Consider the following 72,089-nt stretch of genomic DNA (forward strand, 5'->3'; position numbering starts at 1 on the left):
TTGTACAATATTAGCTACTTTGAGCTCGTGTAAAGTTCATATTAATCATCACTCTAAACTTGATATCCCTTTGATAAACTTTGGGCTCCCTTGATAGAATTCTCACTTTTTGCATAACCTCATCTTTGTATTCTAACCCTAGTTGGCTATATAAGTTTATCTACTTTTGCCTTGTATAGGGCTAGTTTTTATGATTTCTAAATCCCTACTACAACCTTAATCTAACTTGCTACATGATTGATAGTATAGGAGTAGTATAGCCAAAAGAGTGGGAGCCTACATGATTGATCTACAACAATCTAAGTATCTTCATCTAGATAGTACAACCACATGCTAAGAGCATTTGTTTAGCATTTGAAACAACTTAGATGCATCTAAATAGTGTGCCATAAGATTTTATGTATATATATATATATATATATATATAATGCTCATACATGAGATGCCAACAATCTAGTTAGCATGTCATTTACTTGAGGGTGCTTAACATAGTCTAACTCTTCTTACTATAGCAAAAGGTAATTTCCAATTCTTGATTACACTTTTTAGGATATGTGCTCATTTCTCTAATATACATGTGATAAGTAGTGCCTTTTTGTAAGTGTTTTAAGCATGTAAAACATTACATCCTATATTGTTATTTCTAATTGTTGATTCTATCACTTTCCATTTTACTGTAAGGGATTAGACCCATAGGTAGCTACAATACATATTTTTTGAAATAAAGAAAAAAATTATAGGTTCATCTATGCTTAGATCTCTTCATTGCATCAAAAAGTTCGCATCTAAATTTGCATCTATTTTACACAAAGACCAAGCATGAGTTTTAACACATGTTTGAATGTGCCACAAGTGCACTTTTTATGGTAGTTCAAGCATTCTCCCTATGCAATTCTTAAGTGCTACTACACACAAAAATAGACACTATTTGTGTGATGACTTTTTCAAGAAAAAGAGAAAACTCCTAGTTGTAGAATTGTGGCTTTAATTTTGCAAGTAGCATCTCCTTTGTTTTTCTTTTACCCCTTTTTGCATGCTTATTTGGAATTTTTTATATGAATCAAACCTAGATGTTATAAAAAAACTATACAAGATAACATAGATTGACACAATAAAATGTTCAATGATAATATTTAAAAAAAATGAGAATGACCAAGTCTAGCTTGTATTACTATAAATGACTAAATCTCTAGCTTGAATCACTCCCCTCTTGGCTCCTTCCTCTCTATCCACCTCATTGCAATGTTGTCCCTATTTATATGAAAAATATGAACTTAGAAATAACTAAAATTTTCCAAAATGTATAGTAAAAGAAATGACTTGACCAATTCTACTTAGCATGATTTTGTGCTACATTTGCTCCATGATGACACCCTCCTCATTTAGATACAATACATCTATGTGTCAAAACTACTATGACAGTACTTATAAGTCATCTCACAACTACTAGGTTTTTGGTCCACAATATTAAATTACACAATAAAACCACCATGAGTATTAGACAATTCAATCAAAAATTTAAGAACATAAAAATTTAAGAAGAAATGTAGATGCTTACAACTTCTATTTCCCGCATAATAACACTTGCCTGATGCAAATTGTGATGATCCAAATCCCTCCATTTGGATTCATCATTCCTCCCTCTATTGTGGATTGAAGATCCCATGCTCCATTTGGATTCATCATGCCTCCCTCTATTGTGGATTGAAGATCCCACACTCCACCATACTTTATGCTTTGGCCCACTTTGCACCATGTGCAATAATTGGCATTAGTATAAAAGTCAAGCCTAGCTCTACTCTCCTCTTGTTTTCTATTGTTCTCGTTTTAACTTGCGATCTCTTGTTGGCGATCATTTTTCAAAATCTTTGTCATTGTAGCCTATGCATATGCATGTATGTATACATATGTATATGCATAGACTATGTATGTACACATAGCCTATGTACATATGTGTATGTATACTATGCATATGTAGGTACATATGTGTATGTGTATGTATAGCCTATGCAATACCTATGCATAACCCATGTGAATGCATAGCATATGCATATGCCACACATACACATAGGCTACACATATGCGTATGTATACACATACCTATATGTATAAGTCATGGCATAAGCTACACATACAATATGCATATGCGTAAGCCATGGCATGGGCTATGCATACATACAAGCCTCTTCAATGTTAGAAGATAGGCATAGGAACCCACTATAAGCAAGGGAGTATAAGGGTAGATGAGTGTGAATAGCCCTAGGGGCAGGCGAAACCCTAACCCTAGCTTGGCAGAGGCTATATAAATAGCCTATGGGTCACTATCAAGTGTGGGAGAGTGTACCCAAGTTGTACTCTAAGCAACTTAGTAAGCAAGATTTTGTTCTTGTACTTTGAGCTCTCTTCTCCCTCTTGTGCACACATTCCAATGCTGCAACTCTGGTTTGCAACATGGTATCAGAGCCTCCTTTGATCCCCTCAGCTTCCTAAACCCTCAGCTACCACTAAGTGCACATGAGATATCATCTCCTTCATCTTATCCTTCTTTCCTCCATAGCTGCCTGCAACCTACCTCCATTGGAGGACTTGGGGAGGACAAAGGAGGCCATATCAACTCGTGCTTTCTTCTGGAGATCTCTTCCCCACATCAGGGCACAACTCCTCGTCAGGTCTACCCCCAACATTGTCCTTGACTGAGCCCGGCATTGCATGGTTTCCAAAACAGGCGCAGTTTTCTGATAGCATGAAATCCATACTGCTGTGCACGCAGCAAGCGACACGATCCCAACAACCATCTTGGGGATTTGATAGCCCCCCTAGTGGGCTATCCTCATCTACAAGGGTTCCTGGAAATTTTCCCTACAGAGAGAGATCTTTGGCAAACCCTAACTGTGTATCCTGTGGAATCCATAGCTAGCAAGCTCTAAGCTTGACATTTTGTCATTTTTTTCACTCTGAGCTTCATTAACAGTGATTCTAATCACTGAGGCATATTCTCTGAAGCTTATTCCAGATTCAAAATCTCTTGAGCTTGCTCAATGGACATCACTAAGTTCATTGGGAAGCCAACTTCCAACCAGGTTTCATTCAAGCATTTCACTAAGCTTGGCATTAGTGTTTCTAAACACTAATCATGAATCATCTAATCATTTGCTTGCTGGGTATTCACTAAAATCTAGTGAGTTTTTTATTCCTCTTCGTATATTGTTGTAAGGTTATGTGTACAATTATAAACACATAGACCATCATATACTAGAAGTGTATTGCATACGGTGAGTGACTTTGTTTCAAGTACACTGGTCAATGAAATCAAAAGGATGAGTGTCATTGTACTCTCCTCAGAATCATCAGCAACAAGCATTGAGATCATAGACCAACCTTGTTCAACACAAGCTTCATCCACTAAGCCATACCACAAGGAGGAGCCTGAATTCCAAGTCTAAGTTTACTTCTTTAAAACCTAAAAAGACTATTAAACCTCGGAAGAAGTTTGCACATAAGAAAGGACCACCACAGTCATACTTTGAAATATTACATTTATATGATTTTCAGCCTTTCTCTTCATTGCAACTTTGATTTCAAATTGTCTGATTTGCTTCCACATTCAGTGGAAAATTTGTAAGGGACTAGACATTGCCCTTGTCCTAACAAGTGGTAAGACCTTCCCAATGACCACAACATATGCTAATGTCCGTCCTCAAATTCAAAAGTTTGATGGCAAAGATTTCCACCCATGGCGGGTACTTATAAAATACAAAATGATGGAGAGAGGTTATTGGCCTCTCATTCAAGGCAATAGAGCTGTAAACTTTGCAAATCTGGTTGATATAGAGGATGACCAACGTGCTCAAGCAATCATAATGTTACACTTCGATGAATCCCTGATCCATCATGTTGATCAACTAAACATTGCTAAAGAAAATGGGATGAGCTTGAAAAGCTCTATGGAGCCACTGGTAAAAATACTAAAATCTTCCTTAAAATTGAATTCTTTAGCTTGGAATATCGATCAGGAGAAGATTTGGGAAAATTCATCTCTCATATGAAGGGACTTATGGCACAGCTTGCCTTTGTACCAAGCTCCAATACATGAAGAAGATGCTATTGCTATTCTCCTAAAAGCTGTAAAATAGGTGTTTCCTACTCTTGTAACCACTCTCACCAACATTCGAGATCCTACATTGGCAAGTACCATTCAATCCTGTTTGGATGAAGAAAAGAGGAACCACAAAGAAAGCAGCAACGGTCAGGCATCTTCAACTTCCCGTGATCAAGTATTGGTACATACATCTCTCACTAGATGTTATTTCTGTAAGAAAAAAGGACATCTTGTAAACAACTGCTGGATGAAGTATCCCGAGAAGATGAAATGTAACAAATGCAAGAAGACAGGGCATATCACTAGTAAATGCCCCAACACTCCTGATATACCCAAAGAATTGGTGGCCAACTATGCCTCCAATCCATCTGAAGATTGATTGTTTTGACTCTTTAAATCAACTACCTAAAACACTCTTGTAAGCCTGATTTATAAAGGCATCCCGAGAAGGGGGGAAAACATCTTACATGCCTTGTAATCCAATGCCACCCTGGCATTGAGGGGGGGTGTTAGAAGACAGGTATAGGAACCCACTATAAGCAAGGGAGTATAAGGGCAGATGAGTGTGAATAGCCCTAGGGGAAGGGAAAACCCTAACCCTAGCTTGGAAGAGGCTATATAAACAGCCTATGGGTCACTATCAAGTGTGGAAGAGTGTACCCAAGTTGTACTCTAAGCAACTTAGTAAGCAAGATTTTGTTCTTGTACTTTGAGCTCTCTTCTCCCTCTTGTGCACACATTCCAATGCTACAACTCTAGTTTGCAACATTCAACCTAAACCAAACTCTATAACATAAGAAGGATATGATAATGTTATGTCTCATAGTTTATCTAATAACTAACCAAATATCGTATACATATGTATATGCATAGACTATGCATGTACACATAGCCTATGTACATATGTGTATGTATACTATGCATATGTAGGTACATATATGTATGTGTATGCATAGCCCATGTAAATGCATAGCCTATGCATAGGCCACACATTGTAAGGTGTCCGCTAGTCCCAATCCACGGCACACCTTTTAGTAGTCCGTCAGTAGGTTTTTCCATAAATGATGCCACCCGGTGCTCCCTTGGAACATCACGGGGTTGTCACTTAGGCCCTACCGAGTCTACTTCGCAATGGGAGAGTTCTGGCCGAACCCACTAGGATCGACTTGAAGACTTGGGTTCCTAAAATCGTATGGGTCTCCTAGCAGCCAGCTAGCGTCAGTAATTTCGAGTTCCACTTTTTAGAGGATTACTCGATCTGAAGCGGACTTGCCATTGCACTTGGTTCAAAGAGAATGGGAGACGGAGGGGAGTGCAGTACGTCAACCCTCCTACCCATAAGGCAAAATCCCATTCCGGCCTCCTAAAACAATGCAAGTCGGTTCTACCTAATGACTACTTGGTCAATTTATCGTCTTCCTATTTCTATATCCGATGTAGAAAAGCTCCCAGCTAACCGGGACCACCCTACCATTGGATGGACCTGTCGGGGGTTACGCCCACCCGCTTTCCTTTGATGATGGGTCATCTTTAGTTTTTTAATTACCTACAACACATTTATTGGAACATATACAACTAGCTTCCTTAATTAGTCCATTTAGTCATACGTTCCTTCACATAATTTATCTCACTAACACGCATACAATTCGAACAGCAAAGCAAACTTCTTTATTATATTGGAAGTCTATTACAATTTCCATCATTCCGTCCTAGCGGAAGATACACAGAATTCCATAAGGACATTCTGTCCACCAAGATTCCACCCTCATAACTAGTATTTAGGGTTCCAGGATCCCATCCTAGGTCACGAAGGGGCTCGTCAGATTCTTGGAACAATGCAGGATTTACGGCCAGGGCCCCCTCTGGCACCTACAATTCCTACTGCCCGAGACTATCTCTACTGACAGACCTTTCGCCTACGGAGCCGGTCCAAGCCTCTCGTAGCGATAATCATGACCCCCTTGGAGTAGGGTCTCGCCGCTAGCTTGGGGGTAGCCTAGCGCGATCCTTCCTTTTATTCTGTTGGCAATAATTTCAATCAAAAATCTAGATTCTAGCAAACACAAACAGTCCTTTCAAATATGTATCAAATAGTGCAATGACAATCATCCCAACATGTAAATCACAGTTTCCATAGCCAAGTTAGACCTTATCCTAAGGTAACCTTTCATTCTAATGAGGATTCTTCTCCCCATAAAGAAGTGTTGAGTACACCTCTTATAACATGTTAAGCAAGGCATGAGTTTTCCATTTGGATTCACTTATCCAACATAAGCAAAATCCCTTAAGGAAATATATTGTGTCAATAACTCAACGAGATGATCTATAGGATTCCTAAATAGATAATTCAGTTTCTATAACCTTCACTAATCAATTTTTAACCTCGTCGCATTTTATCATAACTATATTGAATTCGCATAAAGACATATGTACAATAACCTTTGGCAATTAATTCTATCATGATTCTATGCCTTAGTATCCCAACTATTCTAGCTACAAATCATAGTGATTAATCGTTTTATGCTTGAACTAATATGTCTTTCTAGATGAGTTATCAGTTTAATGTGTAAGTGAAGAATATGGAAGCTAATATCTTATGTAATTATCTTATATTGAAAAATGATAATCTAGTAATGAATAACCTGGTTTGGCACCATGGCGACATTAGGAACTTCATCTTTACTCGCGCTCGCATTAGCCACACCCAATATTCCATTTGTAGTGGCAACTCCCGCAACCTCGGGCACTCCCATATCATTGGCAATACCCGTTGCTTGACCGGTTGCGTTGATTTCCATGGTTTTTTTCACTTCGTCGCTTTGGAGCCATCGTCCATGAGGAGTTTGAGAGATAGGGAAGGTGGGATAGATTTTAGATGAGAGAGGGTAAGAGAATATGGCTTAGTTAAAGATCAAGACAAGGGATTTGAGCTAACTCTCTTCCTCTTTCTCTTTCTCTCTCTCTCTCTCTCTCTCTCTCTCTCTCTCTCTCTCTCTCTCTCTCTCTCTCTCTCTAGCTTCTCGTAGCCTCTTGAAGGAGTATTCTTCCTTCTCTCTTCTTCTCTCTCGCAGCCTCTCGGGGTCTCCTTATGTCCCTTATACCTCTCCCATGCCTCATATTTATAGTGAATTGGAGAGAAGGGCTTGTGGTTGAGAAGTGGAGCTCTTTGTGGAGGGGGATCTTGGAAAGATCAGTGATCTGATGCTCAGATCATAAATCGGATGGTTTCATTGGCTCCGAAAGGGGGGTAAAACTCCAAGACACTTGATTAGAAAGCTCTCAGTTTACTCCTTCTTCTTTTCTCTGTTCGAAGTGCTGTCTACTGCATATAAACTACGATCGCGGCGCGTGATATTTCGCCAGTCACTTTTTTTTATTTTTCTTTTTATAAAATCTTCAAACTAACTAACACATCACTTGTTTTTTTCTTTTAAATGACATCTAGTTCTAGAAATCTCCATATCTCTCTTTTTAAAAAAAAAATAAGATAATCTCTAAAATATCTAAATTAGTCTAGTCTTGTCCAAAAATCTAATATTTTTAGACCATCCAAACTATACACATTATCATAGTGATTAATATAACTCATAAGTTTCGTTCACGTTGTAATTTACGTGAAGGGTGGCCACGGTCCTTGCTAATTCGAAAAACATATCAAATTTATGACTCTTGATTTTTCTAAATAAAATATTTTAAATTAAATAAAAATTATTAATAATTAATGTTAGTTAGTTTTTACCTTAGTTAGTCTTTAGTTAGTAATCTTACTAACTTATTAATTAACTAACTAACTTTTGAACTAACCAACTAACTTTTATTGTGTGGAAATATTACACACATACACATACAGATAGGCTACACATATGCATATGTATACAAATACCTATATGTATAAGCTGTAATATTTTCCTCCCCTGTTGTATGACCCCCCCCAATTAACAATTTTTTTTAATTTAAAAAAAATAAACGCCCCCCTTTACTCACACTGCCAACTGGCACACAGAGAGGGGGCTGCTATGTGATGATGAGCGAGCATGGGGGAGCTCCAGTTGGAAGAGGACGAGTTGCTGCTACCAGCTAAGGTCAGAGGGGGGGTAGGAGTCGCGTATGGGTAGAGCGCATTGAGGCCTTCCAAAACGCTTACGTGGAGCAAGAAGGCATCGATCGCATAACGGCCATACACGTGGTCACCCTGATGGGGATAGGGGAGGGGGGGCTCCATACCATACTATATCCCCCCCGCCCCAATACCATACTATATCCCCCCCCCCCCCCCCCCCCCCCCCCCCCCCAAAATACCACTATAAAAGCCCCTTAGGCATAAGAAGGAGGGGGATTACTACCACCACCCTCCCTTGCTATCAGTCCGTAGAGAGAGAGAGAGAGTAAGAGAAAAGAGAGAGAGAGAGAGAGAGAGAGAGAGAGAGAGAGAGAGAGAGGAGAGAGAAAGGGAAATTTCCCTTGGAGGCTTTCAAATTTCCCCTTTCTTTTTTCCCCTCTTTGAGAGGGTTCTCACGGTTGATTTCCTTCCACAAGGAGTCAACTCTCTTGTAGCCCGAGTGGGTAGTCGCAAGGAAAAAGTCGAACTATACGATGCCTCCCAAGCGAAGTAAGGTCCAATTGAGCACGAATCCCGCTTCATCCAATGGAGCTACATGTCAATGAGCCACGACACTTGGTAACCAGGTGCATTCCATAAATCTTAAATGTGGTAGGAATCTTTGAAAAAATGTAGATCAACTACATTAGGAGGAGTTTTTTATGCGAAAATCTATGATAGCTAACCACCAACTAGGCTTTATTATAAAAATCATGTTTGGCATTGTGTTTTATTGCACTCTAGCATGTCTTAGAATGAACAACTTGCACAAAAATTTACACATTGGCGCACTCCGAAATCAAGGACTTCATTGATTGTGTTCGTAGTGCATTGGATATATGCACTAGCATTGGCATGCTTGAGAGGTAAAAGAAACTAGAAAAAAAAAAGGGTTATCAAGATGATAAAGCATGGTCATCATTAAGCGAAAAGCATAATTTTTGCATCGCAAAAATTTGTGAAATTGGAAAGGTAGGAGTAAAGGCTTGAATCAAATCCATGAGGATCATGAGTTGCTATGATAACGGTTAAGTATGGTGGGGTTGTTGCAATATTGAGCCAAATATTAGGCTTCCGTAAACCTTCAAAGAGAAGTAGCTCGCATTTGCATGAGGTCTAATAACTTCATGTCCCCCACACAAAAGAAAAATAAAAGTCTCTATTTCTGTTTTGCGTAAGTGCATTGAAATGAATTCCCAAGAGTAGAAGTTCTGCATTGCATCATCTTCTTAGGAAAGACTCGCATCTAGATTGCATGGCATCACGGTCAGTTTCAGTTGCACTGCTAGGGATTCATCTTAAAGATAGTTATAAGACATGCATATGAGGTGCTAAACTTAATCGCTCAAGGCACTTCAATAAGATGAATCCTATATACATAAAGATAGGGCTTAACTCGACTTATTTAGGGTTTAAAAGTAAATGAGTCAAACTATTGTTACATTCATGGGTTGACCTTGAGACAAGTGAACCACTCATGGGTCTCTATCCTACATCTGGCTGCGACAAAGCCAAAACAACCTCAAAGAATATTGGAAATTGACGCCAAGGCAAGAAGGACAAATGCTAATTGTCAATGATAGGGACTCCACCTTAGCAATTGTTCCGAGCACTCGCCTTCACCATTGTTTGTGCTTGTAAATTTAGAAATACTGCTTGTAAAAGGATTGTATGATCGCAAACTCATAAAAGAAATGGGAATAATGAATTAGGTTAACTCTTGGAGGGTGCGCCAAACCACCCCAGCTGGCCGCCAACCCTAGCCAAGGGGGTTCTAATAGCCATGATGAGAACGTGGACCGAAACTACCACGAGAGGTCTCTCTGCCGGTTGGTTTGAATGTAGGAGGACGCTTTATGCCAGGGGGCTCTAGTTGTAAATTCCCTGCCTTTGGGTCCTACTCAAACAATCTGCATGCCTCAAGATAGATTCTCAAGGCCCCTGTTACTAGTGCAAGGGTGGAATCTTGGAGGAAATAAGGTGCATCCTCACGGAATGTAGAAATTGTCCCTATTCAACAAGACTTGTATCTTTAATACAACCATATTTCTTAGAATAATATATCATAGCTCGCATGCAATTAATGTGAGTGATGGATGGGATTGATAAAGCATTAAACAACAAGTGTAGCCTTCTCAAGTTACATATAGTCTTGCAAAAAAGATAAATTTCACTTGAAAGGCGGAAAGCCACCTTTAGATCTTGTGATAAATACAAGTTAGGTTAGTATCCTTATAGGAGGATGATTAGAAGCCTAAATTTTAAAAGGAGCATACCATGCCCTTGATCCATGAATCCACTATGCATCGCATGCACCGTGCATCTAATCCAAGCATATTGCTTACCATGTTGAGGTAAAAGGACAATTATGCCAAGTGAAGGGGATCTCATCACTATCCATCAACAAGACTAATTCTCTAGTTGATGAAAAAGTACAAATGACTTCGTAAGAGGAACATTTTTCTTGGATCACACTAGTATCACCATGCAGCCTATCTTCTCCTTCCATCATAACGTTCCAATCTCTAAGTAACAAAGATGCTAGGTATGCTAGTTGCTCCTCTAAGTTTTTCCAAAATAAATCTATTTTTAAAAATACATTAGGTGCATAAATGGAGTAGAAAACTACTCTCTCACCATCTACTAGAATCTCTAAGTGTTTAAGAAGGCAATTACTTTAATGAATCTTTATATTATTCATGAATCTATATTGTCACAATAGCAACAAAATAGGAAAATGATATTGTATTTTGACTATCAAACATTTAGACAATAGCTTGTAAGAGAGTTTAGAATTGCCATTGATTAGGTCTCACAGAGCTCTTTGACTTTTGGTATCAATTTGATAAGACATTTATTGATATGCTAATTGATCTCTGTGCTTACTCTAGTACTACTTGGAAGATCATAAAGTTTCTAAAGATAAAATTCCAACATGGCTAAATATAAATATGATTGAAACCCATCAATTCTAGGTGGCTTTATTTTTCATAAACTTCAAAACATATAGCACCTCAAGGGCTGATTCAACAATAGCAATACCTCAATAGGGACATGGTCACCTTTGACATGAATAAATTTTGAACCACATTCTTCAAAGCCATCTAGCTCAACAGCTACCAAAGATGAGAAAAGTCTTTGAAAACATGGAAGCCATCCCCCTATCAATCAAAGACACTACATCCATCATCATCCAAGATAGAAGTAATTGTCTCATTCTATTTTCTAGATTTCCAAGCACTTAAGTAGAAGTGATTTGGAGCAATGGCCATTAAATCCCCACATATCTTTAACTAAAATTTGATCTTTTAGTGCAATGTTATTCTTTCCTCTCAAGTAAATGTTCATCATTTTGTAGGAGGAAAAACAAAACTACATGAGTAGGATGCATATCAAGACCCTATACAATAGCAATTCAAAATCTTGGAGCAAGAGAAACCTTCCTTCTCCAATGCTTAGCTTTAAATCAACCATATTCTTTAGAGTAATCTATCATAGCTTGTATGCAACTCTACTCGTAGTGGATGGGATTAGTAATAACTTCATCAACAAGCATAGGCTCCTCTAGATTTGTGCCATCCTACAAGAAACATAAATTTAACTTGAAAGGGGGAGGTCTAGCTTTAGATATTGTGATACATACAAATTAGGCCACCACCACATTAGGAAGATGATCAAGGTAATGTGAAGGCTATCACAAACTTTGACTACCCATGACCACATTGGCAAACGTGACTAGACCTGCAATAGATAAAGTCACAATGACTACTAGCTGCTTGCTTCATGATGATGAGCCCATGCGCCAAACTCGTGACCACAGTCAAGACTCTTCTAGAAGCTCTTCTCTCCCCTATTACCCATGTCCCACCACATCTGCAAACAATGACCATCTATCATTAGAAGATGGGATCCTTGCCAATATCTACAAACTTCCCCCTGTTAGATGACCAAGTTTAGACCTCCTCCCCCAACTTCTTGGAAATTGCTGCAAGAAAAGGCTAAACTTCAAAAATACCATAAAATTTCCATTAAGCATGAGTCTGCTACATATATTTGATCCAAGCATATAGCTTTCCATGTTGAGTCAAAATGACACCTATACTAGATGAAGGGGATTTCATCACTAGCCATCAACAAAGCCAAATCTTTGAGTTGCTAGCTAACTACATATAACTTTGAGGCACACTTCTCCTCTTGGATCATACAAGTGCCACCATGAGCCCTATCTCCTTCTTTAGCTATAATGTTTCCACCTCCCAATAAGGTAGATGTTAGGTATGTGACTTGCTCTGCCAATGTGTTCTAGAATAAAGCTATTTGTGCATATGCATTAGGTGCATAAATCGAATAGGCATCTACTCACTTGCCATCTTCTAAAATTTCCAAGTTTCCAAGCAAGGAAATTAAGTTAATGAATTTTTCTACTATTAATGAACCCATAATATCTGAAGTGGATCAAAGAAGGAAGAACATATTTCATTTTGAATACCAAAGCCTTCAAGAATACTTTAGAGGAGAGATGTATGAAAAGTGGAGTACTCAAAGCTCCCCATACAATGATCCAATGGCCATGATAGTTTGTAAATAGTTCCAATATAAATCTTTAGTACTCCAAAATGGTCTTTAAATATAAAGAGGATGAACAATTGGGTTAATTTAAGTATTTTCCCCAAATATTGCTTCATCTTACAATCTTGATGAAAATGGCCTTCGTCTCTTTAACCTTAGGCTTTTTTGAAAAGGTACTTGATAAGGATGAATCCCTAGAGATCTTAATAAAGTTTCTTTGAAAGAAATTGAAGGTTGAAGCAAAGTTTAATGGTTTCCTTATTATGTTGGGGTTTCCAAGAGAAAAAGAATGGCTCAAAGAATAGCAATAGGAGCTTAATCATGACCCATAGAGTGCCATTAGTGAAGATTGACATTGGAGTTTGAACTTGATATGATGTCTTGACTAAAAGTGTTGATTAAATGTATAAAAAATTAGTGAAATTTGTACCATAGACTACAAATATTTGTATATCAATTCAATTCCAATCCAAACTTCTAATAATATGATGCTAAAAAGCAACATCAGATAAATTTTCCTTGTCTTGGACAAAATATTGAAGTAAACTTCATAATAATGGTGATGAACTTCTTCTAGATGATGTTTAGAATGCCTATCTACAAGCCTTTAATGTATGAGGATGAATAAATATTGAGGGAAAGTTAAAGAAGAAGGTTGTAATGAAAAGTAATTATAACTTTAATCTTCTCCAATATAGTGAGCCCCTTTTCTCCAAATGGATTGCTAAAATATCTTCAAAATTGTGTAAGCTCTACTAAAATGAGCCTTTTTCCACCATTTTTGTTCATTCCACTATCAATGTCTTGAAACTTGGTCTCTGCTAACCTATAGCAAGTCTTCTTGTCATACAAAAGTTCTCCAATGGCCTATACATAATGAAGTAAACTACCTTGGATTTTTTAGATAGAAAATAGAATTGGATATGGAAGAATTGAAGAAAAAAGGGATTAGAGACATGAGCTATAATACCACTTGTAAGAAGCTTAAATGGAGAAGAGAGAAAGTAGACTATAGGAGAGAGAAAGAAAGAAAGAAGATAGAGAAAGAAAGAAAGAAGAGAGAGACATGTAGGAAATGATGCCACAAAAGCAAAGAGAAAGCTTAGAATATGAAGTGATTGTTCTTGTATTATGATATGTCAAAGAAGAGACTTCTTTTACAACTTTATATACTCAAGCCAATGTGGCTCAAGGAATGTATCAATTATTATAAAAAATAATAGTCTAATTTCCCTTCATTACAAATTGAGTACAAAAATTAAATGAGAACAACTCACTCATCTTTTACATGTTCTCTATTAACTATCCTCAATGTGGACTTCTTTTTTAGATGCCTTGATCCTTTAAGTAACCTTAATGTGATAAGCTAGAAGCCAATCAAACATCTACGAGATTTCAAATCTAAAGAAAAAATGCTAAATTTCCAAGTCTATACCTATCCAAATTATAAAGCATTTACATTATGTGAATATGACATGACTCTCTTCTAAGTCTAGACAAAAATTGGTTTCTCAATGCTAATTAATGGGTTCATGAAATGAGAGGTCCTTTAAGTTTTCTCGATTGATTCTTAACATTCTAAAATCAATATACCACAAGGGGAGTGATAGAGTGATCTTTTGCAAACTATCTACACATATGGGGGCAATTAGCAAACATTTTAGCTACAAAGTAAACTTGAAATCATTATAAAATTTTGAATATACTTATTATATTGCATGAAGAAACACTTCTTGTGCCATTACTTAAAACAATTGCATAAAAACATAAGAAATTATGAAAGTAAGGTGCTTGATTAGGATTTTATTTTAGCAGTGCATGCCACGACAAGCAATATGTCACTTCAAACATGATAACGACTCATTTATGATCATTAATTCACTGGCTAACTATATCTAAAGATCACAATTCACAAAAAAGTTTCAAATTGCATTGAACTTTTCCACAGTCTCTAATCCAATTGACCTAGTTTAGCTTATTTTGCACCTACTAAGGATTGAAAATGCACTCATAAGATTTTCCTTGCATCTCAATGTAGGCCCACATATGCATGTTGATATAGGTTTATAAATTCAACATATGTTGGGTGTTAATTAGTATTGCTAGACATAGTGAAATACTTTATACATCTTCTAGAGAAACTCGATGATATACCAAATATACCAAAGATAAAAGAGCAAGTGAACTATTGTGAATGAAGATTTGAAGCAAGATGAAAGAAATCACATATAAATTTGTACACTCCCTTCCATGTTGCAAGGTATCATTATATATACCTTCTTTTCAAGAGACTAGCCAGATAGGTTGAACTAAGATTGTAGGGGATAAACTTTAAGTGCAAGGAACCTAAACATGATACTAAGAGGATACAATAACAATTGACTTAGAGTATAGTATCCTTAAGGATGGAGTCACCCTATTGTTTCAATAGAAGCCACAATTGATTTGACCAATGTTCCAAATGTAATAATGGAAAACTAGTAAACGGCTCCTAAAAGGTGGGGACATAAGAGACTTGGAGGTGCATTATAGCTCATCTTGATGATGAAAAATAGAAAAATGGATACTATTCCAATAAAGAAAAAAGTGCAATTTTTCATTTTACGATGCTAATGGCATACTTTGAAAAGCTTTTAGATTTTCACATGTGGATGAGATTTTTGCATTGACCAAAGTTTCATTAATGAAACACTTTGGTATTTAGAATTGGGTGAGATTTTTGCATTAGCAAGGCATAAGCATTAGCCAAACTTTACATGGAAAGAGAGGACATGAGCATTGCACCACTCCATTTATAATATGCAATATGTGTAGAGGGGGATTCAATTCCATATCTAAAGCGGGCATAGCAATGTACTTGTGTGGATCTATGTGTGTCTAGTTGCACATATGCTTTGCTTAATCCCCCTTCTTGTTTGGCATACTATAATTAATCCATAATGGACTAATGATAATCATGTACAAGTCAACATTTATGGTCACATACCAATAAATATGTGCTTTTCTCGATTAATCATATTTCAAATGACATTTATGCTTCTTGTCACATGACATCTCTCTTTTCTATTAAATAAAACCTAACTTGCATTATTGCAACCATTTAGGTGGCCTAATAGACCTTCACTCACATAATTTGGTCTAAAAAATGAGTACAATTTATTATTTATGGATCCTGTATATATGTGCTTTCTAATATTTGTCATGTTAAAGAAAAATCTCTCTTTGGGTGGGTAAAAGAATGGTTAGGTGGCACCAATTTTTTGTTATTTTGGTGGTTTTGGGAAAGTGCTATGTATAGTAAAAAATGAAGGGAATCTTGAAAAAAAGAGGGAAATTTCAATTTATAGTATCAATATTTCCAAAAGAAGTAGTTGTTTGAGTTATGGTTGGCAATGCGTCACTCATCTCTATCTCTTTTCTCCATTTTTGAAGTGCATGCCACTCTCTATGCATGCCTTACTTTTCTTCGCATGCCGCTCTATTTGTCTTTATTTCCCTCTCTATTAGTTCAATAGGTGGAGCTCTCTCTCTCTCTCTCTCTCTCTCTCTCTCTCTCTCTCTCTCTCTCTCTCTTCCAACCCCCAAGCAATACTCTCTATTTAGCCTTCTATGAATTCAACACACACACACACACACACACACACACACACACACACACACACACACACACACACACACACACACACACACACACACACACACACACACACACACACACACACACACACACACACACACACACACACACACACACACACACACACACACACACACACACACACACACACACACACACAGACACACACACACACACACACACACACACACACACACACACATGCACGCACACACACACAACCAACCGACCCTAGCATGAGGATTCCATTTAAAAAACCTGTATAATCCTCTACCCCTACAAAGCAAGATTTTGAGTGAGTTGGTTTAAGCTTAAAGAGAAAGCTCCCCCAAGAGTTACCTCCCATTGAAGGTAGTGGTTGGTTGTGGATCTTCAATATGGGGTTTTAATGTAATACAAGGTTGTTCCTCAACATGCTTAAAGTAGGATATATGGATGAATGCTAGTCAACCACTTTGCTAGAAAGTATATCAAGGTCCCATAACAATGGAGAGATATTCACAAAATTTGCTAGATGCTTTGTATATGAGTAAATGTATTTAATGATGGAGAACCCAAAAGAGCATAGGATTGGTTGTGCTCAATTCAAATAAAATATCTTGAAGAATACAAGGCTTTTGTCATAGGGGCTTGATGAGAAAATGGCTATTTGGAGGAGGGTCAATGGACCTATCGATGCATCTAGTGGTACAATAAAGTCCTAGATATCTAAGATTGGAGGATACATAAAAAGTTCAACCAATATGCTAAAATTCAAAGATAATACCAGATATAAGGTTCATGTCTTCACATGTATTACAAGATTTAATTGATCTACAAGAGAAGAAAAAGAGCCAAGTGTAGGTGGATAATGACTTTTTCTCTCAAGAAAGGCACAAATATAAACAAGGTAGAGATAATATTTCAATCAAGAGGAAGCACCTACTACAACAAAGCATTTCATAGATGAGTTGAGAGGCTTAGAAAAGAGTTTCATGAATTGAGTTCTTAGCTAGACTTACCTGTTCTGATGTTGAACTCTCAACTCTATCTATCAACAATGGTAAGGATGCCCAATGTTGAGTAACTATTATTGCTTTATTTTGAAAATCACTTTCAAATACTCAAAAATATAGTTGCTAATCCTCGAGGAATGCACCTTATAGAACATGTGAGATACCACATGAGTTCAAAAGAAATGGTATTTTATTTAGTAAAATTAACATGATTGTGTTGACAAAAGGGATTTGTAAATTAAAACTTGAGAAAAATCCATAAGTTTGGTAAAGTAAAAGGGGTCCTTTTATGATTCACTACAAGATATAGGCCTTATACTAACATTAAAAGCGACGAAAATGTAAATAAAGAAATTTGCCCCCATCGTCGCAAAAAGCATCGTTATTGGCGACGCCATAGAACAGTCGGTATTAGCGTTGTTATCAGCGTCGCTATTTGCGTCGGTATCATTTGCTACGCTGATAACGACACTCTCCAATGCTAATAACGACACCAGTAATGATCCGTGTAGGCAATTTTGCGACGCTAATAGCGGTGGTAATAGGGAAAAAAAATTTGTGGCCAAGCTGCCCTGCCACATATAGCACTGTGTGCTTTATTTGGGCCATACAAAATAGTTTCTGCAATGTGTACAATGCTTGTATGAACAAAAACAAAGTGTACTTAAATCATAACACTGATACATGAAATAAATACATGATCGCATAATGAAAGTAACTGGTACAATCATGGCAAGATATCACTACTACATAGAAAATGTCTACACATATTAGGCGACCAAAAAAGAAGGGTGTGTGAGCTCCAGGGATCCAAGGGCGAGCTATATATCCTCGCCATCCGAAAGCTCGTCCCGCTGCAAAGGAGTATCAAACGAACTCTGCAAAAAAAGAAACAACTATACATCAGTCCACCATACAATAATGCATTCTAATTAAACATGGTAACTACGGACAAGAAAGATGAGTGACTTACAGGGCCACCGCGTCTATACAATCAGTCGATCAATGCAGTGAGACCGTGCCTCTCTGCATATCGAGTCTCAAGGCCAGTCAAATCGCGATTTGTAATGGAGTGCTGCAAAGAAAACAAAATACTAACTGTTAGAAATATGATTGTCAGTACAAAGGATATTGCCAAAAAAAAAGCAAGCAAAACAAAAGAAAAACTTACAAAGTCCTCTAGATATGTCCTGTGGCCGCCACTCCCATGATGATGGACCACTCCGGCCTCTAGTCGTGCCCTTGCCGCCTCACACTGCTGACTCCAACGTCCTGGAGAATTTGTAGCCTCCTCCCTCAGTTGGCGCCAGTTGTGTGCGTCTAGCCACTCAGGCTTTGCAGCCCCACTCTTGAGTGCCTTGCGTGCGTTCGATCGTCTATGTGACATATATGCGCGCATGCAATCCATCATCTAGCCCATAGAAAATCTATCTGTTATGGCTAGAACTGGAAACTCCTCATGCAAGGATGCTACTATATAGTCCTTGCTCCCCTCCGGTATGTTTTTCCAATGATCTAAGACGTTGTAATGAAAAACTTGTTGGTACAACTCTCTCACGCGAGCAATCACCCTCCTCCCCTCATCATTCATGATGATGGCTCCTGATCGATCATCGACAAGATAGGCATATCCCTCTGGGGTATGCCTAAGATGGGTCCTCTCCCAGCTGCAACCACGCTCCTGGGCATATCCAGGAGACCCATGTACATCTGGTGTACCGACCGAGGTAGTATCTATCGGTGCAGCACTCATAGAGGTGCCACTTGCAAATGGTCAGGAGTAACTGGAGTAGACATCCCCATAGGTGTGACAAATCTTGGAGGTGACACAACTCCAGCAGAACGACAAGACACAGACACGGCGTCCATGCCTCCACAGCAACCACCTGAGCCACGCTCCTTGGAACCGCACGAGAGCGAGGAGTAGCACCTGTATCCCATGCCAACCGCGAGCTCACTGCCTCCATATCTCTACAGCATCCCCCTGACCCTGAAGCACTCCCTCCCTCTCGCCCAAGTTTAGAGCATCGACCTTGTCTACTCGAAGCTGAAGCATCTGATCGTGTCAAAGTAGATGTAATAGAGCGGCCTGACGATGTCCAAGACAGCTCCTTGTCTGCCATGTCTCTAAATCTCGCCATCTGATCTGGAGACATGCACGTGAAGATATCATGCAACTCCTCATCGCTTATCCCTCGACTCATCGTGATGATCTAAGTATCCAAAAATGTCACCTACACAAATAAAAAATGATGTTAGCATAATCAATTTAAATCATACAAAGCACGGTAATATAAATCCTAAAATTTTATCTCACTTAAAATGCATATCTTATGTACCCTTATAAGCGATTAGTCAACGAATTGAGTAAGTGGATGCTCCAAGTATGAAGTATTCTATGGTCCCATGTCAATCTCCTGATACAATTCTGCATACACTGGAATGTCAATAGACATGTCACCACAAAAGGATGAGTCCATCTCGTTCTCAAAGAATTCTTGGACTCCTGTATTTCCATCATTGTTACCCGATGCTAGCTCCTCTACATGCTCCAAGCTTTCGCTCGTCTCCACCCCTTGCAATATCGACCCCTCTATTTGCATATTGTCCTCATCTACGCTCGAAACATCGCTTTGATCATATACTCTCGCACTTCGGGGAGCTGAAAGTATAACATACCACCATCAAGGTTGTCGGGGGTTTGGATAGAAGATTACCTATTCACAAACACGTACAAGAGAGATTAAACTATTGTGACATGTACCATATCGTAATACAATTAACAAACAAATGAGTTCATGCACCTGTTCACAATGGGCTGGGAACACAAAGGTGTCACGCAAATCCGTCCTTTTTTTTTCGGAATCTATTTCAAGAAATCCAAATGGACCTCATCGAACTGTTGCGCTCCACCTCTTTCAAGTACCACTTTGAACCACTGCACAACATCAAATAGTATCATGGAGAAGCTATGGTAATCCACCGTAACAATACTTTGCAAGTTCCCAAAATACTCCATCTCATCTATAACCGTGTTTGGATCCATTGCTTGTCATCGGCTCTCTTACTCGAACCTTGCCATGCTATCACAATCCATTGTTGTGGAGTGCATTTTGTCAATATGCTCCACGCGAAAATGCCGTACATGCGACCACGTTGCACTGTATATTTTGTAATGTACATTGAAACACTCAAATTAGTTGTCGCATGTAAAATATAGACAGAAAAAATCCTAAACACGTCATCACCTTTGGACTATATCCCCTCGAGAATTCCCACTCCTCGATTGAGACCTTTGCCCCTTCGCGAGACGCTGCGATCAAAACTCCATGCAACCACTGCGTTGACATGAACCGCAGCATCTCCTCCATACCCTCCGGATATCGAATCAGTCGATGGCATGTACTACATCGATTGCACTTCCTCTCGATCTTGCCTAGCTTACTGGTACTTGACAAGCCACGTCTCCATAGAGGCATGGTGCAACATACAAAAGCGATTCATCTTCTCCTCCATTACATCATCCATTTTTTTTTCTACCCCATTTCCAACCACCACATCTTTGGTCAGTCTATCATCGTCCTTCAACGACGACCATAGCATTTTGTTGTCTGGATCCACCGTTGATAGCCATTGTGAAATATGCACTAGCGCCTTAGACACCAACCAACCTTTAGCCATGCTACCTTCTGGCCGAGCTCGTTGTCGCACACAGCCTTTCAGGATTTTCATGAAGCGCTCCAAGAAGAACATCCATCGCGTATGGATAGGTCCAGCAATCTCCACTTCATCTACAAGATGCACAAGAAGGTGGATTTGTATCGTGAGCATGCTGGTAGGCAGGTATTTCTCAAAGAGACAGACCGTCTCCATTGCTCTCCTCCTCGCAGATTCAATAGAGGACGTCTTAATCTCCTTCTATGAGATCCATTGCACTAAAGTCGACAACTTGTAAATGGCCCCGCGTATTTCTAGAGTAAGGCATCCTCTGATTGCGATCGGTAGTACAAACTGCCACAAATGAGAAAGCATTATGAATAATGGCTACAATCCAAATAGCAAAATGCCCATGCCAATTACAATCCATTCGTAGTACAAACCTGACATATCTTATGCCAATCATGGGATTTTAGCCCTGATAATTGGTCGTCTTTAGAAAATGCAGACTTGAGAGAACGCATCGTATCCGTCGGAATGCGGATAGACTTGACTATTTGCTTCACAATGCGCTCTTCTTTAGTGGACAAAATCCAAGGAGCGTGAGGTAGCTGCACACAACCATCAGCACTCGACTGCGGGCCAAAGTGCCTCCATCTTGCCTATCTCCTTCAAATCCATTCGTGCCCCTATAGTGTCTCTCTTTCCTGTGATGTGGTCCCATAGCAAGCTGCCCACATTCTTTAAAATATGCATGGGATCCAACAAGTGGTTGATCTGTAAGTGGGTCCAATATGGCAACTTGTAGAAAATTGAGAACCGTCACATTCCGTTTGGATGTGACTCCGCATGGACCATTTTCAGCTCATACCAGCTTGCAGCATTCATACATGTTGCAGGTCGTCCAAGAAAACCTTCCCTGAGTTTATGACCCTATGGCAAGAAAGTAGCATGTCCTTGATATACCATCTTCTTCATGGTTCGTAACCTTCGGGAGTCTAACTATGGCCCGCACAATGGACATGCATGATAACCTGAGGTAACAAGACCTGTTCCAACACCGCTATCCAATGAATACAAACTTGAACGAGCTATGATAGATATTACCACAACAAGAATGGAAGCCGATTTACCTAAGTACTCTCCGAATCCCAGAAAGTCATGCATCGTCCACATGAGAATGGCTCAAATATTGGCGGACCGTCGACCATCGCACTTGCTCATATCTTGCATGGTGACCCCCTCCTCCCACAAAATCTTAAGCTCATCGACTAATGGATGAAGATACACGTCCATATTTTTGACTTTGTAGCGATCGGGGACGAGTAAGCTAAGGATGAGATGTCCTTTCTTCATAGAAAGCCATGGAGGGATATTGTAGTTGACAAGGACTATAGGCCACACACTATAAGAAGTTAAGCACAGACTGAATGGGTTCATGCCATCCATTGCAAGACCAAGCTGAAGATTCCTTGGCTCTCAGACAAAGCCTAGGAAGGTAGAATCAATGTGACTCCATGCACGTGAATCTGTTGATATTCGTTGAACTCCATTTGTGGACCTATTCAGCGGATGCTACGTTGTCAAGCTCGCTATGTCGGATGTACGAAACATGTGGTTTATGCAGGGGATAAGCAGAAAGTGTCTAAGAACTTTTTGAGGGTGGTTTGCCCTTGCAAGTCTTGTCGATACCTGTGAGCACCACACTTTGGACATGTCTCCATAGTCTCGTATTCTCCTCGAAATAGTATGCAATCGTTGATACATGCATGGATGTTGTTGTAGTCCATGTCAAGCTTTCGTAAAACATGTCGTGCATCATCATGAGACTCAGACATGGTATTTACAAGTGGTAATATATGATATTTCAGTAACCTGAAAAAAATCATAAAATACCTTGAAAAAGCACAAATGTTTTTAATGATAGTGCCGAAAAGAAATCAACTCAGTATACGTAGAAGATACCTGAACAAATCGATCACACTCTCATCGTTCCACCCGTATTTTTCTTGCACACTTAGGAGTGCAAGCAATGTCTTCAGACAAGATACTCGGCACCCATCATATATTGGTATGAATGCTTCCTCTCTAAGCGGATCAAAAGTCTCGACATCCATGGGAATCAATGCATCAATCATTGCCTCCATCTTAGGCTCCAAGATTGTAGGTAGGTTTGGAAGGTTGCTTGTCTCCTCTGGTATTGACGGTATAGATTGGGTAGTACATTCCAAGTGGTGGATTGGCTCAAGCACTCCATCCATCGCACGCCCACGAACTCTTCCAATTGGCCACAAAGGGTGCACTCCTTGTTGGGACGAGACGTCACCTCCCTAGATAGAAAATTTGCTAGCCACACCCAATCTTCTTATATATGATATTCAATTAGCTTGCGAGTACAATGCATGATTGATATTAACTTTTCTTATCATTTGCTGAAATTCAAGATCGCCTAATCAATGATCTCAGATTGAAATGCGCCGAAGCATCGTACATGTTCTATAGACAATCGACGTTTTCTTCTAATTGCCAACTTGCATTGAGAGCAAGGATATGGGACACATTGATTAAGATCCACCTTGCGATCTTGAATAACAAGACCTTCATCATTTTCCATTTTGTCTACATTACGACAAACAATTTGTTTTTGTTATCATTCTTTTTTTCTTTCTTAAATTGTTTGAGAATGGATTTCTACTCTCGTGACAAAGTAAAAATTAATGTATGTAAAGTCTCCACCCACCCACCCACAAATTAACGTATATATGTCGGAGTGTTTCCCGTCTCGTGGTGTTGCACTGGACCTCGCCACCACTTTCTCTTTGTTTTTTATCCTTTCATTATCTCCTCTCCTTCCATCTCTTTCTCATTTTCTCTTTCTTTATTATGTTATATGTTTATTCCCTCTCTCTCATTCCTTCTTCTTTTTTCTCTTCCTCCCTCTCTCTCATTTTCTTTAACGATCACGACCACGACCACGACCATGACTACGACTACAACTACGACTACAACTACGACTATGACGACGACCATGACTACGACTATGACCACAACCACAACCACAACCACGACCATGACCATGACCACAACTACGACTACGACGATGACCACGACCACGACTACGATTACGACCAGGACCATGACCACGACCACGACCACGACCATGACCATGACCATGACTACGACCATGACCACGACTATGACTATGACCACGATCATGACCATGACTATGACCATGACCACGACCACGACCACGACCACGATCACGACCACGACCACGACCGCGGCCACAACCATGACTACGACTACTATCACGACTACGACTACAACTACGATGACGACGACCACCACCACCGCCACCACCACCACCACTACCACTACCAGTATAATAAACAAGAAAAGAAGAAAAAACAATGACCATGACTACAACTACGACTACCACTATAGTACCACTACCACTACCACTATAATAAACAAGAAAAGAAGAAAAAAAAAACAACAACAACAACTACTACTACTACAATAAATAAGAAAAGAAAAAAAAAAACTACTACTACTACAACAAAAAATAAGAAAACTAAACAACAATAAACAAGAAAAGAAAAAAAAACTACTACTACTACAACTACAACAAACAACAACAATTAATTTCCCTTTCTCTCTTCCTCTCCCTCTCTCATTTCCACTCCCTCCCTCACCCACTCATTCTCTCTTTCCCTATTAGGTTTAATGTTTTTTCTCTCTTTTTCTCTCTCCTCTCCCTCTCTCATTTCCTTTTCTCTCTTTCTCTCCCTCTCTCATTTCCTCTCCCTCCCTCACCCTCACCCTCTCTTTCTCTCTTTCCCTATCAAGTTTAATGTTCTTCCTCTCTTTTTCTCTCTTTTTCGCTCTCATCTCCCTCTCTCATTTTTTTCTCTCTCCTCTCCCTCTCTCATTTCCTTTTCTCTCTTCCTCTCTCTCTCTCTCATTTCCTCTCGCTCCCTCACCCTCACCTTCCCTTTCTCTTTTTTCCTATTAGGTTTAATGTTTTTTCTCTATTTTTCTCTCTCCTCTCCCTCTCTCATTTTTTCTCTCTCCTCTTTCTCTCTCGTTTCCTCTCCCTCCCTCACCCTCTCCCTCTCTTTCCCTATCAGGTTTAATGTTTTTTCTCTCTTTTTCTCTCTCCTCTCCCTCTCTCATTTTTTTCTCTCTCTCCTCTCCCTCTCTCATTTTCTTTTCTCTCTTTCTCTCCCTCTCTCATTTCCTCTCCCTCCCTCACCCTCTCCCTCTCTTTCTCTATTTTCCTATTATGTTTAATGTTTTTTCTCTCTTCCTCTCCCTCTCTCATTTCCTCTCCCTCCCCCTCTTTTTCTCTCTCCCTCCCTCTCCCTCTCCCTCTCTTTCTCTCTTTCCCTATTATGTTTAATGTTTCCCTCTCCCTCCCTCTCCCTCTCCCTCTCTTTCTCTCTTTCCCTATTATGTTTGTTTCCCTCTCTCCCTCTCCCTCTCCCTCTCCCTCTCTTTCTCTCTCATTTCCTCTCCCTCTCTCAATACACACGAATTATACCAAAAACAAGTAAAAGAGAGAGAAAATACAAAAGCAAAGCAAGAATGGACAATGCACTCACCGTAAAGGCTCGAAAAAGAGTTTGGTGGCCCCTCTTCGCAACGTCAACTCCTCTTCGCCATCCATACACCTCCTCCTCTTCTTCACGAACAGCGGCGGCAGAAGCCTTCTTTCTCTCGCCTTCTCTCTTTCTCTCCCTCTCAAATGGAAGATGTTCACTCTCCCTCTCGCTCTCCCTTTCGCTCTCTCTTTCGTGAATGCACGCAAAATAACACACTCGGGTTTTGGCCCACGTTTTTTTCGTCTGAGTACTGTCACTATCTGCGTCGCTATTAGCGTTGCAAATGCGACGCAAATAGCGATGCCGCTATTTCTCATCGCAAATGGCCGTTGCTATATCCTCATATCCTTGTAGTGGCTTTGTAGCATGTAAAGAGACTGTATTTCTTAATACCCTTCTTTGAAGGCACATTATATAGATTATTTCTTATAGGTGCACCCCTTGAGGGCTAATCTTTGAGGAGGTTAGTATAGGAATATATTGGTCAAAGTTAGGTAGCAAAGAATATTAGTTTTGGGGAGTTTCATGCACATTGGATAAACTTGCAAAAAAATATCTAGCTAATATTCTAAATGCTTTTGTATAGCCCTTTTTGAAATGTTTAAAGTGATTTTGTCATTTAAATTTTCTTTGAATCCTAAAGTCCTTTTCAAAATGTTTAGAGTAATCCAAAAGCACTTTTCAAAATGTTTAAAGTGATTTTTAAACTTAAATATGCTTTGAATCTTATATGCTTTTTCCACTTAAATTTGTTTTGAATTTTAAAGTACATGTTTAAAATTTTCAATGTGATTCAAAAGTACATTTTTTAAAAAGATATTTAAACCACTTTTACAAGTTCCCATTGTAGTAATTACTTTCTTAATTTGCTTCCTGGAGAATGCACACTTTCTTTTCTTGGTGTAGAGCTTGTTGGCCCTTAGGGTTTCCATGAAGATCCCTGAGTGAGACATGTGATCCTTTTCTTCCTTGTAGTAAGCAAAGATATCATCGATAAAGACTAGGAATTTTTTTTCTAAGTAGAGTTGGAATATGTCTTGTACAAGCTAGATGGATCTCCTTAGCAATGGGAAGGGATATTCCTCCTTTAAGCTACAACATTGCTACAAATAAGGTGAGGCATTTGTCAATCCAAAAGACATTATGATGAATTCATTATGCCTATACCTTGTATTAAAGGCTATCTTGGGGATGTGTTCCTCTTTGATGCAAATTTGACCATATCCTAATCTTAGATCCATCTTTGAGAAGAACTTTGCACCCTACAACTGATTTATAAGCTCATCAATCCTAGGGATTGTTACTCTTTTTTTGTGACTTTATTTAAGCCTCTATAGGTGATGTAGAGTCAAAGAGTTACATCCTTCTTCTTCTAGAACAAAACTAGAGCACCCCATGGATACTTACATAGGCAAATATACCCTTGATCAAGTAGCTACTTGAGTGCTCTTTTAACTCAATAGGCTTAGGTATGGACATTCTACAATATCACTTGTTGATTAGTTCACAAGGGGAAAATTTTATTCATTTCCAAGTCATGTAAGATGGAGGAAATCATATTATGTGAAAAGCATCCATGATTTGGTTCCAAGTAACAACTATCTTAGATATATCCACTATCTTGGCACATTGCTTCCACCAAAGTTTAACTTTCTTGGTCATTTTAAGTTTGATTATCATAGCCTCTCAATCCATGCATAAGTATCAATTTCCATATCCTTTCCCTTTTCGTCCCAAATGCAGGAGGTTTCACTTGTTTTAGAAGGAACTTATTTTCCTAATGTTTGCTAGTGTCAAGGATGGATGAGGCATTAACAATTCACTTTAGTTAAAAAGTGAAAATGGAATTTGATTCCATTGCTCAAGGAATAACTCTTTTCATCTTAAAAATCTCTTTATTTAGGAGAAAGTAGAACTAATATATTAATAGTTTTCTCACTAAGATTATTACAACCAGATAGGCTATCATATAGCCATGAAACTCGCTAATATCTATCATTTTGTATGTTGGGGGTTTTGCAAAAAATTAAAGAATCCTACATTATTTTGGTACTTTTTTATATCGCTACTCAAACTAGTTTTTTCTTATGAGAACTTTCAAGGATGGCAATTTATTGAGCTAAGATTACTTGTAACACGTTCATAAGTATCACGATTTTGTTGAATCCTTTGACTCCTAATGTGCAAGATGGAATTTGCCAAGCTTCTTCAAAGATAAGAGTTTTACCACTTTAAGGATTTCCATCCACTTAATTCTCTTGAGGTTTATCTCAAGATAATCTAAACAGCTTGCATCAATGAAATAGTAGACACGATTCTGCATCTATCAATGTTCATGGTTGAGGAGTGATGGATTGTAGATTATTTCAAGAATCTACATAATATGGTCCCTCCAATCATAGTTAGTTGAATGCATAGCCTAACTGTGTTAACATTGCACAAAACCCTAAGAAATGTTACTCAGTTTGTTCTAATCCACAACCCTTCAATTATAAGTATAATAGAGATTACTAAAAAATCCCTTGCATGTTCAAAAAGAATAGATAATACTTTTCTTTATTAATATATCAACTCATTACTTTTCATCTAGGGGGTTGAACATAGTATGGCTTGTTGGTTACATATTTTGGTGTCACAAGTTGGATAGGAGGAGGCCTTTCTTTTAAATGGATGATGGTTGTAGGGTATTTAGTCCCAATGAGGCATTCTACATGGAATCTACAAGATCCATGTGGGTGGATTATAAAATGGGATGAGGATCAATCAAGATTAAAAATGTCTATAATTTCAATTGTGGTGTTGATCATTTACAATGATAATATCATCAAGCTTTATGGTTTTAAAGAACCAAAAGAATTCTATTCTCAAGTACTTTAGGCTTCATTAGGTCTTCTAACACTTGGTTTGTCTCTTTAGGGTTGGCAAAACTCCAATCATTCCATTTCCATCCTTCCCAAAGGGTGGATAGGAATCGACTTTCAAAAAGAGCTTTGAAAGTAATCATGGCGATGTGGACTTGAAAGTGATCTAACCATTAAGAGAACTCATGCATTGCTTGAAATGCTTTGTGGCCCATCAAATAATGTAACAGTCCTTGAAGCAATATTTTTTTGAATTGTTAGATTAATACATTGAATTTGCAAATAATATACTCAAATAGAGATAGTTTTTAAAACTTATGTATTCTTTTAATGCCATTTGAAATTTTACCTATCTTAACAAAATTGAATAGAGATGATTCAATAGCCCATTGGCTCTTGATACTAGACAATGCCATTTATAATCCAAAGGAAGTCATGGACTTTGTTGTCTAGTTGATAGCCAAGTCTACCTAACGGGGAAAGTGTTGGCTCATTCCACAAGGATCAACCCGGGTTTTCTAATAGATTTTCTATGGTCTTCCATTAGCCTTCTAGTATCAAGTAAGGGTATTAACTTGTGTGAGAAACCAAGCTCAAAGTGGACTACTACTGCACTTGGTTCAATGAGAGTGATAAATGAGGAGCAGGACCTTGAGCCCTCTCCCTATAGAGCATAGTCTCACTTCAACCTACTAAAATGGCATTAAATTGAATCTAAGATTGAACCTTAGGGAGGTCAACTAGTCCTCAACCCTAATTAATCATATCTAATGCGATGAGAAGCTTCTCAAATTTTCGGGACAACCCAACTGACTTGTCCAAAATCCCCTCTCTCACTTTCCACTCATCTACACTCATGCAAACTTAGTTTTCTAATTATCCTAGCATATTAATTATAACTCTAAAAGATAACTTCCTTAATTAAGACTGTTAGGACACAAGTTTATTGATGTAACTGTGACACAACATGAACATAATAGAAAAATATTCCTTCACAAATATTCTTTTCATTCATAAAGTATTTATACAATAGTAATGGCTTGTCCAACCATATCTAGCTCATGCTCAGAGCTCCAGCGAAAGCCAATCCACCATGCTTGCCCATTCACTAATATAGGGCCCTTTGAGATATGCTCCTCTCAATCTCGCAAGGATTTATGTATTCCTAGTGTGCCTTGAGATTATCACTAGAGTCCCCCTTGGTTCCCCAAGTGCCTCAGGACCTAGATAGACCTCTTACTTACACTATCATCCACTACTAGAGAACTAATTTAGGATTTAGGGGAGGTAGTTTACATCAAGAGTGGAATACACCTATAGTAACTTGCCTAATGTTAGACCCGTCTTCAAGCCCAACTATATAAATCTTGCACACAAGCCTAATATTCCCCTTAGAAGCAATGACAAAGAGTTTCTATTGTAGGTACCAAAGCTCAAAAGAACACCAAATAATCATCTTTACATCTAGAACTAAGTTCTTTATCCTTTGACCAAGCAATATATCCTCCCTACCACTTCAAAGCACACCCATTATGGAAGAACTCATCAATCAAGTACACTAATATTGAAAAAAACATAATCCCTCTCAAAACCATGTTAATCAAGTAGAGCAGACATAGTTCTTGTGAGGGAGCTTCTAATGGGTGACTTGAGGGAGTTGTTCAAATCCCCATAACCACCTATACAAGTTGAAGCCTTTTGAGTTTACTTTGATAAGCATGATTCAATGCAAAAAAAATTTCTATGCAATTTGAGAGGAAAATTACTCCTTTGAAGATAATGTCCCTTTTTACCTCTACTTAAGGTAGAGTTGAGTCTACTAGCAAAGATAATGAGCCACTCCATGGAGTCTTATTTAAGTGGCATGATCTCCTTTGAGTCTTGATCTAATTTCACACTAAGTAGATAGATAATTACTAGGGTCTTATCTTTTGGTTCTCTCTAAGGAATGTTCAGAAGAGTAGACAACAATAGTTCTCTTTATGGGGATTTGGAGTAGGTGTACATCTTCTAACAAGAATCATTTCCTAATTAGAGATTTTATATGAAGATTTATACTTGCAAAAAGGACTCGTTTCCTTACAAAAATTTATAAATCAATATCTTCTTTCCATGTGGATTCTAGGAAGCATATTTGCCTTGATGTACAACTAAATCATTGATTATTTCAACTAGAGTCAATTTCCCTTCCTTATGTGAATTTTTTTCTAAAAAGTTAATTTTAGGTGTCCTAGGGCCTTCTCAAATAAGATCCATTAGAGACTCTCCTTTCGAGATAGCCACAATTAAGAGTTAAATCATATACCCTTTTACACTAGTTAATAAAACAAGCATGGCACTTGGACATTAGTTGGGGTTGGATAGGTTTTGCTTGCTCATGCAATTTTGCAACTTGCATTGTGCTCCTCTTTGGTGCCATGATGACTATTCCCCTTTGAACCTTCAACTATTGCATTATTCTTTTGATAGGCTTGCTCCATGATCATTATTAAGAGTGTTGTCTTGTTCTTGGTCTTGGGGAAATAAAATATTGTGATAGTATTGATGGTTGAAAGATTATGGGGGTTGTAGGTAAAAATATGGAAGATGATAGTGGTAAGGGTAAGTGGAAATAACTAGCTATGGATGATTATGAGAGTTAATGAGGGTGAACAACAAGATTAATATTTAGAAATTTCTCAGAAAGGTATTGATTGAAGAATTTGAGGCATTCACACACTTGAGGTGGCTTCAAGAGGATCTCTTCTTGATCTTCTTAATTCCCAATATGGGGGCTTGGGTTGACCCCCCCCCTCTCTCTCTCTCTCTGGGCCCAATAAGATGGGTAATGATTGTAGTATGGAGGGTTCTATGGCAACAAAGTAGAGTGCCCTCTTCTTGGCTTCCTCACCTCTATAATTAATGGCAATATTCCTCCCTTTTATAGCCTCACTACTTCTACCTACACCTCTCATGCCTTCATGGTGTGTCTTGATTTATAAAAACCTACATGGTGTCTCTTTCTTATCAATGATTGGTTGCATTGGGTGATGGAGTGCTCAAGTTCTTGTGCTGAAGTATATGGAAATCATAAAGTCATCCACCTAGTTATACTAGGAATGGATGCACTGAGTGATGATGAACTAGGGCTTCTATACAAGTGCTCCCAATACTCAAAAAGGAAAACGGAGCTAGCAAGACGTATGCAATGCTAATAAATAGAGGGAAGATGCATGCTTATGAGGAATGATCTTGAGGTCCTAACAATCCCAAAACATGCTAGAAGCCTAGGCAATAAACCATTAGGAAATATCTTAGATTTTCCTTGTGTATATAATTCTAGTATTATCCAATTTTTGTATCCAAATTTATGTCACATGATGTAACCCCTTATCACCTTTTTGTATACTACTTTATACAATCAGTGTAAATCTTCAAGAATCGTAAACACCATATTGATAGAAAAATATATATTTTAACCTTGTTCCTTTTTTGTATCCTACTTCATACACAATGTAAACCTTGCAGAATCATAAAGCTAGAATCATAGAAAATTAAAAGCAACTTGTTATCAAAATGTAAGTCTTATTTTTTGTCCTTATATATGTTCTTAAGTAAGTTGTGTTGCACGAGTAGTAACTCATGCAAACATGTAGCTGTGAGAAAGGGGATTCTAACATGTTGATATGATGGTCAAATTACATATTAAAAGATATGCTCTTATAGATATTTTATGTTTGTCTCTTCATTGAGCCTATATAGATTTGCATGCCCATGTAGAGGCTCCATATGGAACTTGATGGCCTAGAGCAAGTGTGAATACATGAGAATAGAGAGCTTATCGATAAGAAATTTCCAAAATGTCTTTGTACACTCTTTCTTAGTCGTGTACACCAATCACCAATGGACGTGTTGGCAAGACATTGCCCCACATCTATTAGAACATACTCAAGTGATCTTCTTTGATAGAAATGCATGTAATGATAAAAAATTCTACTCCATTTAGATTTTTCTCTATATTCACACCAAAATTGTCCCAAATAAACAAGGTATTAGTCAATGCATCTGGGTGACCTACATATTTTGGAAGACTTGTGTCATCCTCATTATTAGAGGTATGACCTTTCTATCCAACATTATCAAGGGGTTGAATGGTGTGGTAATTCTAATTCTATTCAATATGCTTGCTTTTGCATCTTCTTCAGCACATGCCCATACATTGATCGTAGAAGCATGATAGTGCTTTACATATTATAGAATTTGTATTAGTGGATGAGTATCCATTCACTATACGAATGGAGTAGGACTTGGGTGTGTGCTTGCAATCCCACACTGATTCTCTCCATCCACATTGCCTATGAGCTTTTTGACCTCCCAAAAAACCTTGTATATATTGAAAATCTTGCTCTCAAGAAAGCAACGCAATCTAAAGTACATTTTAGCATGCATCCATTTTATTGTAATTATTCATGTATTAACAAGGCCTTTATCATAGTGTTTGCACTATCATGCCCTCACATTCTATGTTTTGAGCATAAATGACTCCATAACATCCCTAGGTTAGTCACATCAAAGTATTTTGCCGCAAAATAGAATAGACACTTTTCCTTGAATTGTGTTGCACAAGCATTAGACCACATCCAATGATGTTTCAATTCCTACCTTTGATTATGCAACCACATGTCCTACAAAAGAAAACAGTGTCGCACAAACAAAGTAATTTATAATTTTTAGAGCAAGAAATTTTGTTTAATATTTAAAATGTGTACTTTTTGAAATATATAATTACTTTCTAGATTAGAAAAGATTTTTGAAATAGAAAAGGAAAATTTATTTCTATTTCTACTTCCATAAGGGGGGGATCTACATACTATGTGCTTTTCTATATAATATCATTGATTTGCACACTAGAAATTGTTTATTGATGAATATAAGTGTTTTTCTATATACCAAGGATTGATAGAGGATATGAAAAAACTACTCTCAAAAGAAAAAAAGGTGCTTTTCAAAACAAAGGAAGTGTTTGAACACAAAAAAGTGTTTGTTAAAGAAGAGAATGTGCTACTTGTAGAAGATGTGCAAAAATTGCTCTCAAAATAAAACATCTACTTTTCAAACAAGAGGAAGTGTTTGAACACGAGAAAGTATTTCTTAAGAAGAGAAGTGCTAATTGTAGAAGAGGAAGTGCTTTTATATACCACAAAAATGCTTTGAAACATAATAAGAATAGGGAAGAGAAATTATTATATTAATAATGTATATAAATAAAATGTTAAAAATATTCTTTTTAAAAAAACTATAGCATGAAAAAGATCAAGTGTTTCTTGTATAAGAAAACTTATTTAAAAATGGAAATTGTGTTTTTGATATTTAAGAAAGAGAGCTTTACTAGATATGATCTATTATTTTTACATGAAGAATGTGTTTTCTAAAGAAGAGGAAAAATGTGCTTTCTAAACAAGAGAATCCAAAGTGGAGAAAAGGTCCTAACTAATATGAAGCTAAAGGAAGAGAATAAGAAGTAATGAAAATGATATGTACTTGAGGCTCATCGAGCAAGTGGATTGGGAGTGTAACAACTACACACCTCCCAATATACTTATGACAAATCTCTTTTTCTTTGGAAATATATGCATCTCTATTATCCAAGAGGAAAAACTGATGTCTTTGATATTATTTCTAATAATGTGATTTAGAGGTGGTTGACTTTGGTATCTCTTCAAGTGCAATACTCCAATATCTTTAAATCTTAATCAAATATCTTTTGTGGACTCCAACATATTTATCCTTTTCCATGCTAATTGGTTTGTTCGCACCATTGTCATCATGGTTAAGCAAGGACAAACACAATAATCTCTTTAAGAAAAGTCAATTCTCCAATCTAGGTTTTTCACATATAGCAATTTCGTCCTAATGTTTAACATGAGTCTTTCATGATATTGTGATATCAGAGCCTCCAAATCCCTCAATTTTGGATGTTACAAGAGATCCTTGAAAATGTGTATCTAAATCTCTATATTGATGCCCTCTTTTTATCAAATCCAACAATTAGCTACAATTATACATATTTTTTTCCTCCTCCTCTGTATGTACTATGGTTAAATAATCCCTTTTTTTTGTGAAGCTCCCATTTCCTTGCAAATTAGTAGTTTTGTATGGTGTTGCCACTTGAACCACTTACTTTTGTATACAATCAATGAGTTTGAACATGTATTATGTCATTATAAGGAGCTTTACATTCATGATAGTAATATCTAGCTAGACCAAGATATGATGGGTTCAGAAATCCATCATGCTAGGGCTGACACCTACAAGATGTGCAAAAAATGCTGAGAGAGAGTCTCTCTCTCTCTCTCTCTCTCTCTCTCTCTCTCTCTCTCTCTCTCTCTCTCTCTCTCTCTCTCTCTCTCTCTCTCTCTCTCTCTCTCTCTCTCTCTCTCTCTCTCTCTCTCTCTCTCTCTCTCTCTCTCTCTCTCTCTCTCTCTCTCTCTCTCTCTCTCTCTCACTCACCTATAAGAATCATTGTTACTTAAAAATTATAATATGTACAATGATTTCTCAAAGCATAAAACATCTATTACTAAAGAAGTATGTTAAGCTCAAATTGATATAGATCCGTAAACTAATTTGATATGTACAAATTTTCTTAAATGTGAAATTAGGTATATGGATAATAAGTAGTATTTATTTATAGCATCCATAGAAAAGGTTCAAATGAGCAATTAGCTCACACTTACAAGGATTTCTTCTAGTATCGTAGCAATAGCTCTAAGTAAGTGGCAAGGCATTTCAAGAGGATTATAGACTAATTTGTGGACTTTGAAAGAAAAGTAGAGACTCCACCAAAATTTTTTAGTCAATTGATCAAGAATCAAAGGATCCATGGTGCTTCATATCTCTCTTAATATTTTTGCTCTAAGCACATTCCAATACTTTAGACTCACTTACAACCAATAGCTTTCTTGCCCCCCTGAGCAATTGTACTAGATCCCAAATCTTTTGGGCCTCTAATATATCCATTTTATCATCCATTGTTGCACCCCAATGAGTATAACTAATAGCCTCCTCAAAATGATAGGCTCAACTTTCCAACTACCTTTATCATATAGGCATAATGGTGACCTACATAATCCTCAAAACTAAATCTTTTACTAGGGTGTCTTACCCTTTTAGACTTATATATCACTCGATCACTCGAGCTTCTTATTACCATGTACTCTATGTACACCTCATGTCCTAACTAAAGGAATATCAAGCTCATGATCCAAAACTTTGACTCACTAGAGCCTCCATCAAGATCATCATCCCTAAACTCTCATCCACTAGAGTCTCCATTAAGAACAAAATATAACAAATACTTCCTACCACCAAGAGATATATTTTGTGTAGGCTCTCAATGGCATTTGTATACACAACACCAAGTATATTCATGCTTAAATATTTATCATGTAAAAAAGGTTGTCTTACTTGCTTCCCAAATTGACATGCTTCACAAACTTTATGTAACTATGCAACTCTAAATATAAGCAAACATGTAACTAATCTTTGAAATGCATTATTTTAAGCATTTGCACATTTACATGTCCAATTCATTTGTGCCATATTTCAATGTTTATAACCACATATTTACCTTTAGCATACATAGTAGTATTTATTGCAAAAATTTCGATATCCAAACTAAATATGTAGTCAACTATGCTTTCTTGTGTAATCAACATGCACTTGTTATTAAAATTTGCAACAAAACATCTCTTTGCATTAAAATTAACCTACAATCTTGTGCTACCATCTAACGAATTGATACCAATTTTTTTGTGATGGGCGGCGCACGTAATACATCCTATAAACAATTGGTCTAACCATCATTCAAAAACAAGGAAACTTTTTCAATGTGTAAAATCAAATTGTGCAAATCCTCACCCATCTATACATACCTTAGACTTTCTAAATCATGTATCTCTCCAAACCATTTAGCATGGCTAGTTATATGATCATATGCACAAGAATCAAATACCATACCTCATCACATGTTTTCTCTTTTGTAACAATATTTACCATAATTTGCATGATAAACAAACATCATTCTATCCTAAAGAAGATGATGCATAACACTACGAATGTCATCCGTCTTATCAAAACAATGGATCACAATTTGATATGTTTTTCCATAATAATACTAGATAGTACAAGAAGTGCTAGAACCTCTATTCTACTATGCACCTCTTCCTTTAGAGCTCCCCCTACCTTTAGAATTACCATGACCTCCTAAAATTTGCATGTCACCAAATTATTGATTTAACCTATTTTGCTAATTATTGCTACCACAACCCATACCATGGCCCCTTAAAGAGGATCTATCATATGTTCCCTTCCTAGACTTAAGTAAAATACTTAGACCTATTTAACACTTCTTTCTAATGATTCACCTTGCATGTTGATCTATTCAATAATCATAAGAGAGACCAACTCATCAAAATATAAAAATTACTTTTGTATATACACAAAATAACAAAAGACTTCCAAGACTTAGGCATCTACAATGCTCTTCACCTTCAAAACATACTCATTTTTGAATATCTTTCCTTTTTTCAAAAGCTTAGCTCTTTCTTGAGCCGAATCTTTCATGGCTTCGTATTTACTCAAAACATATATTCAATGTTATCTAAGCTACACAAAAATTCTGTACATTTGTTATATATTGTATTACTTTTAATAACAAATTCACCTATTTTGAGCATGCATTTTAACCTTACAGTGGTCGACAGCTGCAAGGTTTGATTGCTAAGAGTGTTGAAATATTGGCCTATTAAAATTAGAGGAATTAAATTCATGGTAGATTTTGTGGTCATGAAGGGAGTGTATTACAACCTACTGTAAGACTGCCTTTGTATGCAAAATGATTAACTCATTGAAGATTAACGTAATAGATTGGTTTTCTTGGGGAACAAGCAAAGATGTAGTGAAGATGAAAATGAAAAGTTGGAAAACCATGCCAATAGACCTAAACACTATATCTAGTATGCTTTGGGGGATATAACTTTATCCACCATTGCAAGCCCCTAAACAAACACATTCCCTATGCAGATGTGAATAGGATTGGATGCACTTGATTGACCCTTTATAAAGGAAGAAACATTACTGAGAAATTTGATGATTCAAGTAGGTGAAGAAAAGTTCATATTGCACCTAATTGATCCTAGCATGATAGAGTTATTTGTACTTGTCTTAATGATGAACCTAGGACCATCTCAACTTAATGTTGTGGGATTCGACATTCTAGTCAACCATCTAAAAGTGAGAAAGTTCTTACTAGTGGGAATGGTGTCTCAAGGAAAAAATTGAGGTCAACCTACTAATTTTTTATGAATTGCTTCAGTAATGAGAATAGAAGTGGAGAAGGTTGCATCAAACCTTATTTGACTATCATGTTGAATTAGTCATATCACAACTAAAGCTTGATAAACAAAGGAAAAATGAAGTTGGTGATGCTAAGGAAAACCTTAATAATAAGAAAAGTGAGGATAAACAAGATTATGAATCAAAAGACTATGACTTTGAGAACAAGACCATAGAATGAATCATAGCAAATCCCAAACCTCAAAAGGTAAAAGAATTGCTTTGTGGATGCAAGATTAGTAAGAGTGAAGTCAAGCATGGAGTTGTTAGAATATTTGGATGTTCTTGGCCATGACTAAATAGGTTTTTAACCCTCACATGTCATTCTATCTCTTGATGTCCTTGCACAAGAGTTGCATAGCTAAAGAAGCCTAAGACCTTTGATAAGGACTCTCTTCAAAAAGTAAACCCAAATGTTGAGGGTTGAAATGACTTGATTTTTTGGCCTGATTTTTGTTATTTTTGATGAGGAATGAATGGTTGATTTTTTATTGATTTGAATTATGATTATTTTTTTTGAAAGTGTTTGAGAGTGTTTTGGATAAGGTTGATTAGATTTGAGAAGCTCATGATGTTTTTCAGTGGAGATATGATGTTTTGATAGTGTCTGATTGGCTCTATTTAGGTTCTGTTTTACTATGTTTTCTTTCTATATGAGAGGATGGAATGATGATTGATGGAGTTTGAGAGTGTTTGGAAGATTATTGGATGATTCTTGACAGTTTTGAATGGTCTTAGTTGAGCTAAAGGCTTTCTGATGACCTTCTGTATGGTATTGTAGACCCTATGTTGAGCTTCTATCTTTGTTCTATATGGTACTGTAGCCTCTGTCAATGTTTTGTTTTCTGTTCTGTATGCTCTATAAGTGTTATGTAGGATGAATGTGTAGCAGGGGAAAGGTTTCTAATCTCTAAAAGAGATAATACAAATTAAAAATAGCTCAAAGAAGTGGAAGAAGTAGTTGTTGAAGACTCAAGTAAAGACTGAAGTGATAGTGACATTGTTGAGTTGCAAAAGGATATTGTAGTGAATCTAGTGACCTTTCATAGAAGACATAAATCTTGGGAGGAGTTTATGGGTGATTATTCTTGGTTATTACATTTTACTATTGAAAGAAAATATGTGTGAGAGAGCATGTGTGAGAGATTGAGAGAGCCAAATCTATGCAAAACAATGTATCTACAAGTGAGAGATTGTGAGAGAAAGCTATGGAACTATTGAAGATAAAAACTCTGTGATTATTTCCATTCAAACTGGTGTATTCTCTTGTGTTTTTGTGGTCTCTCGTGACTAATTCTATGAAGAATTTAAATCTGTGGGACAATTGTTATATGAAGCTGCGTGAAGATTTGAGAAGATTGGTGTTTTTTTCCTTGTTGTGGTCACATAAATTATGAAAAACATGCTTGTTGATGATACAAGATCGATTTTCTTATAGTAGATACCCCGTTTTCTTGGTGTTCCTCTTGGGGCTCCATGTTTTTTGTGCGCAAGTGGGGTAGACTACCATCAACAAGCATTAGAAGGGGCTGAAAATGAAGAAAATGGCATTGTTGCTGAGAGGAGAAGAATTCAGTGGATGTTTGTAAAGTTCCTTCTACCACTGAAGAATTGGAAATCCTCGTTGGCAAAGCCACTTTCTACAAGAAATTTATCCCACAATGGCAGAAACATGTTACCATCTTGGCACAGGCTCTATGTGGTGGACTATTTCCTCTCCCTGTTGAAGCAACAAAGACATGCATCTTGGTGGAAAATTGTTTCCATGGGAGATTTGGCCTTTATTAAAGAGTTTCCAGACATCATTAAGTGGGAAATTGTGAAGAAGCTTCAGGATCCATGGTCAATTGATGCTCACAAAAACAATAAGGAAAAGAGTTGGAATCTATTCGTAGATGCTCAAAAGCAAGATACACGGGATGCTTGGTGCACTGACAACCTTTTGTTTTTCCAATTAGGAACCCACTAGAAGTTTGTAGAAAAAGTATTCTTCACAACATACAGTGTTGAAACCATCAAAATCTAGCATTACTATGATGATGGCACCACAACGATCCTCAAAAGAATGAGTTTTGATACATTCAGATGAATATCTTCCCCTTTGTATAGTGGACTGAAAGCTAAATTCAAAGATGTTGAAAGAAGGAAGCAGAAGAAATGCTAGCAAGAGAGTCCTCTAGAGATTGAAGCCCTTTTGATTCTATTCTGTTGAGTACAGACAAACTAGGTGGAGCTAACTCCGTGATGAATGACGCAATCAAGAAACAAGCACTAGAACGAGTCTAGAAGTATGTGAGAAGAGAGAAGGAAAAAATCAAAGCCGCCGAGAACAAGCTAATAGTAGAAGTCGCCTTTAACGCCCTAGTAGCACTCTCTATAGAAGTCCCCATGGTGGCTCAAGGTCCCCTTCCTAGTCATCCATCTTGGAAATATTGATGACATGCTAGCAAATGTAGTCCCGTTACCCATCCTTAAGGGAGAGTATAATGAAGACCCTGATCTTCATGTAGCTTAGTTCATGGTAGCATGTGTAGCCAGCAACAATGCCAGAATCCCCGAGCATTGGTTGGTGATATTCCCTGCCACTTTCAAAGGCACATCATATCAATGGTATGAGAGACAAGCAACAAGAACTTTTGGCACATGGGATGACCTGAAGTTGGCCTTCCTCACTAAATTCATGCGTGAAGATTTTGAAGAGAAGATGTGAGAGGCATTCATGAACTTAAGTCAGAACGGGTGAAAGCATATGTCTCTAGAATGAAATCCATACTGAAGAAATGGACCAACCATCACTTGGATGAAGGCATCCAAAAGGGAGTTTTTCTTAGAAGCCTATAACCAGAAGTTCGTAAGTTTGTGAAATTGAGAAGACCAATCAAACTACAAGCCAATAAGGGAAGGTGCAAGACTATATGATAAAGTTGAAGCACGGTTGTTGATGACCTCAAGAAGAGGAGCCTTACTTCCTCCCATGCCAGGAATGGTATATCCATCAAATGCAATCCCAAGGACAGTTCCCTACCCCTATCCTCAAATGCAAACTCTGCCATAGTATAGTGCACTAAATCCATAGTGGCCACAGACAACGATACCTCAAATGATGATTCAACTACAATAATAGTGGCCTCGAATAATTCCCCCAATGGCAACTCAACAACAATAGTGGAATCCTACCACAACTGGAACCAACAACCCCCAGTCTCAATAGGAGCTCTGAGTTAGAATCAGAACAATAGAGGACCCTCTCGATCAACCCAACCAGTCTATGGAGTGATTATAGAGGCTTCCCAAAACCTTATGGCCCCTACTCCAGGATGTGAAAATCTGAAGAACTACCTATCCAATTCAGTTGCAAGCATCAAGAAGGAGTTTATGGATGTGATTACAGAACATCTGTAGACATTGAAGGTGAATACCACCAACATATCGAGTCTTGCAAGAGATGGAAGAGATGTGATGCAATCTAATACATGGTGCGGAAAGTGCCATCAAGTGGGATATTTAGCCATTGAATGTACCTAAAAACCAACCATTCCTAGAGCCTTCTATTCATATTGTTTAAGAAAGAACCATATAGAGGATATATGGTCCTTGAAGAAGACGCATGAAAGAAGGAAGAAACATGAAGAAGCAAGATTCAACTTGTTGGAATTGAAGATGACAACTCAGGATATTGGACAAAGCCTAGAGAGTTTGGTCCTAATTTTGGCCCAATGAGGTTTTCCTCTCAAAGTTACAAAGGATGAAAATATGGTGATGGTCAGAGATTAGAAGTCGAGTATTACAGATGTCGAGAAAATGGACATATCTCACCAAACTGCCCAAACCCTAGAAGTTCCATGGACTACAAACCCTTAGGCAATCGATGCAAAGGAGAAGGCCACATTGCAAAAGATTGTCCTAGTCTGGCTCCTATGAAAGCTACCCCTGATACCCAACAAAAGACTCAAGAACTTGCCTCCAACTTGGTGGAGTTGGAAGTTGCTGCAATAACACATACCAAGAAAATAGAACTCATAGTTCCAAAAGAGAATGTTCCCTCTGTCAAAATGGTGAACTTCAATCTTCCAAAGGAGAAACAGAACACTCTCGAACAAAATGGTACAGTGCAAAGCTGTCCAACAATACAAAGAGCCATAGAGTAGTTACAAAGATAGGACCAAAGGTCCAAGAGATGGAGGATGCAGAAGTACCTCTAGAAGTAGAAGAAGTGTAGATGTTACCACTTCTTGAGGTCAAAGGGAAGATAAAATTGGGGGTTGCCCCATTCTTTAGTTGATTGGAGAAGTACGTAGATCCCATCAAAGAATATGACTTGGTCATAGACCTAGACACATTTAAACCAAACCTAACATTACAATTGTTGATGTTATCTCCTAGTTACCGAAAGAAATTCAAAAGCATACTGACCTAAATAAGAGGCCTAAGAATTGCTCTTTCGATAGCAACTAAGTCTAACAAAGCCCCAAAGCCTGTGAAAGAAGTGGATATGTCTAACTCCTTCTTGGATCTTGGTACCTTAGAGATTGAAGGATGCTTTATAGCAGATGCATTGATTGATGGAGGTTCATTAGTAAACATAATGATGAATGTGGCAGTCAAGGATCGAGGCTTGCAAGGTATGCAACCTACACAGTGGCTTATCAAACTGGTAGACCAAAACAGAATTGAGCCTATGGGCATTCTTCCATATGTAAAGACAACCCTCATAGGAAGAGACTATTGGCTAACCTATCTCATGGTAAAACCAAATTCCTATGTGACCTCATACCCTCTATTGCTAGAAAGACCATGGCTTTTTGAAGCAAGAGAACGGATGGATTGGTTCAAAGAAACCCTAACCCTAGGCAGAGGACCCAACAAAGTGGTGCTAAAGTTGTATGGATTGAAAAAGGGTAATGGATCCACTTCCATTGCAGTCTTAGCAGACTCTTCCAACAAGGTAATAGATGGCACATTAGGAAATAAAGAAGTTTTTAAAGAGACCTTTCCCAAGAAAAAAGAGGCACAGTCCCTAACAGTGGGCACTGTAAGACAACTCCAGAAAGAAGAAAAGTCGTTGTTAATGTGTGAATACCTCTTGTCTGAATCCGAGGTGACTTCTGAAGTCACCTTTGACAGTAAAATAGAGGCATGGATGTATTATTCTCCCTATTACATGGTCGTAACAACAGAGATAGTAACAGAGATAGAGATAGAAGCAAGGTCAAAGCTAGAGACATACAGATATAGAAGTAGAGGTAGAAGACACAACATAGAATCTGTTATTCTCTTACAAAGCCCTTACAAAGGCGCAGTCTGAAGAGGATGAAGATGACATAGCAGAAGAAGACTATGAAAGTGAGTTGGAAGAATCTATCCTACTTGAAGAAGGTACAAATGAGGAAGAAGTTCCAAAGGCTATGGAAGCTAAAGACCCCATGGTGTTAGACAGAATGATTATAGTACCCTTTGCATACGCTAATGAGTCACATCATATGCAGAATATCCATAAGAAATGGATGAGGCAAAATAAGCCTTCCTTCAACAGTGGCTCTTGTCGCCCAAGTCTACCCTTCTCAAGAGAGGATGATGATGATGCACCTTGCCAACAACTACTAGTCTTGTAGTCCAAGCAAACCTCTCAAGGTTCCTGTTGTATGATGTTCCTAGAGGCATCCTCAAAAGATGAGTCCTCAAGCTAAAAGGTAAATAATTTCCAAACCAGACCCAAAACATCAATGATACCATTTCCACATCCCAAGGAGCAAGTTTAGTCCCCATGGAAAGAGAAAGTTTCCCTCGAAGGAGTCGGATCTGTATCCAAAAGTAGTCCATGGGACCTTCATCTGCCACTAAGTGGAAGTTGAAAAGAAATTAACATTCGGAATGGATGGTATTGAACGTCACCTGAAGGTGGGTATCAGTATTCCAAAAGAAGAGCTATCGGTCTTGCATGACTTTCTGATAGAGAACTTGGACATGTTTGCATGGTCCTACAAATATCTCAAGGGGATTGGTCCCACGGTATGTCAGCATCACATTGACCTAGAGCATGATGCCAAGACTAAGGCAAAGATAGAGGCACATGAATCCAAATTACTTCGCCCTCATGAAAGTTGAATTAATGAAGCTCCTCGAAGCCGAGTTTATCTATCAAATGGCCAATAGTGAATGGGTGTTGCCCATCGTGGTAGTACCCAAGAAGAATGGAATGTTGTGAAATTGTGTGGACTTTCGAAAGCTGAACTCCAAGACCAAGAAGGATCAATTCCCTATTCCTTTCACAGACCAGTTGGAGATAGTGGTGGGTAGCCATGAGCTTTATTCCCTCTTGGATGGATTCAGTGGATATAATCAAGTCTAGATCGTAGAAGAAGATCAATCCAAAACAACTTTCACAACAGAATGGGGAACTATGCTTATAGAGTGATGTTCTTTGGGTTGTTCTGTAGCATTCCTGCTACCTTTCAATGAGTGATGATGGTCGCATTTCAAAATCATCTGCATGATTTCATTGAGGTGTACCTAGATGACTTCTATGTCTATAGCCTGATATGTGAGCATTGGGGATACTTGGAGTAGTGCTTTGACAAATGTCGAGAGTATGAAATCTCTCTCAAACCCAACAAATGCGTCTTTGGAATCTCTTTAGGAGTTTTTTTGGGCCACATTGTCTTTGCACAAGGGATAGCAACAAATCTTGCAAAGATTGAGAATATTTCAAACTTAACAGCGCCAACCAACCTCAAACAATTGAGGGGATTCCTTGGCCATGTGGGCTATTACAGAAGGTTCATTAAACACTTTGCAACAAAGGTAGCTCTCTTTCATAAGCCTATGAGAAAAGATGCGGAGTTTACGTGGAGGACCACTAATTATGTGATGAAGTGTTTAACACTCTGAAGCAGTGTCTGATTGAAGCACCAATCATGCAATCTCTTAATTATTGGGCAATCAAGGAGTTCCATGTGCACACTAATGCATTTGTTGAAGACTTAGGAGCGGTCTTATGCCAAAAAGGCTCCTCAAAGTTAGATCAACCCATTTATTATGCTAGCCAAAAAGTGATCGACAAAGAAAGAACCTACATAGTGATAGAGCTTGAGTGCCTTGCAATGGTGTTTGCCTTAGAGAAGTTCCGACACTACCTATTATCGACACATTTCAAGTTCAATGTGGACCATGAGGCCCTATCCTTCTTGATGAACAAAGTAGATGTGAAGGAAAGAATGATGATATGAATCCTTTTGTTTCAAGAGTTTGACTTTGAAGTGGTTACTAAGCGTGGTCGCCTCCATGTCCTAGGTAGTCATCTGTCGCAAATCCCTCAAAGCGATGAAGAGAGGTAGGATGACCCTGACCTCCTTGATGGTTCTATTTTTCTAGTCGAAACTATTACCCCATGGTACCCAAACATAGCCAAACTCTTGGCTAGTCACCAATATCCTTTTGGTATCTCCAGCCCCATGAGAAGAAGAAGCTCCTATCGGAATCAGCCCCTTATACCCTACTAGGTGATGCTATGTACAAGAATAGCAAGGACAAAGTACTATGAATATATATTATAGGAGACGAGACTAGAATAGTGTTGAAAGCATGCCACGACGAGCCATGTGGAGGATACTTTGTAGGATAAGTGACAGCCAAAAACGCCTTGCTCGCAAGATATACTGGTGGCCAATCCTCCACAAGGATGCCTATGACTACTACAAATGTTGTGATGCTTGCCAACCAACCCATCCTTTCCCTAAAGCCATTTGAGGAATGGAAAATTGACTTTGTTGTCCCATTGATCTTCCAACCAAAAGGATAAAAAACAAATACATTTTGGTATTATGAACTATGTGACAAAGTGGAGTGAAGCCAAAGCTTTGAAGTGGGATGATGGTAATAACATGGCTATATTCCTATACGAGATCATCATCACCTGTTTTGGTAGTCCCCTAAAGCTAGTAAGTGACAGAGGTATTCACTTCCTCAACAAAATTATGGAAGAATTGACAGAGTTGTACAAGATCTGCCATTGCAAGTCCACACCTTACTACCTACCCTAGAGCCAATGGCTAAGTCAAAGTTACCAATTGCATCCTCTGCTCGATCCTGACACGGACAATTGTTGCACATCACCATGATTGGGATGATTGACTTACAAAGGCCCTCTGGGTGTACAGAACCTCTCATAAGGTTGTTACAGGACAGACCGCTTTTCAGCTCTGGTGTATGGCACAAAGGCAATTTTCCCTTTTGAACTGGATTGCCCTCTCTACATATGGCTATCAAAGAATGTCTAGGTGATGACGAGTCCCTATAGCGCTACCTCTTGCACTTGGAATATTTGGATGAGACTTGCAGGATGGCCCTACAGTGTATGGAAGCCATGCAAGCTCATAGAAAGGCCTATCATGATAGCTTTATCAAGCAAAAGGAGTTTAAGGAAGGTGATTTAGTCCTTGCTTATGACTCCCATTTTGGCAAGTTTTCATGGGCAAGCTTTAATAGTGATGGATGGGCCCCTATAAGGTACTTGCTATCAACCCTTAATGGCTCTATCCAAGTGCATACATCTGATGCTTCTGGTGATCCCTTCCTAATTAATGGATATCTTCTAAAGAAGTATTACCTCCCCTGGAGATCCTAACAATCACTGTTGATAGCCCCTCTCAATCGATAAGGCTTTGCCTATTGCTCCTAAAAGCCCTCCTACTTATCCAGATGAGGTGGTCTTTTTCTTCTAGCCCCTCATAGCCACCTTCCACCCCTCCTTTGTTCCCTTTTTGTCTAATCAAGCAGAGGTGGAGAGGATGGTTTTGATACATGGTACTCTTGCTATTCTCCTCTTTGGAAAGAAAACAAAAGAAAAAAATCAATATATATCGATCATGGGAGAAAAGGACTTCGATCCCTATCATGCCAACTTATTCTTTGAGAAAATGTGGAAACACCCTTGGGAGTAGAGAAATAGAAAAAAACAAGAGAAGAAAAGAAGAAATAATAATAATAATAATTGTTATGAGAGAAAATAACAAAAATTATTATCATAATAGGCCTCGTTCCAAGAAAAGGTGGCAACCACCCTTGGATGAGAAGTTGGTTGCTGTGGAAAAGGTGGTAACACCCTACAATCCAGGATAGTTGAATCATTTGTCGATCTTCTAGGTGCAATTCTAAAGCCGCCTCCCTTGGTGCGCTATATACTACAACTTCATCAGTGCCTCTGACTCCTACAATGGACGACAATTCCAATATGTAATCCAAGTACCAGACTTGTTGGCTACCTCCCTGGGTACGCCTCTTCATCAACCAATACAAGTTGATATTATCCACCAGACAAAGCCAATCTTCATCGACCATCCTTTGAGATATGTGAGCTTTCATCCTAACTAGATAGGGATGTATGGGCTGCCCTCTACATTTCTCAATAGAGCATGAGAGAAATCTTAATCAAGCATGTCTGGACTGATTATATGGATTCTTCGAGCTTCATGATAGATTTGTAGTGGATTATGAAAGTTTCTTCAAAGATTGGATTGAAGCTTGTATAAATCGTCTTCTTGAAGCTTTATCAAGGTATTTCACTTGTTTAATTTCTGAAATCTCTCAATATCCACTTACTTTTAAGCATTTCCTTGTTGATAGGAGATTATTGATCAATTAATTCTCTGAATTGATCAATAGATCATAGATTAGTGTTCTTCTCATTGATCAGACGCTATTTTATTGAATTTTAGTATTCATTTCAATCCTATCTCATCAATTTACAATGTCTTGATGCATAATCGTAATTTGGTTATATGATTTTCTTTGCCCAAATTGAAATATTGTAAAGGTTAAGTACTAGTAATCAGTGTGAGTGACCGAATTGCCTTGGTAAGACCCCAACCAACACTTGTTTCTTCATTTCAATATTTCATTGATCAATCATACATACCATTGAAGGCTAAAAGAAAATTTCAGTTATGTATTTCATCCTTGATTGATTAATTAGAATACTACTGCCATATTAATATTCTCATTGAGGAAAAAGATAGATGTTGGGGGAGATAGTGGGACAATAGAGAGATGACCCTCCTCTACTATTAAAGATCCTGAAGGGGTGCAACCAATCGACCCGAGGGAAACTTCACCCATCTCCTACTATTAAAGATCCCAAAGGGGTGCATCCAACCAACTCGAGGGAAACTTTTTCCAACTCTTTTTTGGTGATTTAGAGCTCGTGTAGGGAGCTTGTCATGCCATTATATCCCTCACCATAGGTACCGCGAGTGGAGTTATTAAAGACATAAAGACCTAAGCTAAATAGCATTATTTGGGACTCCATTGATTAGCCACAAGGATTATACACATTATTATAGGTTTGCTACTATAGGAGAAATTTCAGCCACCATTATACTTCCTAGAGCAGGGGTCAAGTGCATTCATTGAAAACAGGGCCTTCAGGCCTTCATTTCGATGAATTTTTAGTCATCTATAGGTATTATAGATCATTTTAGATTGGTTATAGTTGTTATATAGGGTATTACACTCAAACAGTGAATCGGACCATTCTTGGAAGACTTTTTACTTGGTTACATGTATTACATAGTAATTCAAACAATTTTCAAGACCCCTACAGGGTATTATAGAACAGCATATTAGAGAATTTGGGAATCTCCCAAGTCCCACTTTCAAATAAGGGGTAAAGATTTGGCCATGTGGCTAAATCTTAACCCATGCTTCAAAGTGGGACCTGGAAAGACAACCTATATAATAATTAGGGTAGACTCCACTTTCAAGTAAGGGGACAAGATTTGATCATGTGGCCAAATATTAACTATATTGGGAATTCCCAAACTATATGAGAATTCTCAAATTCCCTAAAATAGTGTTGTAGGTTGTATTCAGATTCTAAAGGTCATAACAATGTACCATAATATAATAATACCTTCTACTTGACTTAAGAGAGGTGGATATACTAAAACAATGTTTTCACAAGGTACATGATTGTTCTAGATAGCAATAAAAGAATATTTTTAGAATATTCTATTTTGATTCTAAACTTGAGTCTTATAGCTCATCCTAAATATCTATTTTGGGGCTTTTATTTTCATCAAAAAGTTCTTGATTTCGATATTGGGGTCAAGTATTAGAACTACATTGTGCTAATGAGTAGAAATGGCTAGAAATAAGGGAAAGAACAAGCCTAATGATTATGTTTAGCAACAAATTAGAGAAGCACATGAGTCAATACCTAAGGCACGTCAGGATGATGAAGATTCACAAGACTATGGTGCCTATAGTACTCTTAAACTCTTTGTAACCATGAGGCTAAGCATTCCATTAGACACATGGAATTGGTTTCTAAATTGGATTGAGTCGTTGAATAGTTGGTCCAATTAAACATGTAGACCAAGGACTTCATGGAGCATATGGCTCAATCTACTGTCGAGGGTTCTTTGGAGAAATTTGCTTCTTCTACTAGAGATTCTTTGGACAAACTTAGCACTCAAATTTCTATGCTTGTGGTGGCAGCACAAATGGAAAACATTGAACGGTAAAGATAGACAGTCCTTTCAACCCATCAAACAATATTCCTCAATAAGGAATGGATACCGCATAGCACTTATGAGATTGGGGAGACTTCTTTTAGAGGATGATGAGAATATTTTAAGCATTCATGTTTCAAATCCTCCTCAAACCACTCGAAACTAGTCACCTATTCCTCTAAGCAAGTTTCAAACCGACTATCATAAGAGTGCCTCTAATCTTTCAATGGTAGTTGCATGGACATGCAACCCCCAGTGACTAATGGAAAGCAAGGCTTTGTTGAGAGGGAACTCTATGATAAGATTGTTCTAACCAAATATAGTGGCCATTCATCAACACCGGTTGATTTGGAGGAGTGGACTTCCAAGTTAGAGTCCTACTTTCATATTTTCCTAGGTCAAATGGCCAAAGGATTTACTTTGCTACTCTTCACCTTGAGGGCTTTGCTCATACATGGTGGAGGTACATAAAGAGGGAAAATTAGCAAGTTGATAGTTGGGAGGAATTCAAAGCTAAGATGGCTCATGTGTTTCCATTGAGAAAGAAAAACCGGCAAGAAGATAGTATCAGTTGGACCAAAGAAGCTTATTAGTTAGAGAGTATACAAATCAATTTTTGAACCTTACCATGTATGTAGAGAGTGTGAGCAATGATACAAAGTTGCATTAGTATATCTATGGTCTGGAGCCTAATTTGTCAAATGATATTATAGCCTAGAAACCAACCACACTATTCCATGCTATTGAGTTAGCTGAGAGATGTGCTCGTAAGTATAGAAGGGACATTTCTATACAAGCTTCTTTTGGACAACAAAGGGTTGTTGCTAAACAGGACAACTTTGGTGGCAATTATGAAGCTTCTAATATTTCATATAGCAATCCCAAAGTCCCTATTTTCATACCTCAAGACACCAAAGGCTTCAACTTTGGTGGCAATTATGGAGGTTCTAATACTTCATTTAGCAGTCCCAAAGTCCCTGCATACCCTACTTTCAATGCCTCAAGATAGCAAAGTGCTTCAAAGTCAGCAATCAACCATAAAGTGGAGCATAGGCAAGGTGACAATATACCCCGAAATAATTCAAAAAATAATGATAAGTTCATACCTATGGATGATGCATCAAACTTGATTAGATGTATAACATGATGGTACTTGAGGATAGGGATGATGAGGTTGTTGATGAACTAATAAGTGAATGCGCAAGCTGAATTTGAAGAACATGATGACGATCCTAGTTTCAATCAATCTTATGAGATTGCGGATGGATTTCCATTTAACTATAGTAGGCATATTCCTTTTGAACTTGGTGGGAGAGATTTAGCTCTTGCTGCCACTATCCTTGGTTCTATTTTCATGGATGCTTGAATAGATTCAAAGAGCCCTAATACACTTCGTATGAAGAGTACCATTCATGCAAATGATATATTTATCATGATAGACAGTGGTAGTATACATAGTTTTATGAATAAGTTAGTTGTGGATAGGCTACATTAATTTCCCACTAATCTATAGCAAACTATAAGAGTACAGGTAGCTAATGGTGAAGAGAAAATCAACACTTAAATGTATCCACAAGTTTCCATATAGTTAGCTAAAAATTATGAAGTACATGTGAACCTAATTGCTTTGGAAATGGGACCCATAGATATTGTACTATGGATTTCTCACACTTGTACATGGAGTTTGCCATTGATGGTAGGCAGACTATCCATCTACAAAGAATCCCAAGTAAATCTTATTTTTAGCTTATCATCATTAAACAACTCAAGGAGTACAAGAAGCGCTCACAGATTTTTATATTGCATTTGAATAAAGAGGTAGAATATCAGTCTAAGTATTTAGCAGACCATCCTGCTTTGAAAGCTCTACTTGAGGAGTGAAAGGACTTGTTTGAACTACATACTTTTGTATCTCCTAGTAGTGGATCACCTTATTAGTTTAGAGCCTCATTCAAATCTAGTCAACAAGTTTTATAGATGGGCTTTATTGAGGCTAGTTCTTCACCTTATGCATATGCAGACTTGTTAGTAAAGAAGAAAGATGGATCCTTCAATATGTGTATTGACTATAGGGATCTAAACAATATCACATTGAAGAACATGTATCCAATACCTACAGTTGATGCTTTTCTTGATGAGCTCAAGGGAGCTAGATTATTTACCAAGATTGATTTGAGGTGTGGATATCATCAAATCCGTATAAGAGAGGGTGATGAAGTTAAGAATACCTTTAGGACTAATCGTGGGCTATACCATTTCCTAGTTATGCCATTTGGTCTTGCTAATGCTCCAATTACCTTCCACAATCTGATGAATAAGATTTTGTAGCCTTCCTCTTTTAGTTTGTCCTAGTCTTCTTTGATGACATATTGATTTATAGCAAGACTTTATAGGACCATTTATCACATATGAAGAAGGTTTTTAATATGTTCAGGCATAACAGATTCTTTGCTAAGGAGAAGAAGTGCTCTTTCATGCAGACTGAAGTGGAGTACTTGGGCCATATTGTCAATAAACTAGGGACACAAAGGTGGCTAGTCACAACGGATGATTCCGATCGAGCCTCCTGGAGCTGAAATCCAAAGAAACAACACAAACCCCCCGCCTTTCCAAAAAAAAAACAAAACAAAACAAAACAACAACAACAATAACAACTACTTCAAATCAGTCCACTTTTGATTAACAGAACTAGAAAGGTGGCATGCATAAGATGACTTCTAGCGAGGACCGTACCAAAAATCACTATTTGTGTGTCATCGAACCAGCCACTTCTATGGAGATAAAGAGTGTCCATGGAGCAAGAAGGTGCAATGTGTCAGAGATTGGCCAACACCTACCACCACTACTTCCCTTCGAGGATATCTTGGTCTATCATCATTCTATCATAGATTCATTAAGCATTATGCAGATGTAGTAGCTCCTTTAGTTGATAGGTTAAAGAAGAAATATTTCTTTTGGGATGCACTTGCAGATAGTAGCTTCAACTAGTTAAAGGAATTACTTACTTCTACTCCTATTCTAGTATGTACAAATTTCTTTACAGAGTTTACCATATAATGTGATGCTAGTGGTCATGGCATAGGGGTTGTTTTGCTATAGGAGCATAGAGTTATTGCCTTTGAAAGTTGTAATCTTAGAGATAAAGAAATGGCTATGAATGTCTATGACCAAGAGATGTTGTCTACTCTATATGCGATAAAAAAATGGCACCATTATTTGTATGACAGCCAATTTAGAGTTCAAAGTGATCGTAGGGTCCTAAAGTACTTCCTTACTCGGTCAAATATTACCCCTAAGGAGCGTAGATGGATAGCTACCTTGAAATACTATGATTTTGACATCACTCATACAAGGAGAAAAGACAATGTGATAGATGATTCTCTCTCTAGAATGTGGGCATGTTGGATTTCAGCTATGATTGAGTCACATGGTGGCCGGATTGATGAGTTACAAGAAGCCTATCTTTTGGATGATGAGCTCAGTCATGTACTTCATATATTACAACAGGATTTTATGGAGAAAAACTCCCATTATCAACTTAAAAATGGCCTCATTTGGCTTAATGGCGAGATTGTTATTCCCTCTACTTCTTCTTTCAAGCTAAAAATTATTGAGGAGTTACATTCTTCACCCAAACAGCTGGACACTTTGGAGTGTCTAAGACCTATGATAAAATCAGCAAGAACTTTAACTAAAAAGGATTGTGAAAATATGTTAAGTATTATGTTATGAATATGCCTTATTAGTAGAAACCCGTAAGCCAAGTGGTTTATTACAGCCATTGCCTATTCCAAAAGGCAAATGGACACATATTACCATGAACTTGATTACTAGTCTACCTATTACCAAAAAGGGTTGGAATAGCATTTATGTGGTAGTGGACAAACTCACTAAGGCAACACATTTCATTCTTACCAAGACTCAATTCACTACTTCATAAGTAGCTAGTCAATTCATGGAGTAGATCTTTAGATAACATAAATTATTGCATATGATTATGCATGATAGAGATACCAAGTTCATGAGTAACTTCTACCAAGTGGTATTCAACTTTGTGGAAACTACATTGGCTCCTTCTGTAACCTATTATCCACAGACTAATGGTCAAACAAAAAGGGTTAATAAGTGGTTGGAGACTTACATTTTCCATTTTTGTCATGATGTACAACATGTGTGGGATTCATGGTTGCATTTGGTTGAGTTTATCTATAATAACTCCACTCATGCTAGCATTAGAGTTTCACCCTTTAAGGCTATGTATGGCTACAAGGTACCCTTACCCATATTTATTTTTAGTGAGAACATTAACCCTCTTGGAAAGGAGGAATTAGAAAGAATGCAAGCCCTTCTTCAACAATGTAAGATGAATCTTAGGAAAGCTTAAGATCACATGAAGGTGTATGCTGATGAGAAGAGCAACCTTTGGAGTTCCTAGAGGGAGAGTTAGTTCTCTTGAAAGTACCCAAGTTTCGATATTCTACTTTAAAGTATGGCTCTAGCAACAAACTGGGTCACAAGTTCTATGGGCCCTACACGAACTTGAAGTATATTGGAGACTTGGCATTTCGATTGGAACTTCCCTCTTCCACTAAGATTCATAATGTATTCCATGTTAGTCATCTCAAATCCTTTTATAGTACCTAAGTGGAAATAGTTGATGAGCTACCTCCTATGGATGAAGAAGGACTTATTCTAAGAAGGTCATAGGTCAACATGAAAATAAGCTTTACTCTCACTCCATCATTGAGTATTGGATTAAGTGGAAGGTTTTACCACTTGAGAAAGCTTCTTAGAGGCCATATTCCATTTTGGATGAGTTTCCCTATCCATAAGATGCATTGGTGGTGGCTGAGACATAGTCACATGGGAGCCAGTTGCACTCTAAATAGGGTTTGGATAATAGTATATTTTAGAAGACATTTTACCGTTCCTATTTTTTAAAATTCATACACCTACATAGGATCAAAGTACTCTTCAGTAGCTATGTTTTGATATGTGGCATACCCTATTTGGATACTTCTATCAAAAGTTATGGCAACTTTTTTCAACATGCCCTATTTTTTACATGTTGTTAACTCTTTATTACAAATTCTATTTCTTCAAGATTTGAAGGCTCCAATTCCTTTTGAAGATATCCAAATTATGTATATGGTAGAGTTTTCCTTTATGTCTTAATTTTAGCAAATAACTCTTCACTATTTGATTCATATTACATCTTTTGTATAGCTGGAATCAGAGGAGTACTCTGTTCCATCCATCCTTCTTTGCCCTTGTAACTTTGTTTTTATGGGCAAAAACCTTTGAGCAAGGATGGATTGTAAGAAGTTAAGAATGTGTGTGTTAGTGAGAGAGAGTTATTAACAATATCTTGTCATATTGACATAGGTATAACCCGGGGGGTCCAGTAGGGTTTACCGTATGGTACCACGTAAGTGTAAGGGAGGGGGATTATTTAAGGGAAGGAATGTACATTTTATAAGGTAAGGTCCCATAAATAGGGGGTAGATAAGGGGTGTTTTCATATATTTCTTGCACGCAAGTGATGTCTCCTTATTACAACTAGTGAATCCCCTGTGAGGTATAAAAGGTGTGACATCCCTTGAAGCTTTGAAATAACTAAACCATCCTTGAGTGTGGACTATCATCATCCTTGTTGTACCTTGCAACTTGATTTATTTATATTAACAAAAACCACCTCAACTAATGGCCCTAATGTCCTCCCCACCTCTCTACCAGGTCAACAAACCTCTCTCTCTCTCTCTCTCTCTCTCTCTCTCTCTCTCTCTCTCTCTTTGAAACCACAACTCCCCCACCTTACTACTAGTTGTTGGCCTTCCCTTCACCAACCCCACCTTGTGGCCATTTTATTAACGAGGATCTCACACTCTCCCACCACCTCCCTTCTGCACTTGCTCTCAAACTAACACCTCATCCCCCCACCCCCCACCCCTTCCCCAAAAAGAAAAAAGTATAATTGTCTCCCATCCCCTAGGAGATAGAGAATAGTGTTTGCATGCTACAATAGGTGAGAGAGAAAATAATAAGGTAGAGAGATGGAGAGAAAGATAAATGAATAAGAGAGAGAGAGAGGTCCTCTCTCTACATCATTGCCACTCTCCTCCCCACCACCACCACCAACATTATCATCGAGTCATCGTCATACTCTTCTTATCATCCTAAACTTTCTAGCTGGCTTCAAATTTGGAGACCCAAGAGGAACACCAAGGAAAAGGGAATTCTCTTGCAAGAAAATCTATCTTGTAACATCAACAAGCTTTTTTATTAGGGTTTATATGATCACAATGAAGAAAAGAACACCAGGCACAACAAATCTTCATGCAGCATCATGTAGATCTCCCACGGATTTGATAGAATCAACCATATTCTTCAATATCCTCATAAAATCCATCAATAGAACAAAGAAAGAAAAGGAATACACCATCTTTGAATGGAAATACATCACATAGTATTCATCTTCAATGTCTTTATAGTCTTCTCTCTCAAACTCTCATATATAGTCACTCTGTTTTGATAGTTTTGACTATCTCTGACTCTCTCTCTCTCTCTCCATCAATAATACATCATATCCTCACTACAATCTCTCATAATCACTCACAATAATCTTTCTTAGGTCGTGGATACCCCTCCCAAGAGGTGTGTCTGATATGAAGAGGCACTAGAGCCACTACAATGTCCTTTCGTAGCTCACCACTGTCACTTCACTCCAGTCTTTACTTGAGTCTTCAGCAGCTACTTCTTTCACTTCTTTTAGCTCTTTTGCACTTGTATTCACCTCTTTCCAAGTCTAGAAAAATTTCCCAAGCTACACTCTCATCCATCAGAACACATACAGAAGCATACAGAAGGTCTACAGAAGCTCATCAGAAGCTCATCAGAGAGTTACAGAAGGTCAACAGAAAGCATCAGAACCACATAACTCATACCAAAACCATTCCAAACCATCAAAAATCACTCAATAAGCTTCCAAAAAATCTCAAACCCTATCAATCAATACTCCATCCCTCCTTACAGAGAGAAAACAGAACAAAACAGAACAAAATAGAACCAATCAGGACATATCTGAACATCATCAGAACTTCACATCTCTACTAATAAACATCATGATCTTAATAAAACCATTCCAACCTATCCAAAACACTCTCAAACCACTTCCAAACCAATCAATCATCTCATAAAATCAACCATTCAGCTCTCAAAAACAACAAAAATTAGCCAAAAAATAGGTCATTTCAACACTCAACATATCCCCACACTTAATAAGGAAGCATCCTCGCAACCCAGGAAAAAGGGAATACAAGTTCATTCAAAAGCTCAACTTTGATCTTCAATAAATCTTCAAAAACAGTCTATCCAACCACGACCCCAACTTATCACCTGTATCTAATATTAAAAAATACAACGAAAGAAAAACCCTTTATACATTAACACTTCTTATCAAACTGGAAATCACAATAAACGTGTAAAGGATATAAGAGGTTTCTTCTTCTTTTGCATCAGCATCTTCAACTATCCAACCAGCAACACCATCACCACAATTCTCCAAAATGTAACTCGCACGAAAGCCAATCAAATAGGCAACCACCACGATCTTATGACATAAATTAACCCACAACACAAACACTACACACAACACAACCATCTGAATGACTAGAAAAAGAGAGATTTATCCTTAAAAATCATCTACCATACATTGCAAAGGTATCAATGAAGATTATCCCTTTTGAAAGATTGGTGATTTCGGAAACGATCCATAGATAATGATTCATCTACAAATGTCTTGGGAGGATTCTGAAGGCAGCACATCCTTTCCAATAAAACAAGGTATCTGCTAGGCAAACAGAGGGCATGAAACTACAATACATCCAGTTGCTGGGAATCAATGCTCACATTGACATTCATGCACAACTTTGGAATAGGTTTTGAATCATTATGGGAATGCCTATGCATATACGCCAAGTACCAAGTAAAATGAGCAGTTAAGCGCACAGAAGGATCTGCAGACTGAGAATACTACTGAGCAAAATGCAGATAATTGTGATAAGCCTGACTAGCACTTATCCATTCTCCTGGGATCAATGGCCAATTGATTTGAGGTCCAGTAAGGGAATCATTTAAACTCCGTCCTCTTCTTCGAAGAATCTTCTGATCAAAACCTTGATACCCACTAACCAACTGAGGAGGATTAGGAATAGAAGTGTTAGGAGACGGAAGAGGGACTAATGAAAGAGGATGAAGTAATGGATAGGCAAAATCATAAAATGAAGAATGGATTAAAGATGGATTTGCTGAAAATTAAGGAGATTCTATTAAGAAAGGCGTTAAAAGATAAGGAGGAAACGTTGATAGAATGTCAAGGGATGGGGAAGAACAAGGATCAGGAGGTAGAAAAACTCGATCTTCAATAAAAGAACAATGGGTAAATATAGGAATTTGAGGAGATCCTTGAGGTTGGAAAAGAAGGGGTAAAATGACTTTTGGGTTAGATTGAAAAAGGGAAATATAAGCATCATACCTATGAGCCATTTGTTGATAATGAGTTAGGCATGGTAAAGTTGATCTACGATGATAGGCCTCAAAGAAAGAAGTATCAAATGGGGGGTTGGTTGGAAAGATAGGCTAAAAGATCCACCCTCAGTTGGTTAATGTTCTAGGCATGAGCTGAAGCTTTGACCTGACGGTGATTCAAAATGACAACATCAACCATAGGGTGCCATGAAAACTCAGGACACTCAGCCACCTTTGAAAAATACCCCTGGAACATCTCATCAATCCTCAACTCCAAATGTTGGACATACAAAGAAGCTTGCAATACCACATCTCCGACATACCAAGCTAGATCTTCCTCATCTAGAATCAGTAAATCACCCCTCAAATATATGTAGGATAGAAGCATCGTATCTGGAGTGACAGAGTCTTCAAAAACCATCCTTACGACTTCTATTAGCAAATCTGATGACCATGCCCCACTCCATCCATCCTCTTGAATAGGTAAATCCATCGTGGAAAGCTTTATAAAGAAGGCCAACTTCTGTTGTTGATAATGGACAAAAAAGGAATGATCTGGTGGAACATATTCTTGATACTGCTCAAAAGAAGACCATAACAAATCCATACGAGATTGCAATCTTTCCACCTTGGCCTGGAATAAGGGACATAAGGTATCCTGTCTTTGAAGAGCTGCCAAGTCTACAGGGGATAAAAGAGAAACTGGCTGCACAAGACTTTGTGTATTAGACCGAGACTGAGCCAACTGATCTTTGAGTTGCTGGATTTGAACATTGCTCTGGTCTAAAATAGCTGTGGTGGATTTCAACTTCTCTGCTTGGGCAGCTATCACCTCCTTCATCTCTCGACTCTCCTTCTGGAATATATCCCTCTCCTCTGTTACAACAACCACTTGAGACCTAGCTTCTGCCAACTCAGCTTTCAACTTGGAAATTTCAGCTTTCTGAGTATCTACTAGCTTAGTCTGCTGCTCCATTTGCGTACAAAGGTCAGAGAATTTCTCCTGAGCAGAGGCTAACTCAGTAGTGGTCTTATTCAGTTCCTCCTTAGACTAATGAACTTCATCATAAAATGAAGAATATAATTGTTGGATACAGGCAATCATCGAAAGTTCAATAGAACTCTGGATATCCTTGCACAGGAACGGAATAGCATCTCCTGTTACCAGGCGGTGAACAGAATGAATATTAAGGTCGAGCATCCCATCTCTATGGGCTCTGAAAAGGTTTGGCGTCTGAAGGAATGCAGGCAAGCTGCTGCAAGACTGGGCAGGAATCGGCACTGGAATTGGAGGAATAGGCATTGAATCAGCCACCCTCTTGAGGCGTTTTCTCTGAATGACCAGGGGAGGAGGAGAATCATCATCCTCAATTATCACTTCATCATCGTCATTATGAGGCAGAGGAGGAACTTCTGGAGGATCAACTGGAGGTAAAGGAACTTCCTTTGAAGGGGCAGCATGTAGCAAGAAGACATAGAGGAAGGACCCAAATGTAACATTAATCACATTTCCTCGAGTAGCTCGGATAAAATGGTGATCCATCTTGGAGAGGAGGTAGGTACTCCAATCAATGGTAATGCCTTTCAAAATCATTCGGGAAGCTGTAAACAACTCCTTGGAAAGATAATGAGATGGGGATTTTGCAGGCATGAACCTGTCTTGAAGGAATTGGCAAATCTGTTTCCATAAGGGATTGGAAATCATGGAGACACCGACTCCTAACATGGTAATGACCTTCTTCGGATCAAGAACATCTTGAGTCTGCTTCTGCAACAGCTTCAAAATATCATCATTGGCGAACAACTGTCTAGCAGCAGGGACAGACTCCCCACGATATGGCAGACCAAGAGCCTTGCCTAGACTCTTCGGTGTCAAAAGAACAGTTGTGCCACGGACTGGACCAGACCTCTTACTATAAGAGGTTAAAAACTCATCACAAATGGTAGGATCATCTAGAACCAGGGGAAAAGACAGGCTCGCGAACTTGGATAAGCCCGCTTTAGCGACAACGTCCGAATCCAGTAACAAAGAATAATCATGGACTGTAAGAAGCTGGGAATAGTTAGAATGCTAATAATATGCCATGTCACATAGACACTGGTATATAAGGAGAGAAGTTGTAATTTTTCACATCTTTTGACAAATCAATACATTTACAACCTTTCTCTCCCTTCTTGTTCCAAGCTTCCATGGCTTCTTCATCTTTCCTATCTTTCTCTCTCCAATTCTAGTCTTTCTCTCTCCTCGTCACTCTATTTCTCTCTCTCCCTGCAGTCTTTCTCTCTCTCCCTGCAGTCTTTCTCTCTCCTCTACAGTCTTTCTCTTTCCTCTTTCTCTTCCCCTAGTTCTCTTTCTGACAAGTGGTATCAGAGCTTCAGTCTTTGATCCATTATTTTCTTCCATTTTCACTCCTATTTTCCTATTTCAAAACCAAATTCAGACAAAAATGGTATAAGACAGTGACTAGTGGAGTGCTGCAGGACAACTACAGTTAGCAAATGACTACATCTGGAGATATCCAAGGTTAGATATGGCGGATAAGGGCTTAAATGGCTGGACGTCATCAAATTTCATGCAAAAATGGAGGTAACTAGGGTAAAGAATGGTTAACCGGGCTTAGTTACAGACTAAACTACAGCTACTTTTCAAAAGAGAGCTTCTCTTCTCTCTCCTTCAAGCTTTTGGCTGAAGCTTTCATGGTGGATGTCAAGAAAGTCTCAAATATCTCTCTCTATTGAACTTATCTCTCTGTCAAAGCATGGGGCAAAGAATCTTTGTTGCATGAGCTACAGGAGGATTACCAATCTTGATCATTGCTGAGGAGTATCAGCCCTGGAACAGCCCGAAAAATGCGTCGAAAAATGCGTTGAATTCCCTGGTCACTACTCCCTGCTCAGCTTGCTCCACAACCTCAGCCATTGACCACATCTCTTGAAGGCTTCATCAAGCACTGATTGGCAACAATCTTCAGCCTCTGAAGCATTCTGATCAGCCATTCCTCTGTTCAAACCCTAATACACAGCAGGGCAGCCATAGCCACAGACATGGAAGCTCAATTTTCTCAAAATTTTGGACTTCCCCGACCTTCAAGGCTTCTCTAAAGCTGAATACAAGCTGGATAGACTTCAAGATTGAAGACATTGAAGAGATTTCAGCCCGTGCATGTCAATGAAGCTCAAATGGAAGGATTATTTTGGGGCTTTTCATCAAGGAGCTTGAATCTTTGAAGTTCAAGTGTTCAAGCAAGGCTGGAGTATTGATCTTTCAAGGATTTCATCATATTGAAGCATGTATGGACTGATTTCATGGAGATTTCAAGCTTTATGTTGGATTTATGGTGGATTATGAAGAACTCTTGCATTAACCGGGTTAAAGCTGATATCCATCATCATTTTCAAGCTTAATGGAGGTATTTTCTTTTGCTAATCTCTGAAATCTCTCAATAATCCTATTGCTAATGGCTTTTCCACTTGTTGATGAGAGGTTATTGATCAATTAATTCATTGGATTGATCAATAGATCAGAGATTAGTATTAATTTTCTTCAATCTCAGCCTATTTCATTGAATTCCTTTTGATTCAAAACCATTACTCATCTTAGGTAACATTTGATCAGCTTGATACATAACCTTGGTCTGTTTTGTTGAAATTTTTCGTACCCAAGCTGAAATATTGTAAAAGGGTAAGTACTAGCAATCAGTGAGTCACTGAATTGCATAGGTAAAACCCTTCTCCCATCTCAAGTTCTCTTATCTCAATCAATTGCATCTCATGAAAGGCTGAATGAATATTTTTGGAATTGCATATCATGCTACTTGCTTAGCACACTAGCCTCTGCCATGTTGATATTCCCACCGAGGAAAAGGTGGATGCCGGGGGAGATAGTGGGACAAAAGAGAGGTGACCCTCCCTCACTATCAAAGATCCCGAAGGGGTGCAACCAACCGACCCGGGGGGAACTTTGCCCACCTCCCGGTGATTCGAAGCCCGTGTAGGGAGCCCGTCCTGCCATTTTATCCCTCACACAGGTACAGCGAGTGGAGGATTGAAGATTGAAGACTTTCCAACGACTCAAGTACCTACTAGATTAAAACAGGGTAAAATAGGGCATTTACAGGTTACCCACAGGGTATTTACATGTGGATACAGGTACACCCTTTGATACTGAAGCATAGATGCAGGTACTACAGGGTACCATAGGTCCTATATACCCCTTTGCAGGGTTTGGTAGCCATTTGAGGTTACTTTCTTGCATTACAGGGTCAAAACAGGGCACTTACAGGTCTAAACAGGGTGCAGGACTGGACAGTTCAGACTTTGAAATTCAGTTACAGAATTTTATGTCCTAAATCTGTTATAGCGTCCTATAGTCATCTCGAAGAGGGCATTGTAAGCTTCGATTCACACAAAAAAGTTTTGCAATCCGAGTTTTCTATCCAAAGTTATAGCCGTTTTACTGACAGGGGGTACTGCAGGACTGCACTAGTATGGCAGGACATAAAGGCAAAAATAAGGTCCAGGAGGACTATGCACAGCAAATGAGGGATTCTATGATGGATAGCGCACTTCAAGAGAACCCTGAAGAGCCTCAACAATAAGGAGAAATCAGTATACTCACTGATACCTTGTGTGCCCATGAATTGAGACATAGGGAACGACATGAGGCCATCTTGTCAAGAATGGAGCAGATGGTTCAATCTACTGATCAGACCAAGGCTTCTATTGATAAGTTGGTAGAATCCAACGAACAACTCATGGCACAAATTGCAAAATTTATGCAGTTGCAAATGGCATCAAAGGAAGTTAATGAGAAAGCTTGTTCAAACAGTGGCCCTTCAGTCCCACTTCAGCCATCTAACCAGAATGGTCATGGAAATGGGATCATTGGAAGAAGAGGCATTCCAAATAGTCAATATGAAGTAGGAGAAGCTTCACAAAGGCATGATGACTATTTGGGCAATTTGAATGGGGCTAATACTCAAGCTTTTGGACTGCATACTCAGAATTCTAGGGGTGCTTTACCAACAGGAAGATTACATGGTAATTCTTAGCCACCTGTTGGAAGATTTCAGTCCCAATATGGAGGTTCTGTACTTGGAAATCCTGATCAGCCAGTTTTGGGACAGCAACCCTTCCATGATAGAGAATTCAAGGACAAAATTGTTTTATCCAAATTCAATGGCCAATCATCTTCACCATCAGAATTAGAGGAATGGAACTCTAAGATGGAGTCTTATTTTGACATATTCCCTAAAACTGATGATATGAAGATACACTTTGCCTCCTTGCACTTAGAAGGATTTGCCCATACTTGGTGGAGGTATATCAAGAAAAAGAATGTACTTATTGAGAATTGGGAAGCTTTCAAGGCACTTATGGCTGAAGTCTTTGTTTCGCCTCTTGAAAAAGAGAAGCTAGCACGAAGATGGTATGGTTTGGAACAAAGGGGCCTAAGTGTAAGAGAATATACAAACCAATTCCTCAACTTGACCATGTATGTGGAAAGCATCAGTGATGAGGCCAAGTTACATAAGTTTATGTATGGTTTAGAACCATCCTTGTCAGCTGATGTTATGGCGCAAAATCCTACTTCACTTTTCAAGGCTATTGAGCTTGCAGAGCGCTATGGAAGGAAGTATAGGAAAGAGTCTTCATTTCAGCCAAGTTATGGATAGCCAAGGACTGTTTTATAGCAAGGGCAAGTTGGTAACATTTATGGCAGCAATCATGTGCCTAGTGGGAACTTAAGGGTACCAACTTATCCTCCATTCAATGCTTCTAGGCTTCAAAGCAATTTCAAGACAACAAACAGTCCAAAGGTTGAATTTAAGCAGGGTGATAACAAGTCTAAGTCCACTTCAGCCATTATAAATTCCAAATCTATTCCTATGGATCTTTACAAGGAAAGAAAGGACAAGGGCTTATGCTTCAAATGTGGAGAAAAGTATACTCCTGACCATGCTTCAAAGTGTGTATATAAGAATGTCAAGCCAAAGCTTCAGAGTATGCTAGTCTTTGAGGACTTTGAAGATGACATAAATGAGGCTAATGCAATGATAGACAATGCTAAAAATGAAGATTTTGAGGATGATGGTGGACAGGAGTACTTTTATGATCCATCTGACTCTTTTCCTTTTGATCCAGGCGGTGATATCCCATTTGATCCGGGTGGATTTTGTAATGAGTTGCCTACTACCACTAATTGTTCTATCTCTATGGATGCTTGGATGGGATCTAAGAACCCTAATACACTTCGTATGAAGGGAAGCATATGTGGAAAGCCAGTGTTCATCCTGATAGATAGTGGCAGTACCCACAGTTTTGTCAATAAATCCATTATGTACAAGTTGAATTGTGTTCCCACCGACTTACAGCAGCCCATTAGAGTGCAAGTGGCTAATGGTGAAGAGGAAATCAGCACACAGATTTGCCCACAAGTTTCTTTGCAGATGGCTGAAAATTTTGAAGTCAAAGTAAACCTGATCACTTTGGAAATGGGGCCCATAGATATTGTACTTGGTTGTGATTGGTTGATGACCTTAGGCAGGATTACTATGGATTTCTCACAGTTATATATGGAGTTTTTTTCCAATGGACAGCTCATCCGTTTACAGGGGATCCTTAGTAGATCTGATTTTTAGCTTATCACCATTCAACAACTAAAGAAAGAGTACAAAAAGCGCTCACAGATATTTGTATTGCATTTGAACAAAGAAACACAGGATCAGCCCAATAATTCAGCAAACCATCCAGCCTTGACAGCTCTTCTTGAGGAGTATAGAGATTTATTTGAAGTACCTGCTTCATTGCCTCCTAAGAGAGCGGTGGATCACCCCATTGATTTGGAACCCAACTCAAAGACAATCAATAAGCCACCTTACAGACTATCAAAATGTGAACGAGAGGAAGTAGCCAAGCAAATCAAAGAGCTTCTTGAAATGGGATTTATTGAACCAAGTTCTTCACCTTATGCATCTCCAGTCCTGTTAGTCAAAAAGAAAGATGGATCTTTCAGAATGTGCATTGACTACAGGGATCTCAATAAGATAACAGTGAAGAACAGGTATCCTATACCCAGGATAGATGATTTGCTTGATGAGCTTAAGGGGGCTCGATTCTTCACGAAGATTGATTTGAGATCAGGGTATCATCAGATTCGTATGAGAGAGGGTGATGAGGTCAAGACTGCTTTTAGGACTGATCGTGGGCTCTACCATTTCTTGGTGATGCCATTCGGCCTTACAAACGCTCCAGCTACCTTTCAAAGCCTGATGAATAAGATTCTGCAACCTTTCCTCTTTCAGTTTGTCTTGGTGTTCTTTGACGACATTTTGATCTATAGCAAGACTTTACAGGATCATTTGTCGCATATAAGGAAGGTTTTTGATGTGTTGAGACATCATAGGCTTTTTGCTAAGGAGAAGAAGTGTTCTTTCATGCAGACTGAAGTAGAATACTTGGGACATATAGTCAGTGAAAAAGAAATACAGGATGATCCCAAGAAGGTGCAATGCATAAAAGATTGGCCAACGCCTACTACTACTACCTCTCTTAGAGGATTTCTTGGTCTATCTTCATTCTATTGCAGATTTATAAAGAATTATGCGGCAATTGCAGCCCCTTTAACTGACAGGTTGAAGAAAGAGGCTTTCTTTTGGGATGCTCTTGCAGATAGCAGCTTCAACCAGTTAAAGGAATTACTTACCTCTGCTCCTATTCTTGTATGCCCGGAATTCTCTAAAGAGTTTACTATACAGTGCGATGCTAGTGGCCGTGGCATTGGGGCTGTTTTGCTTCAGGAGCATGGAGTAATTGCATTTGAAAGCCGTAAGCTTACTGATAAGGAGATGGCCATGAATGTTTATGACCAAGAAATGTTGGCTATTCTGAATGCAATCAAGAAATGGCACCATTACTTATATGGCAGCCGGTTCAGAGTACATAGTGATCATCGGGTACTCAAGTATTTCCTTACTCAGTCAAATCTCACTCCAAAGCAAAGACGATGGGTAGCAACATTACAAAATTATGACTTTGACATCACTCATACAAGGGGCAAAGATAACATAGTGGCTGATTCTCTCTCTCGTATGTGGGCCTGCAAAGTATCAGCCATGACAGAATTACATAGTGATTGGATTGAAGAGCTACAAGAGGCATATCTCTTAGATGAGGAATTCAGCCAAATCTTTCAGAAATTACAGCAAGGTCTTATGGAAGAAAACTCACATTCTTAAAAATGGTCTTATTTGGTGGAAGGGCAAGATTGTTATTCCCTCTACTTCTTCTTTCAAACGAAAAATTATGGAGGAGTTGCATTCTTCGCCTTTAGCTGGACATTTGGGAGTTTTCAAAACTTATGACAGGATCAGCAAGAGTTTTTATTGGAAAGGACTGTGGAAAGATATTAAGGACTTCGTTATGAAGTGTATGCCTTGTCAGCAAAATAAGGATAGCACCCATAAGCCAGGAGGGTTGTTGCAGCCATTGCCTATTCCTACGGGTAAATGGACTCATATTACTATGGACTTTATCACTGGCTTACCTACTACCAAGAAGGGGTGGAATAGTATTTATGTGGTGGTTGACAGACTCACCAAAGCAGCTCATTTTATCCCAACAAAAATTCAATTTACTGCTTCTCAAGTGGCCAACCAGTTTATGGAGCATATTTTCAGATTACATGGATTACCGCAGGTGATTGTCCATGATAGGGACTCAAAGTTTATGAGTAATTTTTGGCAAGCGGTATTTACATCTATGGGTACTAAGTTGGCTCCATCTATGGCTTATCATCCCCAAACTGATGGACAGACAGAGAGAGTTAATAAATGGTTGGAGACTTATCTTCGCCATTTTTGCTATGATGTCCAAACCTCATGGGATTCTTGGTTACACTTGGCTGAGTTTGCTTATAATAATTCCACTCATGCAAGCATAGGAGTTTCACCCTTTGAGGCTTTGTATGGTTATAAGGTGCCCTTGCCAACAGTCATTTTTAATGAAAAGATCAACCCTCATGGGAAAGAAGAGTTGGAAAGAATGCAGACCCTTCTTCAGCAATGCAAGGTGAATCTAAGGAAGGCTCAAGATCAAATGAAGATGTATGCTGATGAGAAGAGGAGGCCTTTAGAGTTCCAGGAAGGAGAGCTGGTTTTGTTGAAGGTGCCCAAATCCAAGTACTCTACATTGAAAGATGAATCCAGTAATAAGCTTGCCCATAGATTCTATGGCCCTTACAGGATCCTTAAGAGGATTGGAGATTTGGCATACAGACTAGAGCTTCCCTCTTCTACAAAGATACATAACGTCTTCCATGTTAGTCAGCTCAAGCCCTATTATGGAGATCCAGTGGATTTAGTTGATGAGCTGCCACCTATTGATGAAGATGGTCTTGTTCAGTACATCCTAGAGGCTGTTATAGGTCAGCATGAAAAGAAGCTTCGATCACATTCTATTGTGGAATATTTGATTAAATGGATAGGTTTACCCTCTGAAGAGGCTTCTTGGAGACCTGATTCAATATTGGATGAGTATCCATACTTGAGGGATACATTGGTGGCTGAAGCCTATTGCTTATGGAGCTAGTATTGATGCAGACTAGTTCAGGACAACACGCTGTTTTAGAACAGCTTTTGTCGTACTTCATTTTCAGAATTGAGCTATCTACATGAGCTTAAAGTACTCTTCAAGAGCTTCGTTTTAATATGTGGTACATCTCATTTGGACACTTCTATCAAAAGTTATGGCAGATTTGGTCCAGCAGCAGGGACTGTTATTTCAGCAAGCTGTCTACTTTCTTCTGGAACTATTTGTTGAAGATTCTATGGCTCCAATTGCTTCTGAAGTTCTTCAAATCATGTATATAATGGGGTCCTCTTTCCGTTCTTCAAATTCAGCCCTTGTAATGATAATCTTTCATTCATTTCCCATTTGTTAAGCTGTAAAACAGAGTAGTACTCTATTCTATCCATCTCTTCTTTAGTTCTTTCTAGGTTTGTTTTTTAGGACAAAAACTTTTGGGAAGGGATGGATTGTAAAAAGCTGGGAATAGTTAGAATGCTAGTAATATGCCATGTCACATAGACACTGGTATATAAGGAGAGAAGTTGTAATTTTTCACATCTTTTGACAAATCAATACATTTACAACCTTTCTCTCCCTTCTTGTTCCAAGCTTCCATGGCTTCTTCATCTTTCCTGTCTTTCTCTCTCCAATTCTAGTCTTTCTCTCTCCTCGTCACTCTATTTCTCTCTCTCCCTGCAGTCTTTCTCTCTCCTCTACAGTCTTTCTCTCTCCTCTTTCTCTTCCCCTAGTTCTCTCTCTGACATGGACAGCCAAAGGAACATACTGAATCGGGGGAGGAGTACGAGAGGGCGCCATTCAGATGGTTACACACACACACACACCACAAACACAGACAAACAAAGAGAATGCCTGCAAAGCAACAGACAAAAACCAAGGATAAGATATCAACCAAGGTGGTAAAACATGACTTGACCAACTATCCCCAAGCAAACCACAGCCTAGAAAAAATTTGACATGACCTCTACACTTATGCAACCGAAAGCTTGGTGAATATGCATAACAAACAATCACCCGATATCCCCGTGTCAGGCAATAAAGAAAAGGACAAACCGTACCCTTAACCATAACAAAGAAACTCAACCAAATCATAACAACAATCCACACATATCAAGACCACAACTTTGATAATCAGTTTTGACCATGGAGACAATTCCAAAGACTTCGCGTACCCATCCCACAAAACGAGTTCATTAAAAAAGGGAAATAAGTGTATTTAGGGAGAATTAATTTTAATGAAAGGTTCATTTTAATAAATTTATTAAGAAATGGGTGAATTTTTATTAAGTGATAAACCTTAACAAGAAAACGGCGGTTCCTTCTTAAAATTTTAATTATCATTTATTAGGTTGAAGCGGTGCATTAATCCGAATCCCGGACTTCGATACCCAGACTGGGTCTCTAAATGCAAATTCATTTATTAAAAATTAAATTAAGGTGATGTGGAGCGTTTTTTTGCCAGCGCGATCTCTTGTGACGGCTGGTTCATTTTAATTAAAAATATTAAAGTACCTCTTAAACGCACTTAGCGTGTGCTAAGTGAACGACGGGTTAATTTTAATTAGAAAAATGTGTGTTTGGCGCGAGCGCGCGTGTCATGGTGGTGTTTAGGATTCGTGTTAAAAATTAAGCGTGAATTTTGGGGTAGCAGAAAAAATAAAAAATATAAAAAGAAAAATACCTGGAAGTGGGTGTATGTGAATGCAATGAATGCGCACTTCTCAATCCAAAATATACGACAGCAATCCAAAAAGGACCAAGGTATCTGGATTTTTCTAGAATTTTCAGTTTGTGTTTTAAATTAAAGAGGATTTTTTTATGAATTTAGGTGTTTAATGAAGTATTTTTATCATAAATAATCATGGAATAAAATGACACATCATTTTCAGCTTAGAAAATCTTCAAAAAATAAGTAAAAATGTTAATGGAATTTTTAGGAATTTTTTTGCAATTAAATTGGAATTTTTTACCATTTTTAATGAATTTTTTCTCATTTTTGGGTATTTTTAAAAGAATATTTAATTTTAAAATGGTCTGAATTTTTTTTCTTGAAATTTTTAGTTTAGAAAAAATATGGTAATTTATTGCAAAAAGATTGGGATTTTTACAAGATGTTTCTTTTTTTTTTTTGAATTTTAAGTGTTTTAATAATTTTTTTTTAAATTTTCAATGTATTTTGAAGGTTTTCGGGTTTTGGAATTAAAAATCCGGGAATATACCCAGGAATAGACTGCGTGTCAGCTGTGTGTGAACAGCTGGCTGTACACCACCTCACGGACCAGCTAACGCGTATCCCCGCGCGTGAATATCCGCAAACAGACTCCCGCACACGAACACGAACAATCAAACTCTCACGAACAGCCACGTGTGTATACGCACACCTTTGTGCAAGTGAGAGGGGACTGAGAATGGTGGCTGCGGGTTGCCGCGTGATTTGGTGGTGTGCTGTTGGTTGTGTCCGGTGGTTTCTATGGGTGGGAACAAGGGGAGGGGTTTCTATGGTTAGGTTTCTATGGTTAGGTTTTGAAGGGGGCTTCAAGGGTGGAAATGGTGGTTTGGTGTGCTTGTGACTGGGGGCTTGGAGGGTGGGAATGGTGGTTTGGTGTGACTGTGGCACGTGGTGGACAGGCAGGGGCGCCAGGACAGAGCCGACAGCGCGGGCGCGTGGTAGCTACAGGGCGCAGACGGTGGCGAACAAGGCGGCAAGGCGAACAGGGCGGTAGCGCACGACGGGCGCGAGTCGTCAGGCGGTAGGGCCGCAGGTCGCCAGAGCTCGGCAGCGGCACAGGGCACGGGCACCCGGCGAAACGCCAGGCATCAGAGGCGTATAGGGCGGCGGGGTGTGGAGGCAGGGCCCACGAGGAGGCGCAGTGGCGACGGACCAGAGGCGGCGGCGTCAGCAGCTATCGACGATAGGGCACAGGGCACCGTGGCGGGACAGGGACGAAGGAGGTGGTAGGCGATGTCGTGGAGGAGACGGCGGACAGGGGACGAAGGAGGGGATGGAAGGCGGCGTCGGGGAGGAGGGGGTGCCAGGTGAGGAGAAGAGGGAGGAGAAAAGGAGGAGGAGGGGAAGGAAAGAAGGAGGAGATGGAGGTGGAGATGGAGGGAGCGGGAAGATAGCACGCAGAGGAAGGGAGAGGGAAAGAGGTGGTTGGGGGGGAAAGGGGTCGGGGAGAGAGAAGGGTGGGGGGGATAGGGAAGGGTGTGGGGGGGTTGAAAGGACACCCGGGGTGGGTGGGGGAAAGGGTGGGGGGGGGGGGTGCCTATAGGGGGGTGGGCATAGGGGAATGGGCGGGGGCCCACGGGGGAAGGGTAGGGGTAGGAAAAAGGGTGTAGATGGGGGGGGGGGGGGGGGGGGGGGGGAAAGGGTGCCCGTGAGGATTGGGTAGGGGTGCCAAGGGGTACCCATCATAAGAGAAAGGCGTGCCCCCGTCCCGCGCACGTATGCGGGGCGGGGTAAAAAAATTTACCGTGACGGGATCGAAATAGCGGCGAGAGGATGGGACGGGGCACGCGAACGCGACCAGGGCACGTGGAGATGCGTGAAATCGAAAACGGACGCGTTCACGTGCGGGACGAGTCGAGCGAAAACACGGAAAAAGAAAGAAAAATGAATATCTCCCAATCCGGTCATCAAAACGAAATGTCGTAAAAACAAAAACTGGGCAGGACGGCAAGGGAAAGACAAGGAAAAAACATAACAGGGGTTCCGGGGAAAGACAGGGCGTTCACATGCAAAAAACGTAAAAAACGAGTCCAAAAACGCAATTAAAATTTAATATCGGAAGATCCGTGCATCAAAACGAGGTGCAAGAAAAAGGAAAAATGCGCAAAAAAACGTGCCTGACAATCCTATCACAGCAAAACATAGTTCCGACTGAGATAAGATGCATTCACATGGGAAAAACCCAAAAAAAGGCCTGAAAATGGGATCAAAAATTAATACTGGACGAACCGTTGGCTGGAATGACATGCAATAAAAAGGAAAAATATCCGCAGGAAGGGGGGTACAGGGTTGTCATGTCAAAATGCAGTTCCGACGGAAGTAGGAGAGGTTCACATGCAAAAAACACCAAAAATACACCCAAAAACACATTGAAAAATTAATAATTAAAAATCCAGAAGGCGAAATAGGGTGGAGGAAAAAGGAAAAAGATGGGGGAAGGCGTGGGGGGCACTGCTGTCAAATCAAAGTGAAATTCTGATGCAAACAGGGCAGGTTCACATGGAAAAATGTCAAAAAGACGCACGAAAAAGTCTTAAAAAACCGCAAAATTAATATTGGACAAACCGTGCATCGGAAGGACACGGAGTAAAAAGGACGTCCTTCGTGGCAAGGACCATGCAGCAGTACCCAGGGAGGTAGCTGGTTGAAGGAATCGCAGGAAATTTGTCGATGGCGAGGGATATTGCACTCAACTCATAGTCACTCAAATGGAATGAAAGAGCAGTCACTCGCCCCAGGACTAATATCACTTGAGGAAGAATGATTGAAACCTATATCTCGTACCCGGTTTAGAAATCGACAAGGGGAAATGGTGCAGAGGGAGTATGCTAGGGTGCACAGTTGAT

Source organism: Lygodium microphyllum, chromosome 4 (genome assembly GCF_053477565.2).
Source record: "Lygodium microphyllum isolate KBCC chromosome 4, Lygodium_microphyllum_v1.1.10, whole genome shotgun sequence".
Classification (NCBI taxonomy): Eukaryota; Viridiplantae; Streptophyta; class Polypodiopsida; order Schizaeales; family Lygodiaceae; genus Lygodium; species Lygodium microphyllum.